The sequence below is a fragment of the Oncorhynchus keta genome, unplaced genomic scaffold, assembly GCF_023373465.1.
Source record: "Oncorhynchus keta strain PuntledgeMale-10-30-2019 unplaced genomic scaffold, Oket_V2 Un_scaffold_3531_pilon_pilon, whole genome shotgun sequence".
NCBI lineage: Eukaryota > Metazoa > Chordata > Actinopteri > Salmoniformes > Salmonidae > Oncorhynchus > Oncorhynchus keta.
This window is the reverse complement of record NW_026290920.1, coordinates 2,209,459-2,273,557: the sequence shown is the minus strand read 5'-3', so window position 1 is coordinate 2,273,557 and position 64,099 is coordinate 2,209,459. Positions and strand designations below refer to the sequence as shown.

The following is a 64,099-nucleotide window of genomic DNA, read 5'->3' as shown; positions in this document are numbered from 1 at the left end:
ATTTAAACATTTCTATCCAACTTGTTAAGTGGTGATGGAGTAATATTTGTTGGCTACATAGCCTGAGGAGGAATCTTTGTTTCTGGTATCCTGTGTTCCCAACTGGTGGGATGTAACCCACTGGTGGATCGCAGCCAATTCCTACTGAGTCGCAACCGAAGGTTAGGCGGTATAGCTAGAAACATTGTTCTGTTTATCTTGAGGTTGGAATGAAAATTGTGCATCAGGTGATGAATCATGGCACAAAATAAGTTTAGGAACAACTGCAGCAGAAACCATATCCACAAAGAGAAGTATGTTCCCAAATAATGATTTATTAGAAGAAAAAAGGTTAATAGTATGCATGACACACAACTACAGATAACTGTTGTTTAGCAAATCAACATATTTTTTTCTACATTGGATTCATAGGAGGTTGGTGGCATCTTAATTGGGGAGGACAGGCTCGTGGTAATGGCTGGAGCAGAATAAGTGGAAAGGTATCAAATACATCACGTGGTTTCTATGTTCCGGACAGTATTATGAGCCGTTCAGCAGCCTCCTGTGATTAGATTCCAGTCTTCTCTCTTCAGCTCTATAGCCTACTACACCACTATGAGTCCAACCACTGTAACAACAGACCCTCATGAGCACTGCTGCTGCTTTTGAGCCTCAGATGTTCCAGAGAGGGGGGAGGGGGGTTTCTGGGGGCACTGACATTAGATCCCACCTCACAGTCTTGGGCTATGGAGGAGTGCAGGGAGAAGGGGAGATGGGAGGTGGAGGAGGGAAGGGAGAGTGGGAGGAGGGAAGGGAGAGTGGGAGGAGGGCAGGGAGAAGAGGAGACGGGAGGTGGAGGAGGGAAGGGAGAGTGGGAGGAGGGAAGGGAGAGTGGGAGGAGGGCAGGGAGATGGGAGGTGGAGGAGGGAAGGGAGAGTGGGAGGAGGGCAGGGAGAAGAGGAGACGGGAGGTGGAGGAGGGAAGGGAGAGGGGAGGAGGGCAGGGAGAGGGGGAGGAGGGCAGGGAGAGGGGAGGAGGGCAGGGAGAGGGGGAGACGGGAGGTGGAGGAGGGAAGGGAGAGTGGGAGGAGGGAAGGGAGAGTGGGAGGAGGGCAGGGAGAAGGGGAGACGGGAGGTGGAGGAGGGAAGGGAGAGTGGGAGGAGGGCAGGGAGAGGGGGAGGAGGGCAGGGAGAGGGGGGGAGGAGGGCAGGGAGAGGGGGAGGAGGGCAGGGAGAGGGGGAGACGGGAGGTGGAGGAGGGAAGGGAGAGTGGGAGGAGGGCAGGGAGAGGGGGAGGAGGGCAGGGAGAGGGGGAGGAGGGCAGGGAGAGGGGGAGAAAGGAGGAGGGTGAGGCAGAGGCAGAGGGTAAAATTGATTGTCCACAGGGGCTTGGGAAGCTGTTGAATATGAGGGGTATTACCGCCCGGCACTGCAGCCAGATGGACAGCAGATGACTTTTGTTCCGACTAATACTCTAGTCTGGGGAGGCGTGGGGAGACAGGAAGAAGGAACATTTTGGAGTGCTGGACAACTTACATCACCCACTCTGTCTCAGGGATAGCACCATATTCTCTGTCCTCTAGTCAAGGCCTACAGCAGAACAGTGAGAGTAAAAAGACAGCAATTCAATGTCAGACATTGATAGTGTTTTTAGATAAGGGATTCTAAAACTTGTGTATTAGGAGTAAGTAGGCCAATTTTGTATGTAGGAAATAAAAACATGTAATGCCCCCCCAAAAAATGTGTTAAATGAATGTAACCTTTTTAGTATATTTGAAAGGGGTAGGGGGTAAAAAAAACATGGCACATTTTGACCACTAAAAACACAGTTTGAGATATTTCCACACTATGAGATTGGAATAATACTGTGAAATTTTGAAAATTATGAAAATTCCCTGGTAGTGTAAGAGCTGTTTGAAAAGACCGCCTGAAATGTCAGCCTGTTTTGGTGGGATGGCGTTTTGACCTGCCTGGTGACATCACCAGGTGGTAAATGAGTTAATAGACCAGCAATGAAGAGAGTTCCAAACCTCTCTGCCAATAACAGGTCGTTTTCAGTTTTCCCCTCCTCACTCAGAACACTCCCAGACAGTCCGAGCTAAATTCTTGCTTGGGAAATTGCTCTTTCCTAAGAAGCTATTTTTGTTTATTTTTAAAATCATTTTAATTGAAGACAATCACTGTAAGGTACTTAATTGTTACCCAGAAATGATTTGATATTGACCTTTAACAACTCCATAAGGTTTAGCACCAACCTAGTTTGAATTGCAAATTGTGGATGAACAGCAACCCCACTTCCCACCCTTCCCAGTTTGCCAGTTATGCACTAATATGTATAAAAACGGGGTATAGCTGCGAAAAACAAAACAAATAACGATCTGTTTGAATAGAGGTCATATAGTAATAATCTTTTTTTTAAGGTAAAATACTGTCTTCTTTGTAAAAATGGCTTTACAATGATAATCACCAAATGACATAATGTTCTATTATTTTTTATAATGACATCCCTTATCAGACTGTCACTATAGAGGTACTATAATTCTATGTATTATTATGTAACAACACCTGATCCAAACGATACAAATGTTAACACGGATTTTGAGGAAAATCATTTTGAACCCAAATAGATTAAAACACCTTTGAAGTTATTTTTTTCTTTTTATATTTATTATTTCCACTTTCCAGTATGATAACCTTAACCAGTTTATAGCCTACCAAGAGCTTCCCAAAATACTGGACTAATTTAAGTCTTCATATATGTACCATACACAACATGGAACAAAATATTTGATTAAATCATCAAGTATAAACCATGAAAAAAAATATTGAGCGTTGTATACCGTACATGTGTGAGGCTTAATGTGATAACTATACTGAACAAAAATATAAAGGCCACATGTAAAGAGTTGCTCCCATGTATCATGAGCTGAAATAAAAGACTCCAGAAATGTTCCATACGCACAAAAATAGTGTTTCTCCATATTTATGTGCACAAATGTGTATACATCCCTGTTAGTGAGCATTTCTCCTTCACCAAGATAATCCATCCACCTGACAGGTGTGGCGTATCAAGAAAGCTGATTAAACAGCATGATCGTCTGAGACAGCTGATGAATCAGAGGAGTATTTCTGTCTGTAATAAAGCCCTTTTGTGGGGAAGAACTCATTCTGACTGGCTGGGCCCCTACCCAGTCATGTGAAATTCATAGATTAGGGCCTAATGAATTGATTTATGAACAGTTACTCTGTAAAATTGTGGAAATTGTTGCATGTTGCGTAAATATTTGGAGCTGTTTTCAGTCATAGTTTACACCTAGTTTATGGACTAAACAACACTTCCAGGGTTGGTCCAGGATTATGCCAGAGAGGAAGAGGAGACGTGAGAGGTTTTACTCTTCCCAAAATCTGTCCACGAAAAATAAACACACAAAATTAGACATTTTTGTATGTGGGGTCAATGAGAGAGTGCCGAATTTGGTTAAAAGAAAATATAATAAGTACATAAGTGTAACGTTCAATTAAACGGAAACGTTTGGCCAGTTAAAAAACTGGAGTGGTTGGGTTGTGGGTTCAAAATGCACCGCTGCCCTTTAAATAGTCATACGTCACTCAGTGTTTCCAGCCACACTCTGATACACCCACCAAACTGATTAAATATACCTCAACGTCTGTTCAAGAAAGTTGACCAACGTTTTGGGGAAACGTGTCGTTCAGTACAAACCGTCACGCAACGTAGTAAATGTTGAATCGAACTGAAACACTCCTGGAAACTGCCCTGGCTGTCCATGAGGGTTTGGTTCTCTGGCATTGCTTAGGTTTTACTACCATCTGCTGGTTGAAACATATATGCACATGATTCAGATTTTCCTCTTGAGTTTGAACATGGATTTATGTGACCTTGGATTGTAGTGAACATCTTTCGATGAGTGTGACTTTCTCTCTTAATCTTTATATGGCTAGATGTACATGTCCCTTCCCCATGAAACACAACATATGTGGACATATGTTATAGTTCATTGTAAACTCTACATATGAACCCCTTTCTTTATAACACTTAAACCATTCAGAATAGGCCTAAATCCGAAGCACAACATATGCTTTAACCAAAAACCCAACCTAAACACAGGATCATATTAATCTGGAATAAAACAAAATAAAAACAGGCCCCTGAATCAGATAAATGCAATCAATATCTGTTAAAAGAGGCTATACAGAAGTTGCTGGCTAAATGTGAACCTTCAATTTTGGCTTTAGTATTGTCTGCATGGCTCATTAACTCATAAAATCTGATATGTATGCTAACAATAGAGCCCCACAGTGGAGATGTCCTAATACCCATAAAGCATAGCGGTCAAACAGGAAAATGGATCCAATCGTTTTTCCACCATTCATTTTTTCCATAGGGGATGTTAGAAACACTTCAAATAAGGGTTGTGTTTTGTGTAGGCTTACCCAGGCGTGACATTTTGATATCCATGTAAATCTCTCTCGGACAACGTGACTTTTAGCAATATATTTATTCGGCTCTATTTCCTCTCAGATTTGAACATGCTAATTAGCATCAAAGTAGACATGCAAGATTACAAATCCCTGCAAACTCTTGCACGTCATCTCGAGCTGACACCTTTGCTAACAGGTATTGTGTCAATTTAAAACTTGCACAAGACAGTTCAAAGAATTGTCCATTTAAAGAAATGTAGCTAAATTATTCATTACTACACTTAGCTAACATTAGATAGTTCATCCAGAGATTTGTACCTTTACCTTGATTCAGCAGTCTTGTCCAGATTATCATGGCATTTGTAGTTCTTTATGATAGCAGCTAATTAGCATTTCATTTTGGGTGGGTAAATACAGGCAAATATATTGATAAAAGTCACATTGTACTAGACATTTACACAGCCCTTATTTTAAGTGTTTCTAAATACCCCCAAGGGAAAAAGAAATGGTGGGAAAGTGTTTGGAGCCATTTCCCTGTTTGCCCGCTAGGTTTTATGGGGATTATGACTCATACTGTGGCACTCTATATACTGTAGTTTATGCTCATGTACATGGGAAGGTGTGCCCCTTTCTATCCAATGAGATAATCTGGGCTCTCCCAGAAGCAAAAATTCCTTACAGACTCTTTAATCGCGGTGTTCTTTGCACAAGGTAGTATATTGCTGCATATTCTTTGGCAGTACTAGGGTTAGTTTGACACCTATGGCACTGGCAGACCTATGTTTTGCCATAATTTATTTAGCATATTTAAGTAGCCTGCAGGCTACTCAAAATGTAGGCTGTAATTGAAAACAATGCTGCATTTTAAATTGTGCCTCTGCAAGGACAGGCAAGAAATTGGTTATGTAGTCTAGGAATTACCCATATTTTCTGTCTCTATTTGAGGAGTAGCCTAATTTTGGTGAGAGTCCATGTTCTCCACGCCGCTGTCCTTTTTTAATTAATACATCCACTATTGAGGACGTTTTTTAAATTATTATTATTATTAACACTCTAAGGACTACAGTGACAGATTCTCGACGTTGGGATTTAGGTTTTGTACCTGTATTCTTGCGCTGATCTACACATTTTCGTGCATAAGGCACCGTTTCCAGGCCTTATCCTTGGCTTTAATTATTTATTTACGTGTAAACTGCGGTCTTGCTATCAAAACATTGATGGTCGATAATCCCCATCTCTGTTGAGGGCCGAACTAAAACACCTTAATTTATTTTCATCTCAAATTGGAGTAGGCTGGCACACAGTCATTATGGCTCGTCCACGGCCGCGGGAGTACAAGGCAGGAGATGTGGTTTTTGCGAAGATGAAGGGATACCCACACTGGCCAGCGAGGGTGAGTAGGTGATGCAGCCGAGCTGAAAAGCAGGGAGGCGGGGTTGCCTGAGACAATACCGCCGATGCTTTGGGATATATGCGATGGGCTCTTACCGCCACCTTCTTCACCATGCGTTGTTTGTCTTTCGCAGCTTAGTTCACAGTGAACCTACCTACCTACCTTCATCACATATTCAGCTATTGCAGATCGCTATTTTGATACGCTGCAAACCACAATAACCAGTCATTCTTATGTTTACCATTCTTTACATTTTCCCTGTGTTTCCCAGTCAGGAAATGAGGGCGCTATTGAATGGTCTGCTACTACGTCTGTTTTTGAATCCGTCTCTTCCTTACGTACTGTTTTTACTTTTCATTTCCCACATTCCACAAATTCACTTGAATGCAAAGCGGTTGTAATTGTATCGACCTACAGAGTAATTAGCTACTGCAGCAGCGATTTGGTATAGCCTACTTAGAGCTAGCCTTTATAGTCAGTCAGACTTGACCTGAGGTAACCGGGTGACGTGAGCCCTTTCCAACAACAATGTTACATTGTAAGCGTTCTGATTACACTGTTGGCCTCAAGTGTTCTAGCATCTGCAACATTGTTTCAAGATACTGACACTTTACACTCTTATTTCTATTGTTTGGAATATGTAGACAACACACAGCATTGAAGTTAGGACACTACTGCTTACTGACATATTAAAGTGTGTTGATGCAGTTCACATACACTGTTGCAGTTTGTGTATTATGGGTTCATTTCTGAGATCCCATGAACAGATACATCTGACTTGAGTGTAATAAGTCTCTCTCTCTCTCTCACTCTCTACATCTCTCTCTCTCACTTCTACAATTCAATCAATTCAATTCTTCAAGGGCTTTATTGGCATGGGAAACATGTGTTAACATTGCCAAAGCAAGTGAGGTAGACAACATACAAAGTGAATATATAAAGTGAAAAACAACAAAAATTAACAGTAAACATTCTACAACTTTCTCAGTCTCTCTCTCTCTCTCTCTCTCTCACTCTCTACATCTCTCTCTCTCACTTTCTACATCTCTCTCTCTCTCTCTCTACATCTCTCTCTCACTCTCATCTCTCTCTCTCTCTCTACATCTCTCTCTCTCTCTCTACATCTCTCTCTCTCTCTCTCTCTCTCATCTCTCTCTCTACATCTCTCTCTCTCTCTCTCTACATCTCTCTCTCTCACTCTCTACATCTCTCTCTCTCACTCTCTACATCTCTCTCTCTCACTTTCTACAATTCAATTCAATTCAAGGGCTTTATTGGCATGGGAAACATGTGTTAACATTGCCAAAGCAAGTGAGGTAGACAACATACAAAGTGAATATATAAGGTGAAAAACAACAAAAATGAACAGTAAACATTACACATACAGAAGTTTCAAAACAGTAAAGACATTACAAATGTCATATTATATATATATATATATATACAATGTACAAATAGTTAAAGGACACAAGATAAAATAAGTAAGCATAAATATGGGTTGTATTTACAATGGTGTTTGTTCTTCACTGGTTGCCCTTTTCTCGTGGCAACAGGTCACAAATCTTGCTGCTGTGATGGCACACTGTGGAATTTCACCCAGTAGATATGGGAGTTTTTCAAAATTGGATTTGTTTTCGAATTCTTTGTGGATCTGTGTGATCTGGGGGAAATATGTCTCTCTAATATGGTCATACATTGGGCAGGAGGTTAGGAAGTGCAGCTCAGTTTCCACCTCATTTTGTGGGCAGTGAGCACATAGCCTGTCTTCTCTTGCAAGCCATGTCTGCCTACGGCGGCCTTTCTCAATAGCAAGGCTATGCTCACTGAGTCTGTACATAGTCAAAGCTTTCCTTAATTTTGGGTCAGTCACAGTGGTCAGGTATTCTGCCGCTGTGTACTCTCTGTGTAGGGCCAAATAGCATTCTAGTTTGCTCTGTTTTTTTGTTAATTCTTTCCAATGTGTTAAGTAATTATCTTTTTGTTTTCTCATGATTTGGTTGGGTCTAATTGTGCTGTTGTCCTGGGGCTCTGTAGGGTGTGTTTGTGAACAGAGCCCCATGACCAGCTTGCTTAGGGGACTCTTCTCCAGGTTCATCTCTCTGTAGGTGATGGCTTTGTTATGGAAGGTTTGTGAATCGCTTCCTTTTAGGTGGTTGTAGAATTTAATGACTCTTTTCTGGATTTTGATAATTAGTGGGTATCGGCCTAATTCTGCTCTGCATGCATTATTTGGTGTTTTACGTTGTACACAGAGGATATTTTTGCAGAATTCTGCGTGCAGAGTCTCAATTTGGTGTTTGTCCCATTTTGTGAAGTCTTGGTTGGTGAGCGGACCCCAGACCTCACAACCATAAAGGGCAATGGGCTCTATGACTGATTCAAGTATTTTTAGCCAAATCCTAATTGGTATGTTGAAATTTATGTTTCTTTTGATGGCATAGAATGCCCTTCTTGCCTTGTCTCTCAGATCGTTCACAGCTTTGTGGAAGTTACCTGTGGCGCTGATGTTTAGGCCAAGGTATGTATAGTTTTTTGTGTGCTCTAGGGCAACAGTGTCTAGATGGAATTTGAATTTGTGGTCCTGGTGACTGGACCTTTTATGGAACACCATTATTTTGGTCTTACTGAGATTTACTGTCAGGGCCCAGGTCTGACAGAATCTGTGCATAAGATCTAGGTGCTGCTGTAGGCCCTCCTTGGTTGGTGACAGAAGCACCAGATCAGCAGCAAACAGCAGACATTTGACTTCGGATTCTAGCAGGGGGAGGCCGGGTGCTGCAGACTTTTCTAGTGCCCGCGCCAATTCGTTGATATATATGTTGAAGAGGGTGGGGCTTAAGCTGCATCCCTGTCTAACCCCACGACCCTGTGTGAAGAAATGTGTGTGTTTTTTGCCAATTTTAACCGCACACTTGTTGTTTGTGTACATGGATTTTATAATGTCATATGTTTTACCCCCAACACCACTTTCCATCAGTTTGTATAGCAGACCCTCATGCCAGATTGAGTGGAAGGCTTTTTTGAAATCAACAAAGCATGAGAAGACTTTGCCTTTGTTTTGGTTTGTTTGGTTGTCAATTTTGTTGTCTACATCTCTCTCTCTACATCTCTCTCTCTCTACATCTCTCTCTCTAATCTCTCTCTCTACATCTCTCTCTCTCTCTCTCTCTCTCTCTCTAAAAGCTCTCTCTCTAAATCTCTATCTCTTCTCTATCTATCTCTCTCTCTCATCTCTCTCTCTCTCTCTCTCTCTCTCTCTCTCTCTCTCTCTCTCTCTCTCTCTCTCTCTCTCTCTCTCTCTCTCTCATTAGATTGATGAACTTCCAGAGGGAGCTGTCAAGCCACCTGCTAATAAATATCCCATATTTTTCTTCGGCACACATGAAACGTAAGCCAACACACTATTATGTCCCAAATGGCACTACCTTTGACCAGAGCCCAATGGGGTAAGTAGTGCACTACATAGGGAATATTTGGGACACATACACACCTTTTCTTTACAACTTTTTTGTTGATAAGCATATTACCAAAAGCATCTCCTGTGGCCTATGTTATTACACTGAGGCCTATGATATTACACTAAGGCCTATGTTATTACACTGTGGCCTATGTTATTACACTGTGACCTATGTTAATACACTGAGGCCTATGTTATTACACTGAGGCCTATGTTATTACACTGAGGCCTATGTTATTACACTGAGGCCTATGTTATTACACTGAGGCCTATGTTATTACACTGAGGCCTATGTTATTACACTGTGGCCTATGATATTACACTAAGGCCTATGTTCATACACTGAGGCCTATGTTCATACACTGAGGCCTATGTTATTACACTGAGGCCTATGATATTACACTAAGGCCTATGTTATTACACTGTGACTTATGTTATTACACTGTGACCTATGTTATTACACTGTGGCCTATGTTATTACACTGTGGCCTATGTTATTACACTGAGGCCTATGATATTACACTAAGGCCTATGTTATTACACTGTGACTTATGTTATTACACTGTGACCTATGTTATTACACTGTGACCTATGTTATTACACTGTGGCCTATGTTAATACACTGTGGCCTATGATATTACACTAAGGCCTATGGTGTTACACTGAGGCCTATGTTAATACACTGAGGCCTATGTTAATACACTGAGGCCTATGTTAATACACTGAGGCCTATGTTAATACACTGAGGCCTATGTTATTACACTGAGGCCTATGTTAATACACTGAGGCCTATGATATTACACTGAGGCCTATGATATTACACTGAGGCCTATGTTAATACACTGAGGCCTATGTTATTACACTGAGGCCTATGTTATTACCCTGAGGCCTATGTTATTACACTGAGGCCTATGTTATTACCCTGAGGCCTATGTTATTACACTGAGGCCTATGTTATTACACTGAGGCCTATGTTATTACACTGAGGCCTATGATATTACACTGAGGCCTATGTTATTACACTGTGGCCTATGTTATTACACTGTGGCCTATGTTATTACACTGTGGCCTATGTTAATACACTGAGGCCTATGTTATTACACTGAGGCCTATGTTATTACACTGAGGCCTATGTTATTACACTGAGGCCTATGTTATTACACTGAGGCCTATGTTATTACACTGAGGCCTATGTTATTACACTGAGGCCTATGTTATTACACTGAGGCCTATGTTAATACACTGAGGCCTATGTTATTACACTGAGGCCTATGTTATTACACTGAGGCCTATGTTATTACACTGAGGCCTATGTTATTACACTGAGGCCTATGTTATTACACTGAGGCCTATGTTATTACACTGAGGCCTATGTTATTACACTGAGGCCTATGTTATTACACTGAGGCCTATGTTATTACACTGAGGCCTATGTTATTACACTGAGGCCTATGTTATTACACTGAGGCCTATGTTATTACACTGAGGCCTATGTTATTACACTGAGGCCTATGTTATTACACTGAGGCCTATGTTATTACACTGAGGCCTATGTTATTACACTGTGACTTATGTTATTACACTGTGACCTATGTTATTACACTGTGGCCTATGTTATTACACTGAGGCCTATGTTATTACACTGAGTTCTATGATATTACACTAAGGCCTATGTTATTACACTGTGACTTATGTTATTACACTGTGACCTATGTTATTACACTGTGGCCTATGTTAATACACAGTGGCCTATGTTAATACACTGAGGCCTATGTTAATACACTGTGGTCTATGTTAATACACTGTGGTCTATGTTAATACACTGTGGTCTATGTTATTACACTGTGGCCTATGTTATTACACTGAGGCCTATGTAAATACACTGAGGCCTATGATATTACACTAAGGCCTATGGTGTCACACTGAGGCCTATGTTATTACCCTGAGGCCTATGTTATTACCCTGAGGCCTATGTTATTACCCTGAGGCCTATGTTATTACCCTGAGGCCTATGTTATTACCCTGAGGCCTATGTTATTACCCTGAGGCCTATGATATTACACTGTGGCCTATGTTAATACACTGAGGCCTATGATATTACACTGTGGCCTATGATATTACACTGTGGCCTATGTTATTACACTGTGGCCTATGTTATTACACTGAGGCCTATGTTATTACACTGTGGCCTATGTTAATACACTGTGGCCTATGTTAATACACTGTGGCCTATGTTAATACACTGTGGCCTATGTTATTACACTGTGGCCTATGTTATTACACTGTGGCCTATGTTATTACACTGTGGCCTATGTTATTACACTGTGGCCTATGTTATTACACTGTGGCCTATGTTATTACACTAAGGCCTATGTTATTACACTGTGGCCTATGTTATTACACTGAGGCCTATGATATTACACTAAGGCCTATGTTATTACACTGTGGCCTATGTTATTACACTGTGGCCTATGATATTACCCTACACTGAGGCCTATGTATTACACTAAGGCCTATGGTGTTACACTGAGGCCTATGGTTATTACACTGAGGCCTGGCCTATGTTATTACACTGTGGCCTATGTTATTACACTGAGGCCTATGTATATTACACTGTGGCCTATGTTATTACACTGTGATGTTATTACACTTGTGTTATTACACTGTGGCCTATGTTATTACACTGTGGCCTATGTTATTACCCTGAGGCCTATGTTAATACACTGAGGCCTATGTTATTACACTGAGGCCTATGTTATTACACTGTGGCCTATGTTATTACACTGAGGCCTATGTTATTACACTGTGGCCTATGTTATTACACTGTGGCCTATGTTATTACACTGAGGCCTATGTTATTACACTGAGGCCTATGTTATTACACTGAGGCCTATGTTATTACACTGAGGCCTATGTTATTACACTGAGGCCTATGTTATTACACTGAGGCCTATGTTATTACACTGAGGCCTATGTTATGTTATTACACTGAGGCCTATGTTCCTATGTTATTACACTGAGGCCTATACACTGAGGCCTATGTTATTACAGGCCTATGTTACACTGAGGCCTATGTTATTACACTGTGGCCTATGTTCATACACTGACCTATGTTATTACACTGAGGCCTATGTATTACACTAAGGCCTATGTTATTACACTGTGGCCTATGTTACTACGCTGAGGCCTATGATATTACACTAAGGCCTATGTTATTACACTGTGGCCTATGTTACTACGCTGAGGCCTATGATATTACACTAAGGCCTATGTTATTACACTGTGGCCTATGTTACTACACTGAGGCCTATGTTATTACACTGTGGCCTATGTTACTACACTGTGGCCTATGTTACTACACTGTGGCCTATGTTACTACACTGTGGCCTATGTTACTACACTGAGGCCTATGTTACTACACTGAGGCCTATGTTACTACACTGAGGCCTATGTTACTACACTGAGGCCTATGTTATTACACTGTGGCCTATGTTATTACACTGTGGCCTATGTTATTACACTGTGGCCTATGTTATTACACTGTGGCCTATGTTATTACACTGTGGCCTATGTTACTACACTGTGGCCTATGTTACTACACTGAGGCCTATGATATTACACTAAGGCCTATGTTATTACACTGTGACTTGTGTTATTACACTGTGACCTATGTTATTACACTTACACTTAGTGTAAGTTACATTTTTGTGATGACCGATGAATGTTAGTGGTTTGGTTCTGGTCAGGTTGGTATTACTGCTCACCATCTCTTTCCCACCACAGTGCCTTCCTGGGCCCCAGGGATCTCCTACCATACAAGGAGTACAAGGACAAGTTTGGCAAGTCCAACAAGAGGAAAGGTTTCAACGAGGGTCTGTGGGAGATCGAGAACAACGCAGGGGTCAAATTCACCGGCTATCAGGTCTGTCGTGCTTCTCAGTCCATTTTTGTGGATTGGCCGGCACATACAGAAGTATACAAAAGTAATCCAGATATGTGGCCAGTGCATTCTGATATTAAGGGCTGCTGCTTCACCTTGGTGCAGTCCTCTCCTGGAGAGTTCCTTATAGAAGAGACTTCTATTTTATTTGTTTTGCTCTCAATATTTTCTCAGTTGATCTCAATAGCACATCAGTGAATAGTGTCTGCTCACTGTACTGTTTTGTAGATTTTTCTCATGTCACTATGAAGCCAAAGGTATATTTCCTACTCTGTGTGGACAATAAAGTTGTACTCTATTCTACTGTACTCTGTCCTATGTTCTCAGGCCATCCAGCAGCAGAGCTTTTCCAAGCCGGCGGGAGAAGGAGGAGACGTGGCAGATGGAAGCAGTGAAGGAGAGGAGAGAGATTCCATAGAGGAGGTGGAAGATGACAAAGGCAAACTGAAGGATGACAGTGCCGGGTTCAAACGGAAAAGGACGGCCTCCTCTAAGGTACCAGGTCATCACAAACTAGTTATCAGACCCAAACTAGTTACCAGACTCTATCACACTGTAAACCTGTAGAACTCAACCATAGTCCTGGAGACCCACAGGGTGTGCAGATGTTTGTTCCAACCCAGCATTAACGCACCTGGTTCAAAGACTTGATAGATGATTAGTTTGGTCAGTTGTGTTAGTGCTGGGCTATATAAAAGTCTGCCAGCCTGTGGGCTTAACATAAGTGTCACGATGGTCTTGGGCGTGTTTTTAGATTTTTTTGTGTGAGATGGTTGACAACGGGGTCATTTCAGGTGCATCTCTAAAGTGCATCTAAAAACTTTCAAGAGGCTTCCTCTCCTTGCCTCCTCTCCTTGCCTCCTCTCCTTGCCTCCTCTCCTTCATCTGCACTGACCGGACAAGGTGAAAGCAATATGACGGATGCCTTCCAACCAGGTATCTGTCTTCACTTGTTTAGCAATGTCAGCTAAATGAAACAAACGATAAGATGAGAGGAAGCCACGTGAGACTATTGAGATCTATCTCTAGTCTCTCCGGAGCTATAGCTAACCTATAGGTTAAAGGTAAAAGGTCAGAGTGCAGGTGCGTATGTTCAGGGGAGCAATGGGAGGGGGGGTAGCTATCCTAAGCCTACTGATACATTACATTGCAAGTCGTCAGCATATCTTGAAAAATAATGATTATGAAGTGAACTCGGAGGGTTGAGAAACGCTGATAGTTCCATTTGAATGGTATTTCCTTCATCAGGACAACACAGCCTATGGGCCCATACAGAGGCAGGGTGGTTGTAGGTAATGTTACTGTGGTGTCCATTGAGGCCTGGGTTGAAAAAAGTCACCCACAGCCCCCTCCACCCCGTCCTCACTTAGCAACCACTGTTGCCTAGCAACTGGGCTCTATTACGCACATCTATTCGATGGAATGTAGCATTCCAGAAGACCGACCTCAGCCTCTCAAATTGGAAGTCTAACTCGTGCTTGCATTACACAGATGCACATTTTCTTGCCTTTGTCCTTCAAAGTGCTGGCTATGCTTTTGCTGTTTTGTTTCTCAGTGCAAATACAGCTGTTTTGTTTCTCAGTGCAAATACAGCTGTTTTGTTTCTCAGTGCAAATACAGCTGTTTTGTTTCTCAGTGCAAATACAGCTGTTTTGTTTCTCAGTGCAAATACAGCTGTTTTGTTTACATAGCATTTGACCTGTGTTCTTTATACGTGTAGTGTGTTGTAGTGAAAGTTGAACAAATTAGCATCACACACAGAGTTGAACTGAGCTATGCAGAGCATAACAGAGCATGTTAATACATTATGATACTCTGACAGGGATGTTAATACATTATGATACTCTAACAGGGATGTTATACATTATGATACTCTAACAGGGATGTTAATACATTATGATACTCTAACAGGGATGTTATGATACTACAGGGATTATTATGATACTCTAACAGGGATGTTAATACATTATGATACTCTAACAGGGATGTTAATACATTATGATACATTTAATACATTATGATACTCTAACAGGGATGTTATGTTAATACATTATGATACTCTAACAGGGATGTTAATACATTATGATACTCTAACAGGGATGTTAATACATTATGATACTCTAACATTATGGGATGTTAATACATTATGATACTCTAACAGGGATGTTAAATACATTATGATACTCTAACAGGGATGTTAATACATTATGATACTCTAACAGGGATGTTAATACATTATGATACTCTAACAGGGATGTTAATACATTATGATACTCTAACAGGGATGTTAATACATTATGATACTCTAACAGGGATGTTAATACATTATGATACTCTAACAGGGATAATATACATTATGATACTCTAACAGGGATGTTAATACATTATGATACTCTAACAGGGATGTTAATACATTATGATACTCTAACAGGGATGTTAATACATTATGATACTCTAACAGGGATGTTAATACATTATGATACTCTAACAGGGATGTTATGTTAATACATTATGATACTCTAACAGGGATGTTAATACATTATGATACTCTAACAGGGATGTTAATACATTATGATACTCTAACAGGGATGTTATGTTAATACAATATGATACTCTAACAGGGATGTTAATACATTATGATACTCTAACAGGGATGTTAATACATTATGATACTCTAACAGGGATGTTATGTTAATACAATATGATACTCTAACAGGGATGTTAATACATTATGATACTCTAACAGGGATGTTAATACATTATGATACTAACAGGGATATGTTAATACATTATGATACTCTAACAGGGATGTTAATACATTATGATACTCTAACAGGGATGTTAATACATTATGATACTCTAACAGGGATGTTAATGATACAACATGTTATATGTTAATACATTATGATACTCTAACAGGGATGTTAATACATTATGATACTCTAACAGGGATGTTAATACATTATGATACTCTAACAGGGATGTTATGTTAATACAATATGATACTCTAACAGGGATGTTAATACATTATGATACTCTAACAGGGATGTTAATACATTATGATACTGATACTAACAGGGATGTTAATACATTATGATACTCTAACAGGGATGTTATGTTAATACATTATGATACTCTAACAGGGATGTTAATACATTATGATACTCTAACAGGGATGTTAATACAGGGATGTTAATACATTATGATACTCTAACAGGGATGATGTTAATACATTATGATACTCTAACAGGGATGTTAATACATTATGATACTCTAACAGGGATGTTAATACATTATGATACTCTAACAGGGATGTTAATACATTATGATACTCTAACAGGGATGTGTTAATACATTATGATACTCTAACAGGGATGTTAATGTTAATTACATGATACTCTGACAGGGATGTTATGTTAATACATTATGATACTCTAACAGGGATGTTAATACATTATGATACTCTAACAGGGATGTTAATACATTATGATATGATACATTATGATACTCTGACAGGGATGTTAATACATTATGATACTCTAACAGGGATGTTAATGATACTAATTAATACATTATGATACTCTAACAGGGATGTTAATACATTATGATACTCTAACAGGGATGTTAATACATTATGATACTCTAACAGGGATGTTAATACATTATGATACTCTGAACAGGGTTATGTTAACAGGGATGTTAATACATTATGATACTCTAACAGGGATGTTAATACATTATGATACTCTAACAGGGATGTTAATACATTATGATACTCTGACAGGGATGTTAATACATTATGATACTCTAACAGGGATGTTAATACATTATGATACTCTAACAGGGATGTTAATACATTATGATACTCTGACAGGGATGTTAATACATTATGATACTCTAACAGGGATGTTAATACATTATGATACTCTAACAGGGATGTTAATACATTATGATACTCTGACAGGGATGTTAATACATTATGATACTCTAACAGGGATGTTAATACAATATGATACTCTGACAGGGATGTTATGTTAATACATTATGATACTCTAACAGGGATGTTAATACATTATGATACTCTGACAGGGATGTTATGTTAATACATTATGATACTCTGGCAGGGATGTTATGTTAATACATTATGATACTCTGACAGGGATGTTAATACATTATGATACTCTGACAGGGATGTTATGTTAATACATTATGATACTCTAACAGGGATGTTAATACATTATGATACTCTAACAGGGATGTTAATACATTATGATACTCTAACAGGGATGTTAATACATTATGATACTCTAACAGGGATGTTAATACATTATGATACTCTAACAGGGATGTTAATACATTATGATACTCTAACAGGGATGTTATGTTATACATTATGATACTCTAACAGGGATGTTAATACATTATGATACTCTAACAGGGATGTTAATACATTATGATACTCTAACAGGGATGTTATGTTAATACATTATGATACTCTGACAGGGATGTTATGTTAATACATTATGATACTCTAACAGGGATGTTAATACATTATGATACTCTAACAGGGATGTTAATACATTATGATACTCTAACAGGGATGTTAATACATTATGATACTCTAACAGGGATGTTAATACATTATGATACTCTAACAGGGATGTTATGTTAATACATTATGATACTCTAACAGGGATGTTAATACATTATGATACTCTGACAGGGATGTTAATACATTATGATACTCTAACAGGGATGTTAATACATTATGATACTCTGACAGGGATGTTATGTTAATACATTATGATACTCTAACAGGGATGTTAATACATTATGATACTCTAACAGGGATGTTAATACATTATGATACTCTAACAGGGATGTTAATACATTATGATACTCTGACAGGGATGTTAATACATTATGATACTCTGACAGGGATGTTATGTTAATACATTATGATACTCTAACAGGGATGTTAATACATTATGATACTCTGACAGGGATGTTAATACATTATGATACTCTGACAGGGATGTTAATACATTATGATACTCTGACAGGGATGTTAATACAATATGATACTACAGGGATGTTAATACAATATGATACTCTGACAGGGATGTTAATACATTATGATACTCTAACAGGGATGTTAATACATTATGATACTCTAACAGGGATGTTATGTTAATACATTATGATACTCTGACAGGGATGTTAATACATTATGATACTCTGACAGGGATGTTATGTTAATACATTATGATACTCTAACAGGGTTATGTTAATACATTATGATACTCTAACAGGGATGTTAATACATTATGATACTCTAACAGGGATGTTATACATTATGATACTCTAACAGGGATGTTATGTTAATACATTATGATACTCTAACAGGGATGTTAATACATTATGATACTCTAACAGGGATGTTAATACATTATGATACTCTAACAGGGATGTTAATACATTATGATACTCTATGTTATGATACTCTAACAGGGATGTTAATACATTATGATACTCTAACAGGGATGTTAATACATTATGATACTCTAACAGGGATGTTATGTTAATACATTATGATACTCTGACAGGGATGTTAATACATTATGATACTCTAACAGGGATGTTATGTTAATACATTATGATACTCTGACAGGGATGTTATGTTAATACATTATGATACTCTGACAGGGATGTTACGTTAATACATTATGATACTCTAACAGGGATGTTAATACATTATGATACTCTGACAGGGATGTTAATACATTATGATACTCTAACAGGGATGTTAATACATTATGATACTCTGACAGGGATGTTAATACATTATGATACTCTAACAGGGATGTTAATACATTATGATACTCTAACAGGGATGTTATGTTAATACATTATGATACTCTGACAGGGATGTTAATACAATATGATACTCTGACAGGGATGTTAATACATTATGATACTCTAACAGGGATGTTATGTTAATACATTATGATACTCTGACAGGGATGTTAATACATTATGATACTCTAACAGGGATGTTAATACATTATGATACTCTGACAGGGATGTTAATACATTATGATACTCTGACAGGGATGTTAATACATTATGATACTCTGACAGGGATGTTATGTTAATACATTATTATACTCTGACAGGGATGTTATGTTAATACATTATGATACTCTAACAGGGATGTTAATACATTATGATACTCTGACAGGGATGTTAATACATTATGATACTCTAACAGGGATGTTAATACATTATGATACTCTGACAGGGATGTTAATACATTATGATACTCTGACAGGGATGTTAATACATTATGATACTCTGACAGGGATGTTAATACATTATGATACTCTGACAGGGATGTTAATACATTATGATACTCTAACAGGGATGTTATGTTAATACATTATGATACTCTGACAGGGATGTTAATACAATATGATACTACAGGGATGTTAATACATTATGATACTCTACAGGGATGTTAATACAATATGATACTCTGACAGGGATGTTAATACATTATGATACTCTAACAGGGATGTTAATACATTATGATACTCTAACAGGGATGTTATGTTAATACAATATGATACTCTAACAGGGATGTTAATACATTATGATACTCTAACAGGGATGTTATGTTAATACATTATGATACTCTAACAGGGATGTTAATACATTATGATACTCTAACAGGGATGTTATGTTAATACATTATGATACTCTAACAGGGATGTTAATACATTATGATACTCTGACAGGGATGTTAATACATTATGATACTCTAACAGGGATGTATGTTAATACATTATGATACTCTGACAGGGATGTTAATACAATATGATACTCTGACAGGGATGTTAATACATTATGATACTCTAACAGGGATGTTATGTTAATACATTATGATACTCTGACAGGGATGTTAATACATTATGATACTCTGACAGGGATGTTATGTTAATACATTATGATACTCTGACAGGGATGTTAATACATTATGATACTCTGACAGGGATGTTATGTTAATACATTATGATACTCTGACAGGGATGTTAATACATTATGATACTCTAACAGGGATGTTAATACATTATGATACTCTGACAGGGATGTTATGTTAATACATTATGATACTCTAACAGGGATGTTAATACATTATGATACTCTAACAGGGATGTTAATACATTATGATACTCTGACAGGGATGTTAATACATTATGATACTCTGACAGGGATGTTAATACATTATGATACTCTAACAGGGATGTTAATACATTATGATACTCTAACAGGGATGTTATGTTAATACATTATGATACTCTGACAGGGATGTTATGTTAATACATTATGATACTCTAACAGGGATGTTAATACATTATGATACTCTGACAGGGATGTTAATACATTATGATACTCTAACAGGGATGTTAATACATTATGATACTCTGACAGGGATGTTAATACATTATGATACTCTGACAGGGATGTTAATACATTATGATACTCTGACAGGGATGTTATGTTAATACATTATTATACTCTGACAGGGATGTTAATACATTATGATACTCTAACAGGGATGTTATGTTAATACATTATGATACTCTAACAGGGATGTTAATACAATATGATACTCTGACAGGGATGTTAATACATTATGATACTCTGACAGGGATGTTAATACATTATGATACTCTGACAGGGATGTTATGTTAATACATTATGATACTCTGACAGGGATGTTAATACATTATGATACTCTGACAGGGATGTTAATACATTATGATACTCTGACAGGGATGTTATGTTAATACATTATGATACTCTAACAGGGATGTTAATACATTATGATACTCTAACAGGGATGTTATGTTAATACATTATGATACTCTAACAGGGATGTTAATACATTATGATACTCTAACAGGGATGTTAATACATTATGATACTCTAACAGGGATGTTAATACATTATGATACTCTGACAGGGATGTTAATACATTATGATACTCTAACAGGGATGTTAATACAATATGATACTCTGACAGGGATGTTAATACATTATGATACTCTAACAGGGATGTTAATACATTATGATACTCTGACAGGGATGTTAATACATTATGATACTCTGACAGGGATGTTAATACATTATGATACTCTAACAGGGATGTTAATACATTATGATACTCTAACAGGGATGTTAATACATTATGATACTCTGACAGGGATGTTATGTTAATACATTATGATACTCTGACAGGGATGTTAATACATTATGATACTCTGACAGGGATGTTAACAGATACTCTAACAGGGATGTTAATACATTATGATACTCTAACACATTATGATACTCTGACAGGGATGTTAATACATTATGATACTCTAACAGGGATGTTATGTTAATACATTATGATACTCTGACAGGGATGTTAATACATTATGATACTCTAACAGGGATGTTAATACAATATGATACTCTGACAGGGATGTTAATACATTATGATACTCTAACAGGGATGTTAATACATTATGATACTCTGACAGGGATGTTAATACATTATGATACTCTGACAGGGATGTTATGTTAATACATTATGATACTCTAACAGGGATGTTAATACATTATGATACTCTAACAGGGATGTTAATACATTATGATACTCTGACAGGGATGTTATGTTAATACATTATGATACTCTAACAGGGATGTTAATACATTATGATACTCTGACAGGGATGTTAATACATTATGATACTCTAACAGGGATGTTAATACATTATGATACTCTAACAGGGATGTTATACTCTGACAGGGATGTTAATACATTATGATACTCTAACAGGGATGTTAATACAGGGGGATGTTATGTTAATACATTATGATACTCTAACAGGGATGTTAATACATTATGATACTCTGACAGGGATGTTATGTTAATACATTATGATACTCTGGCAGGGATGTTATGTTAATACATTATGATACTCTGACAGGGATGTTAATACATTATGATACTCTGACAGGGATGTTATGTTAATACATTATGATACTCTAACAGGGATGTTATGTTAATACATTATGATACTCTAACAGGGATGTTATGTTAATACATTATGATACTCTGACAGGGATGTTAATACATTATGATACTCTAACAGGGATGTTAATACATTATGATACTCTAACAGGGATGTTAATACATTATGATACATTATGTTATACATTATGATAGGGGTTATGTTAATACATTATGATACTCTAACAGGGATGTTAATACATTATGATACTCTAACAGGGATGTTAATACATTATGATACTCTAACAGGGATGTTATGTTAATACATTATGATACTCTGACAGGGATGTTAATACATTATGATACTCTAACAGGGATGTTAATACATTATGATACTCTGACAGGGATGTTAATACATTATGATACTCTAACAGGGATGTTATGTTAATACATTATGATACTCTAACAGGGATGTTAATACATTATGATACTCTAACAGGGATGTTAATACATTATGATACTCTAACAGGGATGTTATGTTAATACATTATGATACTCTAACAGGGATGTTAATACAATATGATACTCTGACAGGGATGTTATGTTAATACATTATGATACTCTAACAGGGATGTTAATACAATATGATACTCTGACAGGGATGTTATGTTAATACATTATGATACTCTAACAGGGATGTTAATACATTATAATACTCTAACAGGGATGTTAATACATTATGATACTCTGACAGGGATGTTAATACATTATGATACTCTGACAGGGATGTTAATACATTATGATACTCTGACAGGGATGTTATGTTAATACATTATGATACTCTAACAGGGATGTTAATACATTATGATACTCTGACAGGGATGTTAATACATTATGATACTCTAACAGGGATGTTATGTTAATACATTATGATACTCTGACAGGGATGTTAATACAATATGATACTCTAACAGGGATGTTAATACAATATGATACTCTGACAGGGATGTTATGTTAATACATTATGATACTCTAACAGGGATGTTAATACATTATGATACTCTAACAGGGATGTTATGTTAATACATTATGATACTCTGACAGGGATGTTAATACAATATGATACTCTAACAGGGATGTTATGTTAATACATTATGATACTCTAACAGGGATGTTAATACATTATGATACTCTAACAGGGATGTTAATACATTATGATACTCTAACAGGGATGTTATGTTAATACATTATGATACTCTAACAGGGATGTTAATACATTATGATACTCTAACAGGGATGTTAATACATTATGATACTCTAACAGGGATGTTAATACATTATGATACTCTAACAGGGATGTTATGTTAATACATTATGATACTCTAACAGGGATGTTAATACATTATGATACTCTAACAGGGATGTTAATACATTATGATACTCTAACAGGGATGTTATGTTAATACATTATGATACTCTGACAGGGATGTTAATACATTATGATACTCTAACAGGGATGTTATGTTAATACATTATGATACTCTGACAGGGATGTTATGTTAATACATTATGATACTCTGACAGGGATGTTACGTTAATACATTATGATACTCTAACAGGGATGTTAATACATTATGATACTCTAACAGGGATGTTAATACATTATGATACTCTGACAGGGATGTTAATACATTATGATACTCTAACAGGGATGTTAATACATTATGATACTCTAACAGGGATGTTATGTTAATACATTATGATACTCTGACAGGGATGTTAATACAATATGATACTCTGACAGGGATGTTAATACATTATGATACTCTAACAGGGATGTTATGTTAATACATTATGATACTCTGACAGGGATGTTAATACAATATGATACTCTGACAGGGATGTTAATACATTATGATACTCTAACAGGGATGTTATGTTAATACATTATGATACTCTGACAGGGATGTTAATACAATATGATACTCTGACAGGGATGTTAATACATTATGATACTCTGACAGGGATGTTAATACAATATGATACTCTAACAGGGATGTTAATACATTATGATACTCTGACAGGGATGTTATGTTAATACAATATGATACTCTGACAGGGATGTTATGTTAATACATTATGATACTCTAACAGGGATGTTAATACATTATGATACTCTGACAGGGATGTTAATACATTATGATACTCTAACAGGGATGTTATGTTAATACATTATGATACTCTGACAGGGATGTTAATACAATATGATACTCTGACAGGGATGTTAATACATTATGATACTCTGACAGGGATGTTAATACATTATGATACTCTGACAGGGATGTTAATACATTATGATACTCTAACAGGGATGTTATGTTAATACATTATGATACTCTGACAGGGATGTTAATACAATATGATACTCTGACAGGGATGTTAATACATTATGATACTCTGACAGGGATGTTATGATACTACAGGGATGTTATGTTAATACATTATGATACTCTGACAGGGATGTTAATACATTATGATACTCTAACAGGGATGTTAATACATTATGATACTCTAACAGGGATGTTATGTTAATACATTATGATACTCTGACAGGGATGTTAATACATTATGATACTCTAACAGGGATGTTATGTTAATACATTATGATACTCTGACAGGGATGTTAATACAATATGATACTCTGACAGGGATGTTAATACATTATGATACTCTAACAGGGATGTTATGTTAATACATTATGATACTCTGACAGGGATGTTAATACAATATGATACTCTGACAGGGATGTTAATACATTATGATACTCTAACAGGGATGTTATGTTAATCACATGATACTCTGACAGGGATGTTAATATGATACTCTGACAGGGATGTTAATACATTATGATACTCTGACAGGGATGTTATGTTAATACATTATGATACTCTGACAGGGATGTTAATACATTATGATACTCTGACAGGGATGTTATGTTAATATTATGATACTCTAACAGGGATGTTAATACATTATGATACTCTAACAGGGATGTTAATACATTATGATACATTATGATACTAACAGGGATGTTAATACATTATGATACTCTAACAGGGATGTTAATACATTATGATACTCTAACAGGGATGTTAATACATTACAGGGATGTTAATACATTATGATACTCTAACAGGGATGTTAATACATTATGATACTCTAACAGGGATGTTATGTTAATACATTATGATACTCTAACAGGGATGTTAATACATTATGATACTCTAACAGGGATGTTAATACATTATGATACTCTAACAGGGATGTTATGTTAATACATTATGATACTCTAACAGGGATGTTAATACATTATGATACTCTAACAGGGATGTTATGTTAATACATTATGATACTCTAACAGGGATGTTAATACATTATGATACTCTAACAGGGATGTTAATACATTATGATACTCTAACAGGGATGTTAATACATTATGATACTCTAACAGGGATGTTAATACATTATGATACTCTAACAGGGATGTTAATACATTATGATACTCTAACAGGGATGTTAATACATTATGATACTCTAACAGGGATGTTAATACATTATGATACTCTAACAGGGATGTTAATACATTATGATACTCTAACAGGGATGTTATGTTAATACATTATGATACTCTAACAGGGATGTTAATACATTATGATACTCTAACAGGGATGTTAATACATTATGATACTCTAACAGGGATGTTAATACATTATGATACTCTAACAGGGATGTTAATACATTATGATACTCTAACAGGGATGTTAATACATTATGATACTCTAACAGGGATGTTAATACATTATGATACTCTAACAGGGATGTTAATACATTATGATACTCTAACAGGGATGTTAATACATTATGATACTCTAACAGGGATGTTAATACATTATGATACTCTAACAGGGATGTTACGTTAATACATTATGATACTCTAACAGGGATGTTAATACATTATGATACTCTAACAGGGATGTTAATACATTATGATACTCTAACAGGGATGTTACGTTAATACATTATGATACTCTAACAGGGATGTTAATACATTATGATACTCTAACAGGGATGTTACGTTAATACATTATGATACTCTAACAGGGATGTTAATACATTATGATACAACAGGGATGTTAATACATTATGATACTCTAACAGGGATGTTAATACATTATGATACTCTAACAGGGATGTTAATACATTATGATACTCTAACAGGGATGTTAATACATTATGATACTCTAACAGGGATGTTAATACATTATGATACTCTAACAGGGATGTTAATACATTATGATACTCTAACAGGGATGTTAATACATTATGATACTCTAACAGGGATGTTACGTTAATACATTATGATACTCTGACAGGGATGTTAATACATTATGATACTCTAACAGGGATGTTAATACATTATGATACTCTAACAGGGATGTTAATACATTATGATACTCTAACAGGGATGTTAATACATTATGATACTCTGACAGGGATGTTAATACATTATGATACTCTGACAGGGATGTTAATACATTATGATACTCTGACAGGGATGTTAATACATTATGATACTCTGACAGGGATGTTAATACATTATGATACTCTAACAGGGATGTTAATACATTATGATACTCTAACAGGGATGTTAATACATTATGATACTCTGACAGGGATGTTAATACATTATGATACTCTAACAGGGATGTTAATACATTATGATACTCTGACAGGGATGTTATGTTAATACATTATGATACTCTGACAGGGATGTTAATACATTATGATACTCTAACAGGGATGTTAATACATTATGATACTCTAACAGGGATGTTAATACATTATGATACTCTGACAGGGATGTTATGTTAATACATTATGATACTCTGACAGGGATGTTAATACATTATGATACTCTGACAGGGATGTTAATACATTATGATACTCTGACAGGGATGTTAATACATTATGATACTCTGACAGGGATGTTAATACATTATGATACTCTAACAGGGATGTTAATACATTATGATACTCTAACAGGGATGTTAATACATTATGATACTCTGACAGGGATGTTATGTTAATACATTATGATACTCTGACAGGGATGTTAATACATTATGATACTCTGACAGGGATGTTAATACATTATGATACTCTAACAGGGATGTTATGTTAATACATTATGATACTCTGACAGGGATGTTAATACATTATGATACTCTAACAGGGATGTTATGTTAATACATTATGATACTCTAACAGGGATGTTAATACATTATGATACTCTGACAGGGATGTTAATACATTATGATACTCTGACAGGGATGTTATGTTAATACATTATGATACTCTAACAGGGATGTTAAAACATTATGACAGGGATGTTAATACATTATGATACTCTGACAGGGATGTTAATACATTATGATACTCTAACAGGGATGTTAATACATTATGCCATTCTAACAGGGAGCAGATCTGATGAAGCCTGACTGGGGATTGGATGAAACATCATTAGCCATGCTCACTTTTTCAGATACCTACAGAACATTTGGGGTCCAGAAATTATTTTAAAAATCGTCCAGTTCAAAGAATAATGAATGTCACGACTCCCGCCGAAGTCGGCTCCTCTCCTTGTTCGGGCGGCGCTCGGCGGTCGACGTCACCGGTCTTCTAGCCATCGCCCCTCCACCTTTAATTTTCCATTTGTTTTGTCTTGTTTTTCCGCACACCTGTTTTACATCCCCTCATCACTCTACGTGTATATTTTCCTCTGTTCCCCCCCATGTCTGTGTGTGTAATTGTTCGTTACGTGTCATGTGTGACGCTTCATGCTGGTTTTTCGCCGGGTCTTGTTTGGAACCCGTGACATTGTATGCTGTACATTATTTGTGTGTCGGGTGCGCTATTCGCTTTTGCCTTTGGCGGGAGTGGCGTTACGCAGTTGCGTCCGACTGTTTTCCTTCTGCCAAATAAAGTGTGCCTGTTGCGCACACTGTTGACAATGGATGCATTCATTAAACTTCATTAAGTACTTACTTTATTGTTCAATGAGACTCTATGTTTCCCACATATTGCAAGACAGCAAATCATATTTGTGAAATTGTATGAAATACATATTGATACAGTATCATGGACTCTAGCTATCCACTAGCAAAGCACGTCCATTTAGTGTTGCATGAGTGCTGTTCTGACAAATAAGCACCTCATCACTACCTGCACACAACAACTTCCTGGTTTCAACATCCTCAGGAAGGAGTGGTCCTCAATAGGTTCAGAACTGGCCACGGCCCATGCCTCGCCAACCTCCAGCGATGGGGCATAAAAGCAAGCCCCCTATGGCCTGTGGGGTGGAGAAAACCATGCACCACATTTTTTTCATTCACTGAATAAATAAATAGTGCTGATCTGTGTGTGTGTGTTTGTCCCCAGAAGTCATCCAAGCTGTCCAGGATCTCGTCTGGAGAGGAGGATCTGGAGGACGGGAAAGAGGAGGATCAGAAGAGCGGATCGGAGGGGGGAGACCCCGATAACGGCATCATTAAGAACACTGCCGACAGCAAGGTGGGCCGCCCAGGGGGGATGTCAGGGTTGGGGACAATTCTAATTAAAGTCAGTTAAATCAGGAAAGGATTTGAATTTTAAATAATTTTTTATTTATTTAAAATAAATAGGTTCTCCTTTTCAGTTTATTGAAAATATAACATTTTTACAACAATTAAGTCAGAATTTCAGTCTACTTGTTGAATTGACTGTCTTCAATTTGAATTGACCCCAGCCATGGTGGATGTAGCCTGATCCCAGATCTGTTTGTATGCTTGGCGTGACATTGACCCTAGTTGACAAGACATTGCTGACACATTTCAGTCACAGGTATGTTTATTCCTTCCTTGGTACCGCAAAGTGATAGTGTTGCAAGATCAACACTTGATTACTCATTTATTTGATTTAGCAAAGATTAAAATGGAGGTGAAAATGTTGCAGATATTGTTCATTCAATGCAGGAATACTGACACCAGGGGGCATGGTAGCAAAATAACTGTTCTGATTTTTTAAATTTTGTTTCACCTTTATTTAACCAGGTAGGCAAGTTGAGAACAAGTTCTCATTTACAATTGCGACCTGGCCAAGATAAAGCAAAGCAGTTCGACAGATACAACGACACAGAGTTACACATGGAGTAAAACAAACATACAGTCAATAATACAGTATAAACAAGTCTATATACAATGTGAGCAAATTAGGTGAGAAGGGAGGTAAAGGCAAAAAAGGCCATGGTGGCAAAGTAAATACAATATAGCAAGTAAAACACTGGAATGGTAGTTTTGCAATGGAAGAATGTGCAAAGTAGAAATAAAAATAATGGGGTGCAAAGGAGCAAAATAAATCAATTAATTAAATACAGTTTGGAAAGAGGTAGTTGTTTGGGCTAAATTATAGGTGGGCTATGTACAGGTGCAGTAATCTGTAAGATGCTCTGACAGTTGGTGCTTAAAGCTAGTGAGGGAGATAAGTGTTTCCAGTTTCAGAGATTTTTGTAGTTCGTTCCAGTCATTGGCAGCAGAGAACTGGAAGGAGAGGCGGCCAAAGAAAGAATTGGTTTTGGGGGTGACTAGAGAGATATACCTGCTGGAGCGTGTGCTACAGGTGGGAGATGCTATGGTGACCAGCGAGCTGAGATAAGGGGGGACTTTACCTAGCAGGGTCTTGTAGATGACATGGAGCCAGTGGGTTTGGCGACGAGTATGAAGCGAGGGCCAGCCAACGAGAGCCTACAGGTCGCAATGGTGGGTAGTATATGGGGCTTTGGTGACAAAACGGATTGCACTGTGATAGACTGCATCCAATTTGTTGAGTAGGGTATTGGAGGCTATTTTGTAAATGACATCGCCAAAGTCGAGGATTGGTAGGATGGTCAGTTTTACAAGGGTATGTTTGGCAGCATGAGTGAAGGATGCTTTGTTGTGAAATAGGAAGCCAATTCTAGATTTAACTTTGGATTGGAGATGTTTGATATGGGTCTGGAAGGAGAGTTTACAGTCTAACCAGACACCTAAGTATTTGTAGTTGTCCACGTATTCTAAGTCAGAGCCGTCCAGAGTAGTGATGTTGGACAGGCGGGTAGGTGCAGGTAGCGATCGGTTGAAGAGCATGCATTTAGTTTGACTTGTATTGAAGAGCAATTGGAGGCCACGGAAGGAGAGTTGTATGGCATGAGGTGGATCAGGGACTCACCAGCAGCAAGAGCGACCTCATTGATGTATACAGAGAAGAGAGTCGGTCCAAGAATTGAACCCTGTGGCACCCCCATAGAGACTGCCAGAGGTCCGGACAGCAGACCCTCCGATTTGACACACTGAACTCTATCAGAGAAGTAGTTGGTGAACCAGGCGAGGCAATCATTTGAGAAACCAAGGCTGTAGAGTCTGCCGATGAGGATGTGGTGGTTGACAGAGTCGAAAGACTTGGCCAGATCAATGAATACGGCTGCACAGTAATGTTTCTTATCGATGGTGGTTAAGATATCGTTTAGGACCTTGAGCGTGGCTGAGGTGCACCCATGACCAGCTCTGAAACCAGATTGCATAGCAGAGAAGGTATGGTGAGATTCGAAATGGTCGGTAATCTGTTTGTTGACTTGGCTTCCGAAGACCTGAGAAAGGCATGGTAGGATAGATATAGGTCTGTAGCAGTTTGGGTCAAGAGTGTCCCCCCCTTTGAAGAGGGGGATGACCGCAGCTGCTTTCCAATCTTTGGGAATCTCAGACGACACGAAAGAGAGGTTGAACAGGCTAGTAATAGGGGTGGCAACAATTTCGGCAGATAATTTTAGAAAGAAAGGGTCCAGATTGTCTAGCCCGGCTGATTTGTAGGGGTCCAGATTTTTCAGCTCTTTCAGAACATCAGCTGAATGGATTTGGGAGAAGGAGAAATTGGGAAGGCTTGGGCGAGTTGCTGTTGGGGGTGCAGTGCTGTTGACCGGGGTAGGAGTAGCCAGGTGGAAAGCATGGCCAGCCGTAGAAAAATGCTTCTTGAAATTCTCAATTATGGTGGATTTATCAGTGGTGACAGTGTTTCCTATCTTCAGTGCAGTGGGCAGCTGGGAGGAGGTGTTCTTATTCTCCATGGACTTTACAGTGTCCCAGAACTTTTTTGAGTTAGTGTTGCAGGCAGCAAATTTCTGCTTGAAAAAGCTAGCCTTGGCTTTTCTAACTGCCTGTGTATAACGGTTTCTAGCTTCCCTGAACAGCTGCATATCACAGTGGCTGTTCGATGCTAATGCAGAACGCCATAGGATGTTTTTGTGTTGGTTAAGGGCAGTCAGGTCTGGGGAGAACCAAGGGCTATATCTGTTCCTGGTTCTAAATTTCTTGAATGGGGCATGTTTATTTAAGATGGTTAGGAAGGCATTTTAAAAAAATATCCAGGCATCCTCTATTGACGGGATGAGATCAATATCCTTCCAGGATACCCCGGCCAGGTCGATTAGAAAGGCCTGCTCGCTGAAGTGTTCCAGGGAGCGTTTTACAGTGTTGAGTGGAGGTCGTTTGACCGCTGACCCATTACGGATGCAGGCAATGAGGCAGTGATCGCTGAGATCTTGGTTGAAGACAGCAGAGGTGTATTTAGAGGGGAAGTTGGTTAGGATGATATCTATGAGGGTGCCCGTGTTTAAGGCTTTGGGGGGGTACCTGGTAGGTTCATTGATAATTTGAGTGAGATTGAGGGCATCATGTTTAGATTGTAGGATGGCTGGGGTGTTAAGCATGTTCCAGTTTAGGTCGCCTAGCAGCATGAGCTCTGAAGATAGATGGGGGGCAATCAGTTCACATATGGTGTCCAGAGCACAGCTGGGGGCAGAGGGTGGTCTATAGCAGGCGGCAACGGTGAGAGACTTGTTTTTAGAGAGGTGGATTTTTAAAAGTAGAAGTTCAAATTGTTTGGGTACAGACCTGGATAGTAGGACAGAACTCTGCAGGCTATCTTTGCAGTAGATTGCAACACCGCCCCCTTTTGGCAGTTCTATCTTGTCTGAAAATGTTGTAATTTGGAATTAAAATTTCAGAATTTTTGGTGGTCTTCCTAAGCCAGGATTCAGACACAGCTAGAACATCCGGGTTGGCAGAGTGTGCTAAAAGCAGTGAATAGAACAAACTTAGGGAGGACGCTTCTAATGTTAACATGCATGAAACCAAGGCTTATTACGGTTACAGAAGTCATCAAAAGAGAGCGCCTGGGGAATAGGAGTGGAGCTAGGCACTGCAGGGCCTGGATTCACCTCTACATCGCCAGAGGAACATAGGAGGAGAAGAATAAGGGTACGGCTAAAAGCAATAAGAATTGGTCGTCTAGAATGTCTGGAACAGAGAGTAAAAGGAGGTTTCTGGGGGCGATAAAATAGCATCAAGGTATAATGTACAGACAAAGGTATGGTAGGATGTGAATACAGTGGAAGTAAACCTAGGTATTGAGTGATGAAGAGAGAGATATTGTCTCTAGAAACATAATTGAAACCAGGAGATGTCATTGCATGTGTGGGTGGTGGAACTAATAAATTGGAAAAGGTATAGTGAGCAGGACTAGAGGCTCTACAGTGAAATAAGCCAATAAACACTAACCAGAACAGCAATGGACAAGACATATTGACATTAAGGAGAGGCATCCTTAGTCGAGTGATCAAAAGAGTCCAGTGAGTGGAGTGGTTGGTTTGGGGGTCACGGCGATTTAGACAGCTAGCCAGGACATCGGTAGCAAGCTAGCATAGGATGGAGGTCTGTTGTTAGCCACCTCTTGCGTTCCGTCAGTAGATTAGTGGGGTTCCGTGTGGTAGAGGGGATTAGTCCAAATCACACAACAACAAAAATACAATAAAAACAATAGATATAGTTATAGAGGCCCAAGAAGAAACATAATAATAATAAAAATAAATTGTCTGATTCTCTTGTATCATTCAAACAGCATTATTATATCACTTCATTGTGTCCTGTGTCACTGTCAGATACTTATGTTTCTGATGTGTATTCTAATTGTTTAATAGGATATTTTTCAATTAGAATATTTTTATGCCTCTGTTCCAGAACCAGTTGCTGAGAGAAGAACATTAGGTGCTGTGGACACCTGCAGAGGGAAGGGAAGGTATTCATTGTTGCTGTCACGTGATATTGGAATGGTCAAACTCCCATAATCACCACCTCTAGCACTACCTGTAATGGGCCATTCACGTCTATCTCTATGTAGAAAATAACACACATCTACTACAGTATATCACTAAATCTGTACAACTCTGCTTCAGCCAATAGACGCCCAGGCTTGACTAGAGCCAAGGTAACTAGCTTCAAAACAACATACACACACACTTGTGTCCCCGTCTCTTTCAAAATCAGAACACCACATTTCATATCTAAACAGTGTAAAATAAGCATCAATCGATATTTATATTGACCCTTAGCCTCCACTATCTGATTAATCCATCAATGATGTCATTTAGGTAAACATGTTAGCTATGTTTGATAAAACTTCTATGAATATACAGTATAATATACTCCCCTGTGGTCTATGATGATTGATATATGTTGGGTATTGCAGTTTTCTGATCATACTAGTTGTATCTTGGATTTGCTTTTATAAAACAACGGTTTAAGGGGAGGGACTAGCTTAGGGTTGCAAAATTCCAGGACATTTTCAAAACTTTCCAGTTTTCCAGAAATCCCGGTTGGAATAATCCTGCAATCAGGAGGGAATAAGCAGGAAATCCGGTGATCATACGACTGGAATTCATGGGAAACCTGAGAATTTGGGTAACGTTACTGGAAATTTGAAATGTGTGTTTAACTGACTGTATAACATATCCATATCACTCAGCACTGTATGTTGCTCTTTTATGTAACCGCAAAAGATGAATGGGAAAAGACATGTACGAAGTGTTGTGCACAAACCAACTCTCTAACTTTCTATCTATATATTTGACTTTGGTTGTAGAGTATAGGGCCAGTATTCTACCTGACTGATCTAGCTAACTGCTCGTTCCGCATCCCAAATGGAACCCTACCACCTACATACTTTTGTGCACTTCATCTTTCTATGGGAAGTGATGAATCGGTTTTAACCTGTGTCAGTAGAATGGGTTATTTTATATTTTAAAAGCTTTCTATAGTGGCATGCTCAACTGTTGTACACAACTACCTAGTTATTTTCATAACGTTTTCAATTATACTGAACAAAAAGGTAAACGCAACATGTAAAATGTTTCATGATGAGCTGAAATAAAAGATCCCAGAAATGTTTCATACGCACAAAAACATTATTTCTCTCAAATTTGGTGCACAAATTTGTTTACATCACTGTCAGTGAACATTTCTCCATTGCCAGGATTATCCATCCACCTGACAGGTGTGGCATATCAAGAAGCTGATTAAAGCTGATTAAAATAGCATTACACTACGCTCCTTGTGCTAGGGACAATAAAAGTTTTGTCACACAACACAGATGTCGCAAGTTTTGAGTGAGCGTGCAATTGGCCTGCTGACTGCAGGAATGTCCACCAGAGCTGTTGCCAGAGAATTGAATGTTCATTTCACTACCATAAGCCGTCTCCAACGTCATTTTAGACAATTTGACAGTACATCCAACCAGCCTCACAACCGCAGACCACGTGTAACCACACCAGCCCAGGACCTCCACATCCAGCTTCTTCACCTGCGGGATCGTGTGAGACCACCCACCCGGACGGCTGATGAAACTGAGGTGTATTTCTGTCTGTAAAAAAAACGCTTTTGTGGGGAAAAACTCATTCTGATTGGCTGGGCCTGGCTCCCAAGTGGGTGGGCCTATGCCCTCCCAGGCCCACCCATGGCTGCGCCCGTGCCCACTCATGTGAAATCAATAGATTAGGGCCTAATGAATTCATTTAAATTGACTGATTTCCTTATATGAACTGTAACTCAGTAAAATCTTTGAAATTGTTGCATGTTGCGTTTATATAAACTCAGTAAAATCTTTGAAATTGTTGCATGTTGCGTTTATATATTTGTTCAGTATACCTGCTGTTTTTCCATTCACATTTCTTCCACAGTGCGGTGAATGAGAAAAAAATGACATAACACAACCATGTTTGCAAGCACCTTTCTCAGACAATATATAGGTTTTCATCCTGAGGCATTTATGACATGTTGGAAACTCAGAAATACAAGCTTCCAAGTTAAAAAAAACAACATTTGAACTGCCCTCCAACTATTTACAAAGTGACATCACCTACTAAGGAAATTACCTCGATAACGAAATCAGCGTTCTCAACGAGTTCAACGCATGTGAATGCACACAACTCGTTTCTCCGAGTTTTCGAGTCATATTTTCAGAGTTTCCGACTTGTCATGAATGCAGCTTTTAGTGTTTGGTATAAAGTTGGCGCCTGTCATGCTGGAAAATGGTGTTTTCTGCCTTGGTTCAGCTTCCAAACTTACTGTTACACACTCCCATCAATGGTATGCCAGTAGCCTGCTCTCCTTCCTATGTCTTTATGAAAAATATATTCTATTTATTTTTTTGATGATAGTTGATTATAATACTGTGTGAAATGTAAACTCATACATTTAAAAAAATGTATTTAAACCTTTCAATCTTTGTTAATGCTCGGAATTAGAACATGTTTTACATTTGAAAGGTTTGTAGTTTAAAGTAAACTGTTGCTGTTTATGGACAAGACTTTTACAGAATAAACTCATTGGAATGCACTCAGTGTTTGCAAACACATATTATTTGGATAACTCAGACATCTCACATCCAAGAGCACCAACAGAGCCAGAAAACACACATCAGATTTTACAAATCAACACTTAGTTCAGCTTTTTAACACTTAAATTAGACACAAATATTCAAATATTGCGTCCACAAAACTAGTCCTTAAATCCTCTCCAAACACCTTTAAACACAATCGATTTTGATTCACCATATAGCATTTTATGACAACAAACCTTTTGTTTTATTTAAAAGTAAATGTTGTAATGCTTGACAGGACCAGAGAATACAAGTAATTTAGCTGAAAACACATTTAGAACAGTGCTGTATTCATAACTTATCCCAGAGTAGGAGTGCTGCTGATCTAGGGTCAGGAGCCCCCGTCCATTTATTGTTATTCATTGCAATCTAAAAGGCTACACTGATCCTAAATCAGTTCCATAATAGGCTAAGACTAGTCACTGACAAACAGAAATGAAGAGTAAAGGTATCCAGTTTTCTTTCTATGTAAAGGAATGTACCACTGAGCAAGATATGCTTGGATGCTGTTTTTAAGTCTCTGTTGTGTTGCTGTCAGTAGAATACAGCAGTGAGACTACAGTAGTGTACACTAAAGACTACAGTTGTGAGTATTGAATATACTACATTTTACATTTACATTTAAGTCATTTAGCAGACGCTCTTATCCAGAGCGACTTACAAATTGGTGCATTCACCTTATGAGATCCAGTGGAACAGTCACTACACTTAGAGTTGGCCAGTGCAGAATATGAAACAGACTGGCCACCGGGTTATGCTAGGCAAAGAGATACTTTTGGACTGGTTTCTGGGGTTATACTAGGCAAAGAGATACTTTTGGACTGGTTTCTGTGGTTATGCTAGGCAAAGAGATACTTTTGGACTGGTTTCTGTGGTTATGCTAGGCAAAGAGATACTTTTGGACTGGTTTCTGTGGTTATGCTAGGCAGAGAGATACTTTTGGACTGGTTTCTGTGGTTATGCTAGGCAGAGAGATACTTTTGGACTGGTTTCTGTGGTTATGCTAGGCAAAGAGATACTTTTGGACTGGTTTCTGCGGTTATACTAGGCAGAGAGATACTTTTGGACTGGTTTCTGTGGTTATGCTAGGCAGAGAGATACTTTTGGACTTGTTTCTGCGGTTATGCTAGGCACAGAGATACTTTTGGACTTGTTTCTGCGGTTATGCTAGGCAAAGAGATACTTTTGGACTTGTTTCTGCGGTTATGCTAGGCAAAGAGATACTTTTGGACTTGTTTCTGCGGTTATGCTAGGCAAAGAGATACTTTTGGACTTGTTTCTGCGGTTATGCTAGGCAGAGAGATACTTTTGGACTGGTTTCTGCGGTTATGCTAAGCAGAGAGATACTTTTGGACTGGTTTCTGTGGTTATCCCAGGCAGAGAGATACTTTTGGACTGGTTTCTGCGGTTATACTAGGCAGAGAGATACTTTTGGACTGGTTTCTGTGGTTATGCTAGTCAGAGAGATACTTTTGGACTGGTTTCTGCGGTTATGCTAGGCAGAGAGATACTTTTGGACTGGTTTCTGCGGTTATGCTAAGCAGAGAGATACTTTTGGACTGGTTTCTGTGGTTATCCCAGGCAGAGAGATACTTTTGGACTGGTTTCTGCGGTTATACTAGGCAGAGAGATACTTTTGGACTGGTTTCTGTGGTTATGCTAGTCAGAGAGATACTTTTGGACTGGTTTCTGCGGTTATGCTAGGCAGAGAGATACTTTTGGACTGGTTTCTGTGGTTATGCTAGGCAGAGAGATACTTTTGATACTACTTTGGACTGGTTTCTGGCAGAGAGATACTTTTGGACTGGTTTCTGTGGTTATGCTAGGCAGAGAGATACTTTTGGACTGGTTTCTGTGGTTATGCTAGGCAGAGAGATACTTTTGGTTTGGGTTATCTAGGCGAGTTTTGGACTGGTTTTGGACTGGTTTATGGGTTATGCTAGGCAGAGAGATACTTTTGGACTGGTTTCTGTGGTTATACTAGGCAGAGAGATACTTTTGGACTGGTTTCTGCGGTTATACTAGGCAGAGAGATACTTTTGGACTGGTTTCTGTGGTTATGCTAGGCAGAGAGATACTTTTGGACTGGTTTCTGCGGTTATGCTAGGCAGAGAGATACTTTTGGACTGGTTTCTGCGGTTATGCTAGGCAGAGAGATACTTTTGGACTGGTTTCTGTGGTTATGCTAGGCAGAGAGATACTTTTGGACTGGTTTCTGCGGTTATGCTAGGCAGAGAGATACTTTTGGACTGGTTTCTGCGGTTATGCTAGGCAGAGAGATACTTTTGGACTGGTTTCTGTGGTTATGGTTTCTGTGGTTACTAGGCAGAGATACTTTTGGACTTTTGGACTGGTTTTTGGACTGGTTTCTGTGGTTATACTAGGCAGAGAGATACTTTTGGACTGGTTTCTGTGGTTATGCTAGGCAGAGAGATACTTTTTCTGGACTGGTTTTTGGACTGGTTTCTGCGGTTATGCTAGGCAGAGAGACTACTAGGCAGAGAGATTTTTGGACTGGTTTCTGGTTTCGGTTATGCTAGGCAGAGAGATACTTTTGGACTGGTTTCTGTGGTTATGCTAGGCAGAGAGATACTTTTGGACTGGTTTCTGCGGTTATGCTAGGCAGAGAGATACTTTTGGACTGGTTTCTGTGGTTATACTAGGCAGAGAGATACTTTTGGACTGGTTTCTGCGGTTATGCTAGGCAGAGAGATACTTTTGGACTGGTTTCTGTGGTTATGCTAGGCAGAGAGATACTTTTGGACTGGTTTCTGTGGTTATGCTAGGCAGAGAGATACTTTTGGACTGGTTTCTGTGGTTATACTAGGCAGAGAGATACTTTTGGACTGGTTTCTGCTAGGCAGTTATGGTTTCTGCTAGGCAGAGAGAGATACTTTTGGACTGGTTTCTGGTTTCTGTTTCTGGTTATGCTAGGCAGAGAGATACTTTTGGACTGGTTTCTGTGGTTATGCTAGGCAGAGAGATACTTTTGGACTGGTTTCTGCGGTTATGCTAGGCAGAGAGATACTTTTGGACTGGTTTCTGTGGTTATGCTAGGCAGAGACTGGTTTCTGTGGTTATACTTTTGGACTGGTTTCTGTGGTTATGCTAGGCAGAGAGATACTTTTGGACTGGTTTCTGTGGTTATGCTAGGCAGAGAGATACTTTTGGACTGGTTTCTGTGGTTATGCTAGGCAGAGAGATACTTTTGGTTTCTGCGGTTACTGGTTTCTGTGGTTATGCTAGGCAGAGAGATACTTTTGGACTGGTTTCTGTGGTTATGCTAGGCAGAGAGATACTTTTGGACTGGTTTCTGTTATGCTAGGCAGAGAGATACTTTTGGACTGGTTTCTGTGGTTATGGGCAGAGAGATACTTTTGGACTGGTTTCTGCGGTTATACTAGGCAGAGAGATACTTTTGGACTGGTTTCTGTGGTTATGGGCAGAGAGATTATGGTTTCTAGGCAGAGAGATACTTTTGGACTTGGCAGAGAGATTTCTGCGGTTATGCTAGGCAGAGAGATACTTTTGGACTGGTTTCTGCGGTTATGCTAGGCAGAGAGATACTTTTGGACTGGTTTCTGCGGTTATGCTAGGCAGAGAGATACTTTTGGACTGGTTTCTGCGGTTATGCTAGGCAGAGAGATACTTTTGGACTGGTTTCTGTGGTTATGCTAGGCAGAGAGATACTTTTGGACTGGTTTCTGTGGTTATGCTAGGCAGAGAGATACTTTTGGACTGGTTTCTGTGGTTATGCTAGGCAGAGAGATACTTTTGGACTGGTTTCTGTGGTTATACTAGGCAGAGAGATACTTTTGGACTGGTTTCTGCGGTTATGCTAGGCAGAGAGATACTTTTGGACTGGTTTCTGTGGTTATGCTAGGCAGAGAGATACTTTTGGACTGGTTTCTGTGGTTATGCTAGGCAGAGAGATACTTTTGGACTGGTTTCTGTGGTTATGCTAGGCAGAGAGATACTTTTGGACTGGTTTCTGCGGTTATGCTAGGCAGAGAGATACTTTTGGACTGGTTTCTGTGGTTATGCTAGGCAGAGAGATACTTTTGGACTGGTTTCTGCGGTTATGCTAGGCAGAGAGATACTTTTGGACTGGTTTCTGTGGTTATGCTAGGCAGAGAGATACTTTTGGACTGGTTTCTGCGGTTATGCTAGGCAGAGAGATACTTTTGGACTGGTTTCTGCGTAGTCAAGGCCTGAGTCGGTCATCCAGCCAGCCAGTCAGTTGGTCAGTCAGTTCCTTCAGTCAGTCCTCTTGTCATTGTGTTGGTCTCTGAGGAAGAAGGCAGGGCTAGTGACACAGCGGTAGCAGAGGGCTTGGGGTACGATGGCATACAGGGCGTTGACTAATAGAAAGACCAGCTGGCTGTCAGCGGGTACTCTGTAGGAGAACGGCGTCCGCGTGTGGAGAGATGCACCGATGTGGGAGAACTGGGCCTGAGGAGGAGAGAAGACAAGATAAGACAGAGAGAGTATAAAAACAAGAAGTGGAGGGGTAGAAAGAAAGAGGGAGAAGATGAGGAGAAAGAATGAAACATAAATGAAGGATCCGCTTTGACAATCTCAACATGAAAGCTGGAAGATACACTAGAAAAGCTGGATTTCTTGGTACGCATCTGGTATTCAGAAACATTTCTTCTATATACTGTACAAGCTACCATACGTCTTCTATGAACCCTGTACCATAGCATAGACCTACACTCTCCTGAGCTGTTCACTGTCATATTCTGTCAGTATCATGAGTGGAATATCTCTCCACTATCAATCTCTGAACTGGGCCTATTTCCCTGTAGCCTACTGCTGTCATTCCTAGCATGGAGAGGCATTGAAACAAGATGTATGAGCCTGTCTGTTTTCCTGCTTGTCTACCTGTCTACCTGCTTGTCTACCTGCTTGTCTACCTGTCTACCTGTCTGTCTACCTGTCTGTCTACCTGTCTGTCTGTCTGTCTGTCTGTCTGTCTGTCTGTCTGTCTGTCTGTCTGTCTGTCTGTCTGTCTGTCTGTCTGTCTGTCTGTCTGTCTGTCTGTCTGTCTGTCTGTCTGTCTGTCTGTCTGTCTGTCTGTCTGTCTGTCTGTCTGTCTGTCTGTCTGTCTGTCTGTCTGTCTGTCTGTCTGTCTGTCTGTCTACACACTCAACCTCTCTCTACCTCTATATTTAGCCTGGCTAGGCAACGTGCCTGCTGTGTCTAAAGATGGGCCCAGCTTTTGTCTCTCTTGGGACTGATGGCACAGGACAGCCTACTGGCTTCACAACAAAGCAATGGCAGCCAGTCACTGTATCATTTGCTGCTTCCAACTACACATGTGATCTTTAAATAAGCTTTAAGTCGTACACATACACACATTTTGAGCGATCAACCAATCAATCAACCAACCAATCAACCAAAATGTATTGTACCCAAAGGGAAATATGTCTGCAAGCAAGGTAAATCCACCTGAGAAAGAATGTGTCAGTCTAATGTCTATCTGTGTGTGACTAAAAGCTGATTCAATTCATCAAGACATGGTGTGATCAGTTGAATCAGGTGTGTTGTTTAGCACAATAATGGAACAAAAGCCTGCACACTGTGGGTCAGTTGCTTTAGCAAATATCACCAGTCCTTGGGGATGCATCAATACTGGCCATACACAGAGCCCTCCCTGAGCCCTTGTTAGAGAGAGTACCTTAGAAACCTGGGAATTTATAGCACTAATCAGACTGTGTGTGTGTGTGTGTGTGTGTGTGCGCACGCACTGGCCTCTGCAGTACGACAGCTTGTCCACAGGAAAACAGATGAGTTAACCATGTGCAGAGCCACAGTCATTCACATAATTTATCTAGGACAACACTGGAATTTGTATAGCTGAAATATGCCCTAGGTATAGATCTAGGATCCTCTCCCCCAACCCTAACTTTGACCTATAGTGGGGAAAATGCACAACTGACCCAAGATCAGCATGTAGGAAGGGGAACTTCACCCTACTTCTTTTGAAATAGTAATTTCATTCCAGTTATGTTTCTAGGCTCCCCACTCACCTGTGCTATTGCCCCAGAGTGGACCAGAGTGAGGTCAGGCATCCACTCACACCCAGGCACGAGCAGCCCGTAGAGCGCAATGATGTAGTACGGACCGGAGTAAAGCATGTTCACTATCATCTAGGACACAGCAGAGACATAATAGCCTGCGTTTAAACAGGCAGCAGAATTCTGATCTGTTTTCCACTAATTGGCCCTTTGACTAATCAGATCAGCTCTGAAAAATATGTGAAAAGATTTGATGTGATTGGTCCAAAAAAACAATTAGTGGAAAATAGATCAGAATTGGGCTGCCTGTGTAAACGCAGCTATAGAGGTTAAAAGGGGTCCTACTATATAGTTTGAGGTAAGTAGTGAGTCATGGGTAACTGCAAACATGGCGTGTGTCTGAAAGTGGGCGTGTCAACAGAAGTGGGAGGATTAACAGAAGTGGGTGTGTGGAAAGCAAATCAGCAAATAGGGCAGATTTGTTGCCACTCAAGACCTTTTTGTGTGGCTGATTGGGCGGCACGAGTCGATTGTTGATAACTGTAGCATTTTGGCTAAGACTAACCCTTTTCCTAACCTTAATCTCATTCTCCTAACCTGCCACGTTAATTATCCTAACCTGCCACGTTAATTATCCTAACCTGCCACGTTAATTATCCTAACCTGCCACGTTAATTATCCTAACCTGACACGTTAATTATCCTAACCTGACACGTTAATTATCCTAACCTGCCACGTTAATTATCCTAACCTGACACGTTAATTATCCTAACCTGACACGTTAATTATCCTAACCTGACACGTTAATTATCCTAACCTGACACGTTAATTATCCTAACCTGACACGTTAATTATCCTAACCTGACACGTTAATTATCCTAACCTGACAATTATCCTAACCTGTTAATTATCCTAACCTGACACGTTAATTATCCTAACCTGACACGTTAATTATCCTAACCTGACACGTTAATTATCCTAACCTGACACGTTAATTATCCTAACCTGACACGTTAATTATCCTAACCTGCCACGTTAATTATCCTAACCTGACACGTTAATTATCCTAACCTGACACGTTAATTATCCTAACCTGACACGTTAATTATCCTAACCTGACACGTTAATTATCCTAACCTGACACGTTAATTATCCTAACCTGCCAATTATCGTTAATTATCCTAACCTGACACAATTTATCCTAACCTGTTAATTATCCTAACCTGACACGTTAATTATCCTAACCTGACACGTTAATTATCCTAACCTGACACGTTAATTATCCTAACCTGACACGTTAATTATCCTAACCTGACATGTTAATTATCCTAACCTGACACACGTTAATTATCCTAACCTGACACGTGACACGTTAATTATCCTAACCTGACACGTTAATTATCCTAACCTGAATCCCCTGACACGTTAATTATCCTAACCTGCCACGTTAACCTTTAATTATCCTAACCTGCCACGTTAACCTTATCCTAACCTGCCACGTTAATTATCCTAACCTGCCACGTTAATTATCCTAACCTGCCACGTTAATTATCCTAACCTGACACGTTAATTATCCTAACCTGACACGTTAATTATCCTAACCTGACACGTTAATTATCCTAACCTGACACGTTAATTATCCTAACCTGACCGTTAATTATCCTAACCTGACACGTTAATTATCCTAACCTGACACGTTAATTATCCTAACCTGAACCTGACACGTTAATTATCCTAACCTGACACGTTAATTATCCTAACCTGACACGTTAATTATCCTAACCTGACACGTTAATTATCCTAACCTGACACGTTAATTATCCTAACCTGACACGTTAATTATCCTAACCTGACACGTTAATTATCCTAACCTGACACGTTAATTATCCTAACCTGACACGTTAATTATCCTAACCTGCCACGTTAATTATCCTAACCTGCCACGTTAATTATCCTAACCTGCCACGTTAATTATCCTAACCTGCCACGTTAATTATCCTAACCTGCCACGTTAATTATCCTAACCTGACACGTTAATTATCCTAACCTGACACGTTAATTATCCTAACCTGACACGTTAATTATCCTAACCTGACACGTTAATTATCCTAACCTGACACGTTAATTATCCTAACCTGACACGTTAATTATCCTAACCTGACACGTTAACCTTATCCTAACCTGACACGTTAATTATCCTAACCTGACACGTTAATTATCCTAACCTGACACGTTAATTATCCTAACCTGACACGTTAATTATCCTAACCTGACACGTTAATTATCCTAACCTGACACGTTAATTAACCTCCTAACCTAACCTGACACGTTAATTCCTAACCTCCTAACCTGACACGTTAATTATCCTAACCTGACACGTTAATTAATTATCCTAACCTGACACGTTAATTATCCTAACCTGACACGTTAATTATCCTAACCTGACACGTTAATTATCCTAACCTGACACGTTAATTATCCTAACCTGACACGTTAATTATCCTAACCTGACACGTTAATTATCCTAACCTGACACGTTAATTATCCTAACCTGACACGTTAATTATCCTAACCTGACACGTTAATTATCCTAACCTGACACGTTAATTATCCTAACCTGACACGTTAATTATCCTAACCTGACACGTTAATTATCCTAACCTGACACGTTAATTATCCTAACCTGACACGTTAATTATCCTAACCTGACCACGTTAATTATCCTAACCTGACACGTTAATTATCCTAACCTGATCACGTTAATTATCCTAACCTGACACGTTAATTATCCTAACCTGACACGTTAATTATCCTAACCTGACACGTTAATTATCCTAACCTGACCTGAATTATCCTACCTACACGTTTATCCTAACCTGACACGTTAATTATCCTAACCTGACACGTTAATTATCCTAACCTGACACGTTAATTATCCTAACCTGACACGTTAATTATCCTAACCTGACACGTTAATTATCCTAACCTGACACGTTAATCCTAACCTGCCACGTTAATTATTCTGCTAACCTGCCACGTTAATTCTGCTAACCTGACACGTTAATTATCCTAACCTGACACGTTAATTATCCTAACCTGACACGTTAATTATCCTAACCTGACACGTTAATTATCCTAACCTGACACGTTAATTATCCTAACCTGACACGTTAATTATCCTAACCTGACACGTTAATTATCCTAACCTGACACGTTAATTATCCTAACCTGACACGTTAATTATCCTAACCTGACACGTTAATTATCCTAACCTGCCACGTTAATTATCCTAACCTGCCACGTTAATTATCCTAACCTGCCACGTTAATTATCCTAACCTGACACGTTAATTATCCTAACCTGACACGTTAATTATCCTAACCTGACACGTTAATTATCCTAACCTGACACGTTAATTATCCTAACCTGACACGTTAATTATCCTAACCTGACACGTTAATTATCCTAACCTGACACGTTAATTATCCTAACCTGACACGTTAATTATCCTAACCTGACACGTTAATTATCCTAACCTGACACGTTAATTATCCTAACCTGCCACGTTAATTCTCCTAACCTGACACGTTAATTATCCTAACCTGACACGTTAATTATCCTAACCTGACACGTTAATTATCCTAACCTGACACGTTAATTATCCTAACCTGACACGTTAATTATCCTAACCTGACACGTTAATTATCCTAACCTGACACGTTATCCTAACCTCCACGTAACCTGCCACGTTAATTATCCTAACCTGACACGTTAATTATCCTAACCTGACACGTTAATTATCCTAACCTGCCACGTTAATTATCCTAACCTGCCACGTTAATTATCCTAACCTGCCACGTTAATTATCCTAACCTGCCACGTTAATTATCCTAACCTGCCACGTTAATTATCCTAACCTGCCACGTTAATTATCCTAACCTGACACACGTTAATTATCCTAACCTGACACGTTAAACCTTATCCTAACCTGCCACGTTAATTATCCTAACCTGACACGTTAATTATCCTAACCTGACACGTTAATTATCCTAACCTGCCACGTTAATTATCCTAACCTGCCACGTTAATTATCCTAACCTGCCACGTTAATTATCCTAACCTGCCACGTTAATTATCCTAACCTGCCACGTTAATTATCCTAACCTGACACGTTAATTATCCTAACCTGACACGTTAATTATCCTAACCTGACACGTTAATTATCCTAACCTGACACGTTAATTATCCTAACCTGACACGTTAATTATCCTAACCTGTTAATTATCCTAACCTGACACGTTAATTATCCTAACCTGACACGTTAATTATCCTAACCTGACACGTTAATTATCTAACCTGACACGTTAATTATCCTAACCTGACACGTTAATTATCCTAACCTGACACGTTAATTATCCTAACCTGACACGTTAATTATCCTAACCTGACACGTTAATTATCCTAACCTGACACGTTAATTATCCTAACCTGACACGTTAATTATCCTAACCTGACACGTTAATTATCCTAACCTGACACGTTAATTATCCTAACCTGACACGTTAATTATCCTAACCTGACACGTTAATTATCCTAACCAGACACGTTAATTATCCTAACCTGACACGTTAATTCTCCTAACCTGCCACGTTAATTATCCTAACCTGCCACGTTAATTCTCCTAACCTGCCACGTTAATTATCCTAACCTGACACGTTAATTCTCCTAACCTGCCACGTTAATTCTCCTAACCTACTATATTAATTCTCCTAACCTGCCACGTTAATTCTCCTAACCTACTATATTAATTCTCCTAACCTGCCACGTTAATTCTCCTAACCTGCCATGTTATTTATCCTAACCTGCCATGTTATTTATTCTAACTTGCCACATTAATTCTCCTAACCTGCCACGTTAATTCTCCTAACCTGCCACGTTAATTCTCCTAACCTACTATATTAATTCTCCTAACCTGCCACGTTAATTCTCCTAACCTACTATATTAATTCTCCTAACCTGCCACGTTAATTCTCCTAACCTGCCATGTTATTTATCCTAACCTGCCATGTTATTTATTCTAACTTGCCACGTTAATTCTCCTAACCTGCCACGTTAATTCTCCTAACCTGCCACATTAATTCTCCTAACCTGCCACGTTAATTCTCCTAACCTGCTACGTTAATTCTCATAACCTGCCACGTTAATTCTCCTAACCTGCTACGTTAATTCTCCTAACCTGCCACGTTAATTCTCCTAACCTGCCACGTTAATTCTCCTAACCTGCCACATTAATTCTCCTATCGTGCCACGTTAATTATTCTAACCTGCTACGTTAATTCTCATAACCTGCCATGTTAATTCTCCTAACCTGCCACGTTAATTCTCTTAACCTGCCATGTTAATTCTCCTAACCTGCCACGTTTATTCTCCTAACCTGCTACGTTAATTATTCTAACCCGCGGTGCACCTGGCTATGGCCGGTCTAACCGATAATGGAGCGCTGATGTTAAACCCATCGCTGTTAATCCACCTACTGATGTTAAACCCATCGCTGTTAATCCACCTACTGATGATAAACCCATCGCTGTTAATCCACCTACTGATGATAAACCCATCGCTGTTAATCCACCTACTGATGTTAAACCCATCGCTGTTAATCCACCTACTGATGTTAAACCCATCGCTGTTAATCCACCTACTGATGATAAACCCATCGCTGTTAATCCACCTACTGATGATAAACCCATCGCTGTTAATCCACCTACTGATGATAAACCCATCGCTGTTAATCCACCTACTGATGTTAAACCCATCACTGTTAATCCACCTACTGATGTTAAACCCATCGCTGTTAATCCACCTACTGATGTTAAACCCATCGCTGTTAATCCACCTACTGATGTTAAACCCATCGCTGTTAATCCACCTACTGATGTTAAACCCATCGCTATTAATCCACCTACTGATGTTAAACCCATCGCTGTTAATCCACCTACTGATGTTAAACCCATCGCTGTTAATCCACCTACTGATGATAAACCCATCGCTGTTAATCCACCTACTGATGTTAAACCCATCACTGTTAATCCACCTACTGATGTTAAACCCATCACTGTTAATCCACCTACTGATGTTAAACCCATCACTGTTAATCCACCTACTGATGTTAAACCCATCACTGTTAATCCACCTACTGATGTTAAACCCATCGCTGTTAATCCACCTACTGATGTTAAACCCATCGCTGTTAATCCACCTACTGATGTTAAACCCATCGCTGTTAATCCACCTACTGATGTTAAACCCATCGCTGTTAATCCACCTACTGATGATAAACCCATCGCTGTTAATCCACCTACTGATGTTAAACCCATCGCTGTTAATCCACCTACTGATGTTAAACCCATCGCTGTTAATCCACCTACTGATGTTAAACCCATCGCTGTTAATCCACCTACTGATGTTAAACCCATCACTGTTAATCCACCTACTGATGTTAAACCCATCGCTGTTAATCCACCGACTGATGTTAAACCCATCGCTGTTAATCCACCTACTGATGATAAACCCATCGCTGTTAATCCACCTACTGATGTTAAACCCATCGCTGTTAATCCACCTACTGATGTTAAACCCATCGCTGTTAATCCACCTACTAATGATAAACCCATCGCTGTTAATCCACCTACTGATGATAAACCCATCGCTGTTAATCCACCTACTGATGTTAAACCCATCGCTGTTAATCCACCTACTGATGTTAAACCCATCGCTGTTAATCCACCTACTGATGTTAAACCCATCGCTGTTAATCCACCTACTGATGTTAAACCCATCGCTGTTAATCCACCTATGTTAAACCCATCGAATCCACCTACTGATGTTAAACCCATCGCTGTTAATCCACCTACTGATGTTAAACCCATCGCTGTTAATCCACCTACTGATGTTAAACCCATCGCTGTTAATCCACCTACTGATGTTAAACCCATCGCTGTTAATCCACCTACTGATGTTAAACCCATCGCTGTTAATCTGTTAATCCACCTACTGATGTTAAACCCATCGCTGTTAATCCACCTACTGATGTTAAACCCATCGCTGTTAATCCACCTACTGATGTTAAACCCATCGCTGTTAATCCACCTACTGATGATAAACCCATCGCTGTTAATCCACCTACTGATGTTAAACCCATCGCTGTTAATCCACCTACTGATGATAAACCCATCGCTGTTAATCCACCTACTGATGTTAAACCCATCGCTGTTAATCCACCTACTGATGTTAAACCCATCACTGTTAATCCACCTACTGATGTTAAACCCATCGCTGTTAATCCACCTACTGATGATAAACCCATCGCTGTTAATCCACCTACTGATGATAAACCCATCGCTGTTAATCCACCTACTGATGTTAAACCCATCGCTGTTAATCCACCTACTGATGTTAAACCCATCGCTGTTAATCCTCCTACTGATGTTAAACCCATCGCTGTTAATCCACCTACTGATGATAAACCCATCGCTGTTAATCCACCTACTGATGTTAAACCCATCGCTGTTAATCCACCTACTGATGTTAAACCCATCACTGTTAATCCACCTACTGATGTTAAACCCATCACTGTTAATCCACCTACTGATGTTAAACCCATCGCTGTTAATCCACCTACTGATGTTAAACCCATCGCTGTTAATCCACCTACTGATGATAAACCCATCGCTGTTAATCCACCTACTGATGTTAAACCCATCACTGTTAATCCACCTACTGATGTTAAACCCATCACTGTTAATCCACCTACTGATGTTAAACCCATCACTGTTAATCCACCTACTGATGATAAACCCATCGCTGTTAATCCACCTACTGATGTTAAACCCATCACTGTTAATCCACCTACTGATGATAAACCCATCGCTGTTAATCCACCTACTGATGTTAAACCCATCGCTGTTAATCCACCTACTGATGTTAAACCCATCGCTGTTAATCCACCTACTGATGTTAAACCCATCACTGTTAATCCACCTACTGATGATAAACCCATCGCTGTTAATCCACCTACTGATGTTAAACCCATCACTGTTAATCCACCTACTGATGATAAACCCATCGCTGTTAACCTACCACCTACCTACTGATGTTAAACCCATCGCTGTTAATCCACCTACTGATGTTAAACCCATCGCTGTTAATCCACCTACTGATGTTAAACCCATCGCTGTTAATCCACCTACTGATGATAAACCCATCGCTGTTAATCCACCTACTGATGTTAAACCCATCGCTGTTAATCCACCTACTGATGTTAAACCCATCACTGTTAATCCACCTACTGATGTTAAACCCATCGCTGTTAATCCACCTACTGATGTTAAACCCATCGCTGTTAATCCACCTACTGATGATAAACCCATCGCTGTTAATCCACCTACTGATGTTAAACCCATCACTGTTAATCCACCTACTGATGTTAAACCCATCGCTGTTAATCCACCTACTGATGATAAACCCATCGCTGTTAATCCACCTACTGATGTTAAACCCATCACTGTTAATCCACCTACTGATGATAAACCCATCGCTGTTAATCCACCTACTGATGTTAAACCCATCGCTGTTAATCCACCTACTGATGTTAAACCCATCGCTGTTAATCCACCTACTGATGATAAACCCATCGCTGTTAATCCACCTACTGATGTTAAACCCATCGCTGTTAATCCACCTACTGATGTTAAACCCATCGCTGTTAATCCACCTACTGATGTTAAACCCATCACTGTTAATCCACCTACTGATGATAAACCCATCGCTGTTAATCCACCTACTGATGTTAAACCCATCACTGTTAATCCACCTACTGATGATAAACCCATCGCTGTTAATCCACCTACTGATGTTAAACCCATCGCTGTTAATCCACCTACTGATGTTAAACCCATCGCTGTTAATCCACCTACTGATGTTAAACCCATCGCTGTTAATCCACCTACTGATGTTAAACCTGTTAATCCACCTACTGATGTTAAACCCCATCGCTGTTAATCCACTACTGATGATAAACCCATCGCTGTTAATCCACCTACTGATGTTAAACCCATCGCTGTTAATCCACCTACTGATGTTAAACCCATCGCTGTTAATCCACCTACTGATGATAAACCCATCCTGTTAATCCACCTACTGATGTTAAACCCATCGCTGTTAATCCACCTACTGATGTTAAACCCATCGCTGTTAATCCACCTACTGATGTTAAACCCATCGCTGTTAATCCACCTACTGATGTTAAACCCATCACTGTTAATCCACCTACTGATGTTAAACCCATCGCTATTAATCCACCTACTGATGTTAAACCCATCGCTGTTAATCCACCTACTGATGTTAAACCCATCGCTGTTAATCCACCTACTGATGATAAACCCATCGCTGTTAATCCACCTACTGATGTTAAACCCATCGCTGTTAATCCACCTACTGATGTTAAACCCATCGCTGTTAATCCACCTACTGATGTTAAACCCATCGCTGTTAATCCACCTACTGATGTTAAACCCATCACTGTTAATCCACCTACTGATGTTAAACCCATCGCTGTTAATCCACCTACTGATGTTAAACCCATCGCTGTTAATCCACCTACTGATGATAAACCCATCGCTGTTAATCCACCTACTGATGTTAAACCCATCGCTGTTAATCCACCTACTGATGTTAAACCCATCGCTGTTAATCCACCTACTGATGTTAAACCCATCGCTGTTAATCCACCTACTGATGTTAAACCCATCGCTGTTAATCCACCTACTGATGTTAAACCCATCGCTGTTAATCCACCTACTGATGTTAAACCCATCGCTGTTAATCCACCTACTGATGTTAAACCCATCGCTGTTAATCCACCTACTGATGTTAAACCCATCGCTGTTAATCCACCTACTGATGTTAAACCCATCGCTGTTAATCCACCTACTGATGTTAAACCCATCGCTGTTAATCCACCTACTGATGTTAAACCCATCGCTGTTAATCCACCTACTGATGTTAAACCCATCACTGTTAATCCACCTACTGATGTTAAACCCATCGCTGTTAATCCACCTACTGATGTTAAACCCATCACTGTTAATCCACCTACTGATGTTAAACCCATCGCTGTTAATCCACCTACTGATGTTAAACCCATCGCTGTTAATCCACCTACTGATGTTAAACCCATCGCTGTTAATCCACCTACTGATGTTAAACCCATCGCTGTTAATCCACCTACTGATGTTAAACCCATCACTGTTAATCCACCTACTGATGTTAAACCCATCACTGTTAATCCACCTACTGATGTTAAACCCATCGCTGTTAATCCACCTACTGATGTTAAACCCATCACTGTTAATCCACCTACTGATGTTAAACCCATCACTGTTAATCCACCTACTGATGTTAAACCCATCGCTGTTAATCCACCTACTGATGTTAAACCCATCGCTGTTAATCCACCTACTGATGTTAAACCCATCGCTGTTAATCCACCTACTGATGTTAAACCCATCGCTGTTAATCCACCTACTGATGTTAAACCCATCGCTGTTAATCCACCTACTGATGTTAAACCCATCGCTGTTAATCCACCTACTGATGTTAAACCCATCACTGTTAATCCACCTACTGATGTTAAACCCATCGCTGTTAATCCACCTACTGATGATAAACCCATCGCTGTTAATCCACCTACTGATGATAAACCCATCGCTGTTAATCCACCTACTGATGTTAAACCCATCGCTGTTAATCCACCTACTGATGTTAAACCCATCGCTGTTAATCCACCTACTGATGTTAAACCCATCGCTGTTAATCCACCTACTGATGTTAAACCCATCGCTGTTAATCCACCTACTGATGTTAAACCCATCGCTGTTAATCCACCTACTGATGTTAAACCCATCGCTGTTAATCCACCTACTGATGTTAAACCCATCGCTGTTAATCCACCTACTGATGTTAAACCCATCGCTGTTAATCCACCTACTGATGTTAAACCCATCGCTGTTAATCTGTTAATCCACCTACTGATGTTAAACCCATCGCTGTTAATCCACCTACTGATGTTAAACCCATCACTGTTAATCCACCTACTGATGTTAAACCCATCCACCACCTACTGATGTTAAACCCATCGCTGTTAATCCACCTACTGATGTTAAACCCATCGCTGTTAATCCACCTACTGATGTTAAACCCATCGCTGTTAATCCACCTACTGATGTTAAACCCATCGCTGTTAATCCACCTACTGATGTTAAACCCATCGCTGTTAATCCACCTACTGATGTTAAACCCATCGCTGTTAATCCACCTACTGATGTTAAACCCATCGCTGTTAATCCACCTACTGATGTTAAACCCATCACTGTTAATCCACCTACTGATGTTAAACCCATCCCATCGCTGTTAATCCACCTACTGATGTTAAACCCATCGCTGTTAATCCACCTACTGAAACCCATGTTAAACCTACTGATCACTGTTAATCCACCTACTGATGTTAAACCCATCGCTACTGATGTTAAACCATCGCTGTTAATCCACCTACTGATGTTAAACCCATCGCTGTTAATCCACCTACTGATGTTAAACCCATCGCTGTTAATCCACCTACTGATGTTAAACCCATCGCTGTTAATCCACCTACTGATGTTAAACCCATCACTGTTAATCCACCTACTGATGTTAAACCCATCGCTGTTAATCCACCTACTGATGTTAAACCCATCACTGTTAATCCACCTACTGATGTTAAACCCATCGCTGTTAATCCACCTACTGATGTTAAACCCATCGCTGTTAATCCACCTACTGATGTTAAACCCATCGCTGTTAATCCACCTACTGATGTTAAACCCATCGCTGTTAAACCCATCCACCTACTGATGATAAACCCATCGCTTAATCCACCTACTGTTAAACCACCTAATCTACTGATGATAAACCCATCGCTGTTAATCCACCTACTGATGTTAAACCCATCGCTGTTAATCCACCTACTGATGTTAAACCCTGATCCCATCGCTGTTAATCCACCTACTGATGTTAAACCCATGAAACCCATGTTAAACCCATCGCTGTTAATCCACCTACTGATGTTAAACCCTGTTAATCCACCTTACTGATGTTAAACCCATCGCTGTTAATCCACCTACTGATGTTAAACCCATCGCTGTTAATCCACCTACTGATGTTAAACCCATCACTGTTAATCCACCTACTGATGTTAAACCCATCGCTGTTAATCCACCTACTGATGTTAAACCCATCGCTGTTAATCCACCTACTGATGTTAAACCCATCGCTGTTAATCCACCTAAACTGATGTTAAACCCAATCCACCTACTGTTAATCCACCTACTGATGTTAAACCCATCGCTGTTAATCCACCTACTGATGTTAAACCCATCGCTGTTAATCCACCTACTGATGTTAAACCCATCGCTGTTAATCCACCTACTGATGTTAAACCCATCACTGTTAATCCACCTACTGATGTTAAACCCATCACTGTTAATCCACCTACTGATGTTAAACCCATCGCTGTTAATCCACCTACTGATGTTAAACCCATCGCTGTTAATCCACCTACTGATGTTAAACCCATCAATCCACCTACTGATTAAACCCATCACTGTTAATCCACCTACTGATGATAAACCCATCGCTGTTAATCCACCTACTGATGTTAAACCCATCGCTGTTAATCCACCTACTGATGATAAACCCATCGCTGTTAATCCACCTACTGATGTTAAACCCATCGCTGTTAATCCACCTACTGATGTTAAACCCATCGCTGTTAATCCACCTACTGATGTTAAACCCATCGCTGTTAATCCACCTACTGATGATAAACCCATCACTGTTAATCCACCTACTGATGTTAAACCCATCCCATCACTGTTAATCCACCTACTGATGTTAAACCCATCACTGTTAAACCTACTGATCCCATCTGTTAATCCACCTACTGATGTTAAACCCATCGCTGTTAATCCACCTACTGATGTTAAACCCATCGCTGTTAATCCACCTACTGATGTTAAACCCATCGCTGTTAATCCACCTACTGATGTTAAACCCATCGCTGTTAATCCACCTACTGATGATAAACCCATCACTGTTAATCCACCTACTGATGTTAAACCCATCGCTGTTAATCCACCTACTGATGTTAAACCCATAAAAACCCATCGCTGTTAATCCACCTACTGATGTTAAACCCATCGCTGTTAATCCACCTACTGATGTTAAACCCATCCTGTTAATCCACCTACTGATGTTAAACCCATCGCTGTTAATCCACCTACTGATGTTAAACCCATCGCTGTTAATCCACCTACTGATGATAAACCCATCACTGTTAATCCACCTACTGATGTTAAACCCATCGCTGTTAATCCACCTACTGATGTTAAACCCATCACTGTTAATCCACCTACTGATGTTAAACCCATCGCTGTTAATCCACCTACTGATGTTAAACCCATCGCTGTTAATCCACCTACTGATGTTAAACCCATCGCTGTTAATCCACCTACTGATGATGTTAAACCCATCGCTGTTAATCCACCTACTGATGTTAAACCCATCGCTGTTAATCCACCTACTGATGTTAAACCCATCGCTGTTAATCCACCTACTGATGTTAAACCCATCGCTGTTAATCCACCTACTGATGTTAAACCCATCGCTGTTAATCCACCTACTGATGTTAAACCCATCAATCCACCTACTGTTAAACCCATCCACCTACTGATGTTAAACCCATCGCTGTTAATCCACCTAATCCACCTACTGATGTTAAACCCATCGCTGTTAATCCACCTACTGATGTTAAACCCATCGCTGTTAATCCACCTACTGATGTTAAACCCATCGCTGTTAATCCACCTACTGATGTTAAACCCATCGCTGTTAATCCACCTACTGATGTTAAACCCATTTAAACCCATCACTGTTAATCCACCTACTGATGTTAAACCCATCACTGTTAATCCACCTACTGATGTTAAACCCATCACTGTTAATCTGTTAATCCACCCACCTACTGATGTTAAACCCATCACTGTTAATCCACCTACTGATGTTAAACCCATCGCTGTTAATCCACCTACTGATGTTAAACCCATCACTGTTAATCCACCTACTGATGTTAAACCCATCGCTGTTAATCCACCTACTGATGTTAAACCCATCGCTGTTAATCCACCTACTGATGTTAAACCCATCGCTGTTAATCCACCTACTGATGTTAAACCCATCGCTGTTAATCCACCTACTGATGTTAAACCCATCGCTGTTAATCCACCTACTGATGTTAAACCCAAAGTCAAGCTGTTTATATATTCTATGTGCTAGTCTATCTGCTGTGTAGATCCTACTAAAGCATTAGGAGAAATCAGCAGGTCTCCATCCCATATGAACGTAAAGGTTGACACCGTCTCATCCGATCTAATGATTTGACGGTGCTATATTTCTCTTGCTAAGACACCTGCTTTGTTAGCTAACTCCCATAAGTGAAAATACATTTAAACTTTTCTTTAACAATTTCCGTGAGGAAAAACTTAACTTTAACAAGACATTTAGTATTAAACAGCGAGCGACACGCACCACATGCAAATGCAATCAAGAGTTAAAGTATCAAAGCGTCCGTTATTTAGAATGTGGGGCTGTGTTTGGTTTACAGCTGTTTTAGTGAGAGGAAAATATCCCCTCTATTTTAGACATGACAAACGTATGAGTCCATCATCCATATAACAGTGTGCTCCATGGCTTGGCCTTTCCATTACTTACCTGTATTTTAGGATAAGACGAGGGGTCCTTCAGGTAAGGCTCATATAGCTGTGTGTACTCCTGACACCACTCTGTCGGGCAGTCCAGGGCCACCTAGGCCAGACACTGTTCAATGAGTGTTACATCAGACCCAGTTGTAAACAGTTAAATGGGCCTCAATCCTTTCTTCAGCAATGAGTATAACTATAATGATCCTTTTGTAACAGAAGCTTTTATTCAGCTCAGAGTGACATTCAGTACCATGCTCTAACATTTTCATCCATCATCCTTCTCAGGTAGTTTTTACCTTTATTTAACCATTTAACCTTTATTTAACCCTCTTTTGCGAGGGGAACATGGCAGCCGCCACGGTAACCCATAGATCCATTAGAAGTACAACTGGCTGGCATCTGTAGTTTGGCAATGTCTCTGTGGTTCTTACCAGGCCTCTGAAGACACAGAAAAATGTAGCAGGGACGAGGTAGATGACAAACAGAAAGTCTAGGGGCCTCTCCACTAGCGTAGTCCTCTGGGCCTCAATGATACTCTGACAGAAGAAATACACCAACATCAGCAATGTCTCTCTGTTTTAATGGATAGTGATATTGCTCAAGTCAGGATTTGTAGCTCGATGTGTGCACACCAAAAAAGCTTTGCAGGATTGAGTGAACAAAATAAAATAAAAAATAGCTTCAGATTGAAATGCTTCAGAATGACAAGAAAACATTTAGTCAAAAAACACTTGGCCTCTGCAAGAGGAGCCAATTCCCATTGAATTGTCTAATAATATCTGGGAACATCTATTTTTACTTTGGCATCTTTAACCAAATTCCCTGATGGTCAATCATGGTGGATGTAAACAAGTAGGCTTGTTACTGATAAATGGAGACTGACTATGTCCCTTGCAGTGTTACATTATAGCATCTGGTTACAATGCAATATTGTATGACCTTTGACCCTGAAGGATTGGGCTCTTACCATTGTCCGAGCCTGTCTGGTGGTGGACTGGCTGAAGACGCGGAAGCAGGCCCACACCGACACCACGACGCAGAGCATGTGGACCAGGAACAGGGGGCTCAGCTGGGTACCATACTTCCCTGGTGGGGAGAGATCAAAAAGCATGTGTGAAAATAATGTTCCTCTCTGAGGATAGACAATACATGGTCTGTCTGTACAGGGGTAAATCTCACTAGATCTGTGTGAAAATAATGTTCCTCTCTGAGGATAGACAATACATGGTCTGTCTGTACAGGGGTAAATCTCACTAGATCTGTGTGAAAATAATGTTCCTCTCTGAGGATAGACAATACATGGTCTGTCTGTACAGGGGTAAATCTCACTAGATCTGTGTGAAAATAATGTTCCTCTCTGAGGATAGACAATACATGGTCTGTCTGTACAGGGGTAAATCTCACTAGATCTGTGTGAAAATAATGTTCCTCTCTGAGGATAGACAATACATGGTCTGTCTGTACAGGGGTAAATCTCACTAGATCCGTGCTGAGACTGATTTGCATTGTGTTCAGGGATAAAGCATATCAGCCATGCATGTTCAATAAAGTAACGGTCTAATTTGATCCATTCGTTTGAGTGCACCCACCCACAACATTTCCAGGAATGTAGACGATGACGCGCATGAGAATGGACCCCACCCAGTACAGGCCGATGGCTCTGTAGCTTGCCCTGCAAAGACAGGCAACACACACATCACAACACACACAACACAGACATCACACATCATTACTGTGGCTCCTTGTTGTAGCCCATAACTAGGACCTCTATGAGCTCTGGTCAGAATTAGTGCACTACACTATATCACTTTCTCACTCATCATTTTTTACCATTCATTCAGGATTATCCGTAATCAGGGTAGAATCCACATTCATGTAAAAAATATACTTCTATTCTTAATTACAATAAAAGTGACTCCAAAATAATACAATACATTATTTACCATTAATTGATATTGGGCACAAAATAATCTGAAACACAACCAAAAACAAAGAGCAAATGCATCCAACAAATGTGTAGAGTCACAAGCTTGATGTAGTCATTACATGCTATGAATATGGGACCAAAAGTTAACTTGTCCCAATACATTTGGTCCCCTAATGTCAGGGGACTATGTACAAAATGTCATTTAATTTCTAAACAATTCACCCAATATGGATGAAAATATCCTAAAAGGAAAGCTAGCAGTATGTACTTTAACCTATCATTTCAAATCCAAATTGCTGGAGTACAGAGCCAAAACAACAGCAAATTAGTCAAATGTCCCAAAACTTTTGGAGCTCACTGTGTATAATATGGCACCCCAAGTCATCATGTCTGATACTGACATGGGTTATGTCTGTTAATGTGAGCATGAGCTACAGGCTGAGACAACCTCATAATAAGGACTTATTAAGGAGTTATTACACCCAGATATGTACAGTTCAGTGGTATTTGCTATCAATGTAAATGTATGATTATTTCAGCTTCCTTACCTTTAAAGACTTTTTATAAACTGAGTTGGGTCGAGCCCTGAATGCTGATTGGCTGGCAGCCGTGGTATATCAGACCGAATACCACAGGTATGACAAAACATTTATTTTTACTGCTAATTACGTTGGTAACCAGTTTATAATAGCAATAAGGCAACCCAGGGGTTTGTGGTATATGACCAATATACTACGGCTAAGGGCTGTATCCAGGCACTATGCGTTGCGTTGTGCGTAAGAACAGCCCTTAGCCGTGGTATATTGGCCATATACCACACCTCCTCAAGCCTTATTGCTTAAATAAACTCCATTAAACGTATTTATATAGTCTTAACGATTCCATTGCACTTATTTGTATGGTCTTAACTTTGTGTGAGCATGAGCCAAAGGCTGAGGCAACCTAATAAGGACTTATTTAGGAGTTATTACCCCCAGATAAATACAGTTGAATGGTAGTTACTATCAATGTAAATATATGTAGGGCAACAGGTAGCCTAGTGGTTAGAGCATTAGGCCAGTAACTGAAAGGTTGCTAGATCGAATCCCCGAGCTGACAAGGTAAAAATTGGTTGTTCTGCCCCTGAACAAGACAGTTAACCCAATGTTCCTAGGCCGTCATTGTAAATAAGGATTTGTTCTTAACTGACTTGCCTAGTTAAATGAATAAAACATGGATTGTTTTAGCTTCCTTACCTATATGGCCTTTATAGACTCCATTGAACTTACTTATACAGTCTTAACAGATTCCTTTGAACTTACTTATATAGTCTTAACAGATTCCATTGAACTTACTTATACAGTCTTAACAGATTCCATTAAACTTACTTATACAGTCTTAACAGATTCCATTGAACTTACTTATACAGTCTTAACAGATTCCATTAAACTTACTTATATAGTCTTAACAGATTCCATTAAACTTACTTATATAGTCTTAACAGATTCCATTGAACTTACTTATACAGTCTTAACAGATTCCATTAAACTTACTTATATAGTCTTAACAGATTCCATTAAACTTACTTGTACAGTCTTAACAGATTCCATTGAACTTACTTATACAGTCTTAACAGATTCCATTGAACTTACTTATACAGTCTTAACAGACTCACTTAAATGTTATTTTTCTAAACCTCTTTGGATGTGTCTCCTAAAGGGCTATAAAGTCATTGTAAAGCACATACCCCCAGGTTATAGCTGCAACCATGTGCAGGTACATGAGATAGTGGACACATCCATCCCAATAGGAGATCATGTGTCCATGGGCCGTGTTAATGTAGGGGTCTGCCTGTAATGAACATGATTAAGGTATAAAGATATATTACTATAACACTGTTAAAGTCTGCTTTCATTGGGTTCTTCATTGCATGGGACAGTTTTCAGTTTTCATTTCATTATTCAGTGGCATGGACTGTAGGTAGTGTGTGTGTGTGTGTGTGTGTGTGTGTGTGTGTGTGTGTGTGTGTGTGTGTGTGTGTGTGTGTGTGTGTGTGTGTGTGTGTGTGTGTGTGTGTGTGTGTGTGTGTGTGTGTGTGTGTGCATGTGTGTGGGGGGGGTCTATACACGCGTCTATTAAGTCCATGTATGTCTGTCCGTCCGTGTGTGTGCATGCGCCCGTGTGTGTGCCACAGGGATGTTTACTTGCATTTTTGAGATAAAAGGTGATGAAACCATCGATGATACTGTCCTGCTCCAGACCAATGATCAGGTTTACCACACTCAGGAATGCATACACTGCAAACACTGGCAGAGCAAGAGAACACTGAATAATACAGTTCTATTTTACTTTACTTATTCTAGTTATTCTAGTCATTTAGCAGATGCTCTTACAATCAGTTCCTTCAATTAACAAACACAAAACAAAATCATAGCAAAGTAAACATTCAAAAATCAGCTAAATGAGTGGTCTAGTGTGCGTAGCAAAGACAGGTACAACAGCGAAGTTAGAGCCCGTTGTGGCTCAGTTGGTAGAGCAGAGCGCTTGTAACACCAGGTCCAGGATCGTGGGTTTTCCATTCCCACTGGGGCCTCCCATATCAAAATGTATGCATGCATGTAAGTCACTTTGGATAGACTGTATGTATATAAAAACTAGCCTAAACCTACAAGTCTTAGTTAAAATAGAGAATACCTGCATGGGAAAATACTGGGGAATGTAGAGGAAAACGAGCCTAAACCTACAAGTCTTAGTTAAAATAGAGAATACCTGCATGGGAAAACACTGGGGAATGTAGAGGAAAACACTGTAAACTCTCACCATAGAATAGAGGGTCTTTGGGTGCCTTCTTCTTGAATAGAAAGCATGCAGATATAGCCAAGATAAGAACAGTTGTAGATCCAGCGAAAAAGACTGTCTCAATGCTAGACATAAAAAATACTCAATTAATTAGGCCTAACCAGAAATAACCTGCTAAGAATCAAATCAACTAGGACACATATTACTAATGCTTTTAAACTAGATTGCATACAAGACTGCATACAAAACTACTAGGCTATAGCATCATCCACTATCTAGCATTATAATGTTTATTAACGGCTCCAGTAAAACACATGACAACTATATTATCGACAATATCCCTACTCACCTGTTAGTGTAGATCAGAGTGTTGAAGAAAAATGAAATGGGTATTGATGTCAAGGACAAGATAAAAACTCCCGTCCCAGCAGACGCGTGCATTGCTCTATTTACACTGTCGACGCGCATAAATAATTATTTGTTACTGAAAATAAAACACAAAATTATATCTGTTAAAAACCATTAGAACATGTGCTCAATACATTTGTATTGGGCGCGTGCTGCGCCGTACTGCTATTCTGCCAGCACCCTGTGCGCATCTCAATCGTATAATAAGGCTTCCTTCTCTCCCTGCCTAATTAACAATGCAGAAGTCGGGAAACCTAGGCTTAGGTTATCTGCTTTTACCTATCCATGTGTCACAGGTCAGTATGGATGAAGAGAAGGGAGCAAGGAGAGGAAGCGACTGCAAAGCATTGAGATCCCCTTTCCTATGACGCTAAATTCTATTCTGACTGCTGTCGTCGACTCATGATCCGACAAGTGGAGTTCACGTCCCTGAACATGACACGTGATCAATGGCATTTTATCATGTACATTTTGGTTGGGGCAAACAAAATGTAAAAAAGTGGGATGCAGTGTTCTCCCTGTACACCAAGGCAGAACCGTAGGATAAATAAGGGTGGCATATAAGCAGACAATGAAAGCTCTTACAATATTCTGATGATATTTTTCTAAAACAGGTTATAGGCCACATGTGCACCACCAAGTCAGAACAGTAGGCGAAACTAAGAAGGGTAAATAGACCAAATAATTAGGGTGAGGCACATGGGCTACTAACACCTTCTACACAACATACACTTAGTATTACTTTCTTAGCTACAGTATACATATCTCCTTGGCATATTACATCATGTATGCAGCAGCATACATGACATTTTTGGACTCACCTGTGCTCACCTGAACAGGATGCTCCTTCTGGGGCAAATTTTGTCATGGGGCGGCGGGGTAGCCTAGTGGTTAGAGCATTGGACTAGTAACCGAAAGGTTGCAAGTTCAAATCCCCGAGCTGACAAGGTACAAATCTGTCGTTCTGCTGTTGAACAGGCAGTTGAAAATAAGAATTTGTTCTTAACTGACTTGCCTAGTAAAATAAAAAATGAAATCAAAGTCTGGCATTCTCTTTCAAAACAACTGGGAACTCTGAAAAAAAAATGGTTGAATCATGATGATGTCAATGATCTTCAGGTCGTAGCTCTAGAAAGAGGCCAGATTCACAATTTTGAGTTGGATGACCGTTCAAAATGTATTTTCCCAGTCCCAAAATGATGATGATGGCCATCTTGAATTTAGGCTATTTAAATGCCATGAGACCAGTGTCTCATTTGCAATGGTGCCCCAAGGTCAAATAAATCCACCAACACAACAACAAAATACAAAAAATAAACTACAAGACAGATAAATACATGACATCAGGTTATTACAACAAGTTATAATAGTCAATTGAAACAATTACACACTTCAGCGAACTCATTTAACAACAAACTTTTAAACTGCCCTATTGGTACCAGGTAATCCAGGTGGAATTTGTTTTGTAAGTTATTCCATAACTGTGGTGCATTCAAATTAAAGGCAGATTTACCAAACTTTGTGGAGACAAGTGGGACCTCGAGTTGCAAATTGGTTTGGTATCTCATATTTTTATATTTCAACAGGAAAGTGAGGTAGGTTGGAAGCTTGTGAAGCAGAGATTTGTAAACAAGAAGGGAGTAATGAAGTGATCTACGGGATTCTAGTGAGGTCTACACGACCTTCTGATAAAGGATGGAGTGATGAGTATTAAAACTGTCACCTGTAATAAAGTGAAGGGAGATATGAAGTGATCTACTGGATTCTAATGAGGTCTACACAACCTTCTGATAAAGGATGGAGTGATGAGTATTAAAACTGTCACCTGTAATAAAGTGAAGGGAGATATGAAGTGATCTACTGGATTCTAACCCTTCTGATAAAGGATGGAGTGATGAGTATTAAAACTGTCACCTGTAATAAAGTGAAGGGAGATATGAAGTGATCTACTGGATTCTAGTGAGGTCTACACGACCTTCTGATAAAGGATGGAGTGATGAGTATTAAAA

At 39.3% G+C, this 64,099-nt stretch overlaps 2 protein-coding genes and 1 long non-coding RNA gene across 9 annotated transcripts; 1 reads left to right on the top strand and 2 right to left on the bottom strand.

Moving 5' to 3' along the window:
- Positions 1-5,027: 5,027 nt before the first annotated feature.
- On the top strand, positions 5,028-36,065 carry hdgfl3 (HDGF like 3). Of its 4 annotated transcripts, XM_052515999.1 has the most exons (8): positions 5,028-5,129; positions 5,711-5,811; positions 9,123-9,199; positions 13,052-13,190; positions 13,536-13,703; positions 28,768-28,899; positions 32,550-32,654; positions 33,414-36,065. In XM_052515999.1, exons 2-8 carry the CDS (start codon positions 5,728-5,730, stop codon positions 33,438-33,440), a joined length of 732 nt encoding a protein of 243 aa, XP_052371959.1. In that variant the 5' UTR covers positions 5,028-5,129; positions 5,711-5,727; the 3' UTR covers positions 33,441-36,065. The 4 variants fall into 4 exon arrangements, with proteins under 4 accessions (XP_052371959.1, XP_052371958.1, XP_052371960.1 ...); XM_052515998.1 differs by lacking the exon at positions 5,028-5,129 and having other exon boundaries at positions 5,136-5,811; XM_052516000.1 differs by lacking the exons at positions 5,028-5,129; positions 32,550-32,654 and having other exon boundaries at positions 5,136-5,811.
- A 3,722-nt stretch (positions 36,066-39,787) lies between these two features.
- On the bottom strand, positions 39,788-62,592 carry LOC118378210 (transmembrane 6 superfamily member 1-like). Of its 3 annotated transcripts, XM_052515994.1 has the most exons (10): positions 62,032-62,592; positions 61,704-61,807; positions 61,088-61,189; positions 60,631-60,730; positions 58,567-58,649; positions 57,945-58,063; positions 57,409-57,513; positions 56,988-57,080; positions 42,141-42,260; positions 39,788-40,560 (listed from the first exon to the last, which is right to left on the bottom strand). In XM_052515994.1, exons 1-10 carry the CDS (start codon positions 62,148-62,150, stop codon positions 40,366-40,368), a joined length of 1,140 nt encoding a protein of 379 aa, XP_052371954.1. In that variant the 5' UTR covers positions 62,151-62,592; the 3' UTR covers positions 39,788-40,365. The 3 variants fall into 3 exon arrangements, with proteins under 3 accessions (XP_052371954.1, XP_052371956.1, XP_052371957.1); XM_052515996.1 differs by lacking the exons at positions 60,631-60,730; positions 61,088-61,189 and having other exon boundaries at positions 62,032-62,529; XM_052515997.1 differs by lacking the exons at positions 60,631-60,730; positions 61,088-61,189; positions 62,032-62,592 and having other exon boundaries at positions 61,704-62,014.
- On the bottom strand, positions 42,267-46,271 carry LOC127928723 (uncharacterized). Of its 2 annotated transcripts, none has more exons than XR_008132004.1 (7): positions 46,161-46,271; positions 45,936-46,067; positions 45,379-45,488; positions 44,044-44,087; positions 43,643-43,708; positions 42,814-42,901; positions 42,267-42,769 (listed from the first exon to the last, which is right to left on the bottom strand). It is a non-coding gene; the product is annotated as an uncharacterized LOC127928723 (long non-coding RNA). The 2 variants fall into 2 exon arrangements; XR_008132003.1 differs by lacking the exon at positions 42,814-42,901 and adding an exon at positions 43,112-43,287 and having other exon boundaries at positions 44,066-44,175; positions 45,401-45,488.
- Positions 62,593-64,099: the final 1,507 nt, after the last annotated feature.

Bases quoted from the DNA above. Each gene is read 5' to 3' on its own strand.
- LOC118378210 (XM_052515994.1), bottom strand. From the start codon at position 62,150: ATGCGCGTCGACAGTGTAAATAGAGCAATGCACGCGTCTGCTGGGACG. The intron at 57,081-57,408 runs GTAAGAACCACA...TGTCTGGCCTAG, and splicing joins TCTGTGTCTTCAGAGGCCTG to GTGGCCCTGGACTGCCCGAC. The intron at 42,261-56,987 runs GTAAGTAATGGA...GCTGTGTCCTAG, and splicing joins CGTCTTATCCTAAAATACAG to ATGATAGTGAACATGCTTTA.
- hdgfl3 (XM_052515999.1), top strand. From the start codon at position 5,728: ATGGCTCGTCCACGGCCGCGGGAGTACAAGGCAGGAGATGTGGTTTTT. The intron at 13,191-13,535 runs GTCTGTCGTGCT...CTATGTTCTCAG, and splicing joins TCAAATTCACCGGCTATCAG to GCCATCCAGCAGCAGAGCTT. The intron at 28,900-32,549 runs GTGGGCCGCCCA...TTACGGTTACAG, and splicing joins AGAACACTGCCGACAGCAAG to AAGTCATCAAAAGAGAGCGC.